The 69,461-nt window shown below is 53.0% G+C and overlaps 3 protein-coding genes across 6 annotated transcripts in view; all 3 read right to left on the reverse strand.

The window, feature by feature from the left end:
* Positions 1-6,920, reverse strand: part of SERPINA3 (serpin family A member 3) — a 9,669-nt gene extending 2,749 nt beyond the window's left edge. The window contains exons 1-3 of one of the 2 annotated variants that reach the window (XM_026515369.4): positions 6,800-6,920; positions 4,644-5,294; positions 1,311-1,584 (exon numbers count right to left, since the gene is read on the reverse strand). In XM_026515369.4, coding sequence (XP_026371154.1) covers positions 1,311-1,584; positions 4,644-5,277 — 908 coding nt within the window. In that variant the 5' untranslated portion in view covers positions 5,278-5,294; positions 6,800-6,920. The remainder of the gene's footprint in view (positions 1-1,310; positions 1,585-4,643; positions 5,295-6,799) is intronic. The other variant, XM_044390012.3, reaches the window with a different exon arrangement.
* Positions 6,921-18,103: 11,183 nt separating this feature from the next.
* Positions 18,104-28,627, reverse strand: SERPINA5 (serpin family A member 5). Its single transcript, XM_026515370.4, has 5 exons — positions 28,543-28,627; positions 21,999-22,631; positions 20,378-20,648; positions 19,871-20,018; positions 18,104-19,159 (listed from the first exon to the last, which is right to left on the reverse strand). Exons 2-5 carry the CDS (start codon positions 22,612-22,614, stop codon positions 18,971-18,973), a joined length of 1,224 nt encoding a protein of 407 aa, XP_026371155.2. The 5' UTR covers positions 22,615-22,631; positions 28,543-28,627; the 3' UTR covers positions 18,104-18,970.
* SERPINA4 (serpin family A member 4) lies at positions 18,104-43,865 on the reverse strand. Of its 3 annotated transcripts, XM_048219876.2 has the most exons (7): positions 43,765-43,818; positions 42,367-42,443; positions 41,186-41,856; positions 37,165-37,438; positions 36,195-36,354; positions 28,543-35,416; positions 18,104-22,631 (listed from the first exon to the last, which is right to left on the reverse strand). In XM_048219876.2, exons 3-6 carry the CDS (start codon positions 41,838-41,840, stop codon positions 35,216-35,218), a joined length of 1,290 nt encoding a protein of 429 aa, XP_048075833.2. In that variant the 5' UTR covers positions 41,841-41,856; positions 42,367-42,443; positions 43,765-43,818; the 3' UTR covers positions 18,104-22,631; positions 28,543-35,215. The 3 variants fall into 3 exon arrangements, with proteins under 3 accessions (XP_048075833.2, XP_026371157.3, XP_048075832.2); XM_026515372.4 differs by lacking the exon at positions 42,367-42,443 and having other exon boundaries at positions 43,765-43,865; XM_048219875.2 differs by lacking the exons at positions 42,367-42,443; positions 43,765-43,818 and adding an exon at positions 43,314-43,758.
* Between the last annotated feature and the right edge of the window lie 25,596 nt (positions 43,866-69,461).

Genomic DNA, 69,461 nt, shown 5'->3' on the forward strand with positions numbered 1-69,461 from the left:
CATCAAGCCCCGGCCAGGTGACAGCTAGAACTGCTTCCCAGCGTCCCCATCCTCAAGGACTGGGCCCAGAACGCACTCTGCCTTGCTTGTCCCCCTTGACAACAGTCTTCTGAATTCCGTATCTAGCCTGTCTCTACCCTCAGGTTTATCTGAAACTTGGCCACTTCTCACATGTCTCTCCTGGATCGCTGCCCTGGGCTCCTAGCTGCTCTTCCTGCGTCCATGCTTGACCTCTGTGGTCTATTCTCCACTCAGCCTCCTGGGTGATCTTTTTAAAACAATACTCAGATCATTCACTCTTTGGCCCAAGACCTTGAGATGACTGCCCATTTCACTTAGAGGAGGAAGAGGTAAGGTTTTCCAGGGGTCTGCATGGCCTCCCTCAACCTGAGCCATCCCGCAGGGGCCCCTGACTTCTCCTGACTCTCACTCTGCTCCGGCCTCTCTCGCCTCATTAATCCTCAAACACACCAGGCTTTGCATGGAGGCTTTGCACTGGCTGTTCCCTCTGCCAGGAATGCTTTTCCCCAACCTATCCACAGGGTTCAGCCCCTCACCTCTATCATGTCAATGCTCAAATATCACCTAACGGCGATCCTGTTTAAAACCACTACCTACCTCCTAGTCCGTCCGGTTTTCCAAATTATTTTACCCCACTGTATCATCCACCCCCACACCCTCATTTCTTCACGTCCAGCATTCTAAATAATTCACCTATTTGTTATATTTATCTATATTCTCATTTTCCAATTACAAAGCAAGCTCCACGACAGCAGGAGATTGATGTTTTACTTGCGGACATGGCCTCAGGGTCTAAATCATTGCCTGGCACCTGCTGGGGGCTCCATTAACCTACGTGACCTGGGCCAAATGGATGAACCCATGAATGAATGAATGTGAACAGCCAGCGGAAAGCTGGTGCTCGGAGTCTGTCTGGCTTTGGCCTTTAGCTGATCGCAATCCCTTCTGTCCCCTCTGCTAAGAAGAGGACAGGCACGAGAGCTGGGTTGTGGTGAGGAGTCCCCGGGGTCTAAGCATGTTAGCGTCGGAGACAGCTTCCACCCCTGTCCCGTTCAAGGTCATTGAGTCTCATAGAGCAAACACTTTCAGGCCCAAAGCCACGCAGGCAGCTGAGGGCAGGGTAATCCCAAGCTCCACCTGGGCTGGGATGGCTTCCCCAGCACGGCAGCCTCAGCCCCAGACATCAGGCAGGCCCTGGGTGCTGGGGGCGCGGGGAGTCTGGGGGTGGAGGGGAGCAAGAGTGGCTGCGGAGGAAGGAAGGAGGGCTGGCCGCGTCCCGGGGTCATCACCTCATCTGCAGTGAGTCTGTCCACCTCCTCAGGGTCTCCGGGAGCAGCATGGCCTCTACTGCCTCCATTCTGCCCTCATCGGGGAGGATGAAGAGCGCGCTGTCGTTACTGGTATACGGGAGCTCCACCACCGTGCAGGCCAGTGCCTCGTCTCGGAAGTAAGGCACCCGCACGTCCTCCAGGCTCATCATGGGCACCTTCACCCACCTCCTCTTGCTCACGTAGAACTTGGACTTGAAAGTATCTCGGGGGTCAAAGGGCGTCTTCCATTTGGCTGAAGGTCAGAGAACTCTGTGAACACAAGGGCTGCCCTGCCTCTATCCCTTCTCTGCCCGGGTTCCCTGGTGATGGAGACACTCGGCCGGCCCCCAGCCCCGCCACCGGCCCCGCCTTGGTCTGCAGGAACATGTTGGCAAGTGGGTAGACCGCTGGGGACGGTGGTGAGCCCCACAGGTCTGGTTGCAACGTGGCCATGAGACAAAGACCTGGTTAACTGTGATAAGAGAGAGACTGACAGGAGTTTGGGAATAGTGGGTGCAAGAGAGAGGTGGGGGTCAGAGAGAGACGGGAGAGGGGCCCAGGAGCACTGTGGGACGTGGCAGCAGGGGGAGGAATTCAGAATCCCTGACCCCCTGAAAGGGACAATGCTAGTAACTCATTGTTAGTCACTGACATTACCGTGTACACACGTGCCCACAGTCTCGTCAAACAGGCCGAAACAAGGGGCAAATTGGGAAACTGAGGGTGGGGCAGAGGTCGACCGAGGAGGGGGCATAGGGCTCCATCCCCAGGAGGACTGGAGCCCTTAGTGGGGCGGGGGTTGTGGGGAGCTCCTGGGGAGACTAAAGACTAGGGGCTTGCTGGGAAATGTGCAGACACCCCCCCAAATCCCCCAATCCACATTCCACTGTTGGAGGCAGGAGAGGAGGGGAAAGCCCAGCCGGCTGGTGTGTCCCTGGGGAGGAGAATTTGGGGGAGAAAATCCTAGAACAGGCAGGATGGTAGAAAATCAGGAGACACAAAGAACAACGAGCATATGGGGCCGGGATTAGTTTTACACAGAAATCTGGTTTGGGGTCCTCATTTGTATACGGCAACACAGGCCGGGGAGGATTTGCCCAGGACTCAGCCAGAACCTCTCGTGCAGGCTTTCTGTGTGTCCACCCAGCTTCCAGTCACCCCCTGACTCCATCATGCCTCTCTGGGTCTCTGTCTCTTTTTTGTGCCCGTGAGGACTGGGGCCCCACAAGGCTGACTCTATCTATTCGCGCTCTGCCTCTTAGGAACCTATGGGCTGGGGAGGTTTGTGTTTGTCGAGTTCCCACCCATGGGATCGGGCACCGGACCAGCTGGAACCTGGATTGTGCCCTCCCCCAAGGAGCTTCCCCAGATGGTGACCGTGCTGGTACCACCCCCAAGATGAGAGGGGGCACTGTTGCAGAATCCTGGGATGGCCAGTCTCCTTAAACACTGTCTTCCCATGTAGATGGGGACCCCCCCCCCTGCCAGAGGCTGAGTTCCTGGCCAGGACAGAGCCCAGGTCAGAATGGCCCGGCTGTGCCCAGGCAGAGGGCTTCCCGTGCCTGCCCACAAATGTCTCTTCAGGGAGGAAGCTGAAGTTGCCGCCCACCCCGGAGCGATTTGAAGGCACGGCTCCTTCCTCCTGGGAGCCAGGCAGAGTAGGACTCAAACTCAGACAAAGTGCCGCTGGGCCCCTCTGCAGTGACTTCCCACAGTGGCGAAGCGTCATTTGGAAAACGCTAAGGCTGAGTGGTAGCCCACGGAATGGGAGAAGATATTCGCAAACAACAGTGCAGATAGAGGGCTGGTCTCCAAGGTCTATAAAGAACTTGTCCAATTTAACCCCCCAAAAATGAATAATCAAGTCAAAAAATGGGCAGAAGACATGAACAGATACTTCTCCAAAGAAGACATACAAACGGCCAACAGACACATGAAAAAATGTCCAACATCACTTGGCATCAGGGAAATTCAAATCCAAACCCCATTGAGATACCACCTTACACCAGTTAGAATGATGAGTATTAAGGAGGGCACGTATTACATGGTGCACTGGGTGTTATACGCAAGTAATGAATCATGGAACTTTATATCAAAAACTAGGGATGTACTGTATGGTGACTAACATAACATAATAAAAAATTATTATAAAAAAAAGAATGGCAGGGGCGCCTGGGTGGCACAGCGGTTAAGCGTCTGCCTTCGGCTCAGGGCGTGATCCTGGCGTTGTGGGATCGAGCCCCACATCAGGCTCCTCCGCTATGAGCCTGCTTCTTCCTCTCCCACTCCCCCTGCTTGTGTTCCCTCTCTCACTGGCTGTCTCTATCTCTGTCGAATAAATAAATAAAATCTTTAAAAAAAAAAAAAAAGAATGGCAAAAATGAACAAGACAGGAAACAACAGGTGTTGGAGAGGATGTGGAGAAAGGGGATCCCTCTTACACTGTTAGTGGGAATGTGGGTACAGCCACGCTGGAAAACAGTGTGGAGGTTCCTCAAAAAGTTAAAAATAGAGCTACCCTACGAACCAGCAATTGCACTACTAGGTATTTACCCCAAAGATACAGATGTAGTGATCCGAAGGGGCACTTGCACCCCAGTGTTTATAGCAGCAATGTCCACAATAGCCAAACTATGGAAGGAGCCGAGATGTCCTTCAACAGATGAATGGATAAAGAAGATGTGGTCCATATATACAATGGAATATTACTCGGCTATCAGAAAGGATGAATACCTACTATTTGCAATGACATGGACGGGATGGAGGAGATAATGCGAAGTGAAATAAGTCAAGCAGAGAAAGAAATTATCATATGGTTTCACCCGTATGTGGAACATAAGGAATAGCACGGAGGACATTAGGGCAAGGAAGGGAAAACTGAAGAGGGAGGAAATCAAAGGGGGAGACGAACCATGAGAGACTATGGAGGGTTTCAGAGGAGAGGAGGGTAGGGGGATGGGGCAGCCCGGTAATGGGTGTTAAGGAGGGCATGTATTGTGATGAGCACTGGGTGTTATACACAACTAATGAATCATTGAACACTACGTCAAAAACTAATGATGTATTATATGGTGGCTAACAGAGCATAACAAAGAAATGTAAAAATAGAATAAAATACCCTAAGAGAAGACAATGCCTACAGAAGGGCAGGGCCTCTGTGCCATGCCTCCTCCCTTCCCCCCACCCCAGACCAAGGGCACCTGTTCTATGCTGGTTTCCCCAATAAAACGGTTTGCTACACCAGGCCAGAAAATGGCCCTGAAGGCTGAGAACTATAACTGTTCCCTTCCAAACCCCAAGCCAGGCACTCACCTTTCAGGAAGATGTAATTCACCAGGACCATGGCTGTGTCCAGGTCAAGGTCCTTGACCAAATCCACAATTTTCCCCCGGGTGCGATTCTTCACATAGTCGTTGATGAGCTTCTCGGCGGCCGCGGAGTCCTGGAAGTTGGTGGAGAAGGCCTCAGAGGCGTAGAGCGCCCTGGCGTCTCCCGTGAACTTCTCCAGCAGCTTCAGCTGCTCGCCCACGAACATGGCATTGCCCACGCTCAGCTGCAGCTCGTTGCTGGGTCGGCGGACGGTTTGCAGCAGGTGCTGGAAACCCCGGTGGATTTCGGCTTCGGGGGTCTCTGTGAGGTTGAACTTGAGGCCTTCGAGGATCTCCGTCAGGGTGGTGCCTTGGGCCCCCAGGGATAGGAAGGCCAAGGCGATGGAGACGCTCATCGGGGAGAAGATGACATTCTTATGGGGGGTCTTCGAAGCCAACTCCTTATAGAGGCTGAGGGTGAAGTCGGTGTTGCTGGAGGCCAACGCGAGGCTGTCCACAGGCTCGTTGTGTAGGTCCTCCTGGGCAACACTCTGGGGGGCAAGCACGCTCCCCGGGACACAGTGGACAGTGGGGCAGAGCCCAGCCACCAGGAGCCCCAGAGCCAAGAGGGGCGACATTCCCTCTGTCTTCAACTCTGTAAAACAAAGCTCCTTTAAGTGTTGGGGGACCAGATGGTGCCCCGACTGCCTCCCACTGCCCCCCCCCCCCCGTGTGACCTGTGTTCTAGTTGCTGCCTCTGTTAGCTTTGTGACTTTCCATGGGCAGGCACTGTCCCAGGCACCCCACATACACGATTACATCACACTTGAGGTGAGTACTGTAATCCCGGCCTTTCTCCCCAGTGGAGAAACTGGGCACAGAGAGGAGAAGGGGTTCGGCCACAGTCACCACAGCGAGCGAGTAGGGGAGCAGCGGGAGGAGCCTGGCTCCTGGTTAGCCTGGCTCCCGACTCCTGGTAGGGAGAAAGCAGTGTGGGCTTCAGAGCCGCGGAGACCTGGACTAGGATATCGTGTGGGCTACTTGCCATGGCTGTGTGGTGATCAGCAAGTGACTGAACCTCTCTGAGCCTTAATTGCCATCTCTGTACAACACACTGAGTAGCTCACGTGAGAGAAACCATGAAGGTGCCGGGCTCACAACGGGTGTTCCAGAGAAGCATGTCGTCCCGCACGCCACCCGCTCTCTGAAACCACCCGGCATGCCAGAGCTGCGATTCCACGGGGAGAGGGGATGGAGCTGTTGCAGGAGAGGTCAGAGAGAGAGAGACCGCAGCAAACAGGATTATTTACCTTCAGCCTCTGCCTACTCACGCCGGGAGTTCAGAAGAGAAAAGGTCAGCTTCAGACGTGGGGAGGGGAGGAGGGGAGCAGAGGTGGGGAGGGGAAGTGGGGAGGGGAGGCAGAGGAGGGAGTTGAGCTGCTTTCCATCCATAGGCCAGCGGAAACCCCTTCGGACCAGCCCCGGAGCAGCAGCAGCTCCATTGCCTCAACTGTCTGTTTACTCTCGGGCTCATGCAACCATTTCTTTGGAGGGGTTAAACCCCCCCGCCCTCCGAATTATTTCTGGAGAAAAACAACTTTGTTTGGGCAAGTTGGCAGGCTGGCTCTGCTTCTGAGCAGCCTGTCTTTTCAGTAGCCGGACAGACACTGCCTGCCTGTCTGTTTGGCTGGGAGCCCTGGAGGGGAGAGGAGCCATGGAACAGTCCCCCTTGGAGACCCCGTGCTCTGCCCAGAGGGACCCCCTACACACACCAGTTCCGTCTGCACCTCGCTGTGAGAGCTGTGCCCTGTGCCAGACAAGGGGGGGTGCCTCGTGCCCCTCAGGGGAGTTGTGGTCCGGAGGGTCCGGTGTATGGGGGTACACAGCTGGCTAAACTCAGAATCCCGAAGTGTGGGAGGCAGAAACAGCCAAAGAGGTCCTTCTGGTCCATCCACCCTTTGCAGGTGTGAAAACTCAGACCCGGAGGGAAGACGCGTCTTCTGAGGACATGGCCTTCGGGGCCAGCACAAGAACTGTCCCCAGGGCTCTGGCACGCCTTTGCCTGGCCCCCTCCCGCCTCACAGGCCCCAGGCCAAGGCCTAGAACTACCCTAGAAAGATGGGTTCCTTGGCTCCCGGGATAGGCAGTGTCACAGATTACCTGCCTTTGCTGCTGGATGTCCTCAGCCGATTCCAAAGCCGCCGCCAGCCCGGAGTGCTGGATTTTCATGCGCACGGACACCTATTTACCCGTGAGAACAACTCCTCCCCTTGCTTGGGAAATGCTGGCAGGGACACCCAAGTGTTCTGTTTTTAGACTGGAATGACCAAATAAGCATTTCTGGTAACATGAATTTGTTAGATTTAGTGGAATAATCCAGTTACAGGAACAGCCCCTAACTTGTTTCTTCTTTTTTTTTTTTTTAAGATTTTATTTATTTATGTGACAGAGATAGAGAGAGCCAGCGAGAGAGGGAACACAAGCAGGGGGAGTGGGAGAGGAAGAAGCAGGCTCCCAGCAGAGGAGCCTGACGTGGGGCTCGATCCCAGGACTCCGGAATCACACCCTGAGCCGAAGGCAGACGCTTAACGACTGAGCCACCCAGGCGTCCCCCCCCCCAACTTGTTTCTTAAAACAAAACAAAATAAAACAAAAACCAACATTTCCTTTTCATTTTTATCTTTTGTCTATGAAATATTCATTGAGGAACATGTGAAAACCCAGAAAATATACAGAAAGACACCGGAAAATAGTCCCCCAACTTTCATCCCCCAGCTAACATTTTGTTGTTATTTCTTTTACAAGTCACTTTATGTGAGTGTGTGTGTGTGTGTGTGTGTGTGTGGCAAATCTTCATACACACACAGATATATTTTTAAAAATGCAACACTCTTTATTTGCCTCTAGATTGATTTGCATTTTGAGACACCCCTCCCCCATTCCCAGACTGGGGGTGTCAGTCTGAGGACTCCGAGCGTAGGGGAGCATGGGGGGGCCTCTGGTCTCCGGCACCATTTGGCCTGGGCGGCCTCCTCTTCACCCCAGGGCCCTTCTTGATTTGCACGAAGAGCTGTGGTGACCTTGAGGTCTCCTTGGATCTCTCTGGAATCCCAGGCCTTTCTTGGGCTCCTGAGAAAACCTTCCCCTTGATCCCTCATGGTCACAACCCTCCGTCCATGATAACTTCTCACAGGCTGTAGGGTGCCGCAGAGCACAGTTTGGAAACCACGCGATTACCGGCAAGGGTGTGGCTCTGGCATGCGGTGGACCTGGCCAACCACGTGGCCTCAAGCAACTGGAAATCCCTCAAGCTTGCCCTCCTCGTCTCTACCATGCAGATAGCGACATTTTCCCGACAGGGTGATGGAAAGGGTAAGTGACGTGGTAACACGGCCGGTAAGCTCCCGTGGGACAGGACTGTTTGTACAGGGCTGTGTCCTGGGGTACTTACCAAGTACGTGCCGGCCGGGAAGCCCTGAGGTGACTCAGGAGAGTTCTGGTCCCATCCTCCCGAAAATGGTGACTTAAAGCCCTTTGAAGTCCCAAATATTTTCAGAATTGACAACATTTTTTAAAAATGACACAGAATCCCAGGGGCCCCAGGGGGGCTCAGTCAGTGAAGTGTCTGCCTTGTGGCTCAGGTCATGATCGGGGTCCCAGGATCGAGGCCCGAGTCGGGGGCTCCCTGCTCAGCGGGGAGCCTGCTTCTCCCTCTGCCTCTGCCCCTCCCCCCTGCTTGTGCGCTCGCTCTCTCTCTCTCTCTCTGTCAAATAAATAAATAAAACATTTTAAAAAATGACACAGAATCCCAAAGAGTTAGTGGCGAAAACAAGGCTACAGTTTTACTTCTCACTCACCTAAGTTCAGGTGTGTGTGTGGGGGGGGGGGGGGGAGTGATGAGGCAGCTACACTTTGTCAGGGACCCAGGCTCCTTCTGTCTTGTTTCTGGGGTCTGTTTGCTGGGTCCTCCTGCTCCGCTCCCTTCTTTTGCTCTTTCTCTTACTGCGTCCCACCCATTGCAGGGGAACTCTTCCCCACTGGAATCTTCTCTCTCTGTCTCTCCTTCTCTTTCTTGCCCCCATGGCCTCGCAGGCCTGAAAAACCCGCTGCTTCTCCCCGAGACCTGAGATGGTCATTCATTTGTTCAGGGCCCCCGGGCAGCCGTCTGGCTGGGGCCGGGTGAGCCCTGCACCGTCCGCAGGCAGGACGTCTGCTGGATCATCGGTGCCTGCCGTCCCCGGACTGACCGCCTCTTTGTGCGGCTCCGGTACCCCGTTCTGCCGAGAAAGATCTCCATCCCTTTTCCATCTTCAGCGTTGTCACCAAGCCTTGGTCCGTGCCAGCCTCCAGAAAGGTGAGTTTACGACCTGCCCAAGGACCCTTAGCTGTTCAATGGTGGAGCTGGTGGAGCTTGAGCAAAACCAACCCCGTGCCAGATCCAGGCTCTCTCTACCTTCCCAGGCTCAAAAAAAAAAAAAGAAAAGAAAAGAAAAGAAAAGAAAAGAAAAGAAAAGTATTTCCATCCTTGACCTTATGACAGAAAATGCCAATCTTGGGAGTATAATTTCTTTTTTTAAAGATTTTATTTATTTATTTTAGAGACAGAGAGTAGGGAGGGGCAAAGGGGGAGGGGGAGAGAGAAAGAATCTGAAGCAGACTCCACACTGAGCTCGGAGCCCAATGCAGGGCTTGATCCCACAACCTCGAGATCATGACCTGAGCCAAAACCAAGAGCCAGCCCCTTAACTGACTGAGCCACCCAGGCGCCCCTTGGGAGTATAATTCTTGTACAGGTGTTGGGGTCACTATTTTTATAAGGTGCTGCTTGTCTGTGGATCCGTGTGGGGAAGGCTGCCTCCTTTATGTGGGTCCCAGCTGAATGGGTGCTGTGTCCCCGTCTGTCAATACCTCCTACCTGGGACTACAGATGTGCATGTCTCTCGGACTTGCGATGGACCCAGGGAAGCAGCCCAAGGGGAGCTGGAAGGTTCCACTTGGCTTTGGCGGGGTCAGGGCCAAGGTCTCCAGGAGCCCACTGCTAAGGCTCGGGGAACCCCGCAGTGCGGAGAGAGACCGGCAGAGGCCAGAGCGGGCGCTGGCCTTTGGGGTTAGTGTGGGTGTGGCTGTGGCACCTGCCTGGAAGGGGAAGATGTGGAAGTTAGACCTCACGTGCACAGTCCCAGACCTGGGGCTGGCAGGTGCTCCTTCTGTGGAACAGTCGCCCTTACTGTCCCCAGCCACAGAGGGAGTCCATTGGGACTGGATTGACTTAAGGTTTGGAAGCTTTGACCATTGTGATCTGTTTACCGTTTTCCATAGTTATGCCTTCCTGTGGTGCCTCTGATTCCCAAACGCCAGCTTGGCACAGGTAGACTGTAGAAAGTCTTAGGGAAAGAGCTGTGTGCCCACTCGGATTTCTATTGCAGATGGAAAAGAGTGTATTTCTGGGACTCGACAGGGGCGGGGGTCGATGGCAGGAATCCAAGTAAGAGGGTGTCCCACCGCCGCAGAGCAGGGGAGGCTGGGAGGGACAAATGCCACCTTCCAGAGATCTTCCCAGAGGCTAGGGAGGTGGCAGTCATGGGAAGGGTCCCACTCAGCCAGGCTCCTCCCACATCATGGCTCTGCCACCACTGACCAGCTGGGTGACTTTAGGCTACTCCCTTCACCTGTCTGAATCTCTTCTGTCAATCATCGTTCCTTAAAGAATTCTTAGGAGGAAGAAACGAGACCCTGAAAACTAACTGCCCTAGCCCCAGAGCGGGTCCTGCCTTCTCTCTCCCAGGCCAGTGAGTGGAAAAGTCCAGAGAACCGCCCGCTGCTGTCTCCCTCCGGCTGTGTTTGCGCTGACCTGGTTTCCCGTGGCTGGGGAGAGGCTGGCCACAGATCCGACGCGCATTTGCCAACTCCCCTCCGCACCGCCCTGGCTGTGCCCCCGTGAATTCCCAGGCGCCTGCAGGAGGATTTGGCCTTGGCTGAGCAGGGAGACTTCCCGCCTCTGCTTTCCCTGCTGCTTGGTCATCTGTCCCTTTAAGGAGGGAGCGGCTTGCCATCATCTGCTTTCATTTCCCGTTCCAGGTGGTTCCAGGAGGCGTCTGAGAATTCCTGGTGAACAGGGACTTTGGGGTCAGAGCGGCCCGGTCTCTGACTTACTACTGACACCCCGATGTACCCTGAGCTCCTGAACCGCATCCTCCACGCCTGAGCTCTTAGCATCAGGGGAAGAGAACAAAAAGGAAAATCAAAATACTATGTAAGAAAGCAGGTCAGCTTCATACTAAAGCATGTGGCCCATGGTGGGTGCCTCAGTTAGTGGCTTCCCTGTTTTCAAGCAGACGGACCCGTTCTTCCTTTGCCCACAGAGGCCCAGTCATGACCACGAGGTAACACGGCTGCTCTGTTCTTTTCTTTCTGCTAAGAACTGGTCTATACCCACATACGATACTCTGGGTAGGTTCGCGTGTTCTGTTTTTACATTTGAGGGAAACTGAGGCACAGAGCGATGGGTCAGGTTTCGGATCCCGGGGAGCCCACGCTCCTGCCCTCTCCGGAAGACACGGTGCCCGTCCTGGCTGGCCTGGGCCCAGCCCGGCCATTGTGGCACATTGACCTCAGACCCGGCAGCCCAGCTGAAGACGTTGGCGTCCTGACCCCAGCATCCAGGCTTCGCCTGCACTCTGTGCCAGCCTGTGGATGGGTCCTGGCGTTTGGTCTGGAAAACATGGCTGGTGGCCCGGCAGTGAGAGGTTTCTGATGTTAGGGTCGTGGGACGGGAAGGGGGCTGCAGGCTGCGGAGCTCTTGGTAAACGTGGCTGTGGTTGAGGGGAGGCCTTGGCGCACCCCTACTTCCTCCCACCCCCCCTCCCTCCAGCAGTCTCGGCTGGCCTCAGACCGTCTCCCAGGCCACAGGCACTGTCCACTCCCCCAGCAGGAGGGTGTACTGTCACTCACCTCCCATGTCTCACCTGGGCGGATGTGGCTCTTTCCAAGTTCCAGAGATTTCTGGTAAGCAGAATGTGGACATCAGTGTCTCCTTGGCATCTCTCCCTAGTGACCTCTGAAACAGATCACACCCTAAATCGAACCCCCCTGCTGTTCCCTGCTCCCTGGAGTCTTCCTGCCTCCCAGTGAATCATGCCTCTATCTCCCCAGCACAGCCAGGACCTGGGGCCGTCCGCCTGGCCCCTTCAGTGTGGGCTGGGGTCTCCCTCTTCCACGTCCCTGACACCTGCTTCCTACTCGCCAGCTCTGCACCCCACACTCTGGCCCCAGCCAATAGTACCACTCCCTGCAGCAGTGACCCCCAAGCTATGTGCACCCCTCCCCGCCTGCCCTCTCCAGGCCATTTGCTACAGAATAACTTTAAGGATATGCGTCACTCAGGGCCCTGTTCCTCCTGGAGCCCTGTGGGCCTCTCCTGGTCCAGAAGCCCCTACATGGTCTGGACCCCGCCCCTCCCCGCAGCAGGGACACCAGACCGCAGGGCCCAGAAGTACACTCCCCAGAGCAGAGCTGTCCCTGCATAATCCACGACCCCCAGCTTGGACCAGGCGAGGGGAGGGTTTCAACTTCCTTTATAAACAAGGAAACCTCCCAGAACGTTCTGTCTCAGGCTTTGGTCTGATGCAATCATGGGTGAGTCAACACCTTTGTTATATTTTGGGTGCATATCATGCAGCAGGAGGCCTCCCGTGGTCCTTCCTGGTGGAGCCGACCCTCCTCTGGCTAGCCCAGATGTGTCCCCCGTCCTCTTCCTCAGCCATCCCCGTGACTGTCACGTTCCGCATCTCTGCAGTGAGACTGTTGGCTTCTGGTCAACAGGGATGCACTTCTTCCTCGTCCTTGCTCCCTACAGATAAAGCTGCCAGAATTAGCGAGCAAAAATGCCTCACAATGCCTGAGCCGTACTTCTACTAAAAAGGGACATATTACCTGGACTTCTTCTTTAGCTGGGTGTCCTGTATGTTATCAGCACCCCACCTGCAGGGTGTGTGGTGGGGTCCCACCCAAGGAATAGAGAAGTCTCAGGCAGTGACCCAAGGGTTTGTGGAGGCATAGAATCGTCTGGAGCCAGCTGGCTATCCCCTCATTCATTCATCCAACGAGAGTCTACTGTGGGCCAAGCCCCGAGCCAGGCACTGGGGTGTAGAGGCGACTTAGGGCGCTCACAGACTTCATGGTGTTTGAGAGACACAGACACGTGGAAAGATGCGAACTATGGTGTGGAAAGTGCTAGAGGGAGGGACGGGGAGCTGGGATCCCAGGGCCGGGCTGGGGGAGTCAGGACAGCGCCTGGGGAGGGATCTCTGAGCAGAGTGGTGAGGAAGGGCTCTCTGAGCTCTCCGAGTGGGCAGGGCTCCAAGGGGCACCCGGGTTTTATGTATTTGTTACCTGGCTGTTGCCGTACAAGAATTCGCTGGAAAAACACCTGAAAGCAAAGAGCATCCGGGCCCGGGAGCCCCTGGAGGATGAGGGTCTTCAGGCCCTGAGTGTGGGTGGGTGGCAGCTGCAGCGAGGAGGGGGCGTGGGAGAGCCTGGGGCCTGGGCCCAGGAGGACAGCCCCGCCCGGTCAAGCACCCCGAGCCCTGCAGATATTTCGTTCCTTGGGTGGGGCCAGGGGTATGAATTTTTGCGAGCTCCCCAAGTCACGTTTGAGAAATGCTGCTGTAAGGTCAAAGCCCCTTGCCTTTGCCTGATTTGCTCCCAGCCCTCGAGCAGCCTGGTGACCGGGCATCATGACCGCCATTCCCATGGTGCAAGGGACGAATGGACACGTGTGTCGGCTCATGAGCACCTTGCTCAGCACACTCAGGAGCAGGGGCTCAGGCCCACATGTTCCAGCGCACCTCTCATACTCCTTCACCCCCTTCCCCCGCCTACCAGACCCACCTTCCCACTCCCGCCCCTACCCTGGCCCTGGGGCCCTTAATATTTGTGAAGGAACAGAGACCTGATCGAATCCACAGATGGTTTGTGGCAGCCTCTCCAGGAGGCTGAGGCAGGAGGCGGGGCTCAGAGAGAAGACTCTGGAAGACCCCCCGGCCCCCTCCCCGCATCCCCAGGCATACGGTGAATGCTCAGCTCTTAGTACAACCGAGGAGGCTGTAGTTGGATTGGCCACGGGGCAGCCATGGCTCTCCAGCAGGCTGTGTGTGTGTGTGTGTGTGTGTGTGTGTGTGTGTGTGTGTACACGGCTCTCCAGCAGGCTGGGTGTGTGCACACGTGTGTGTGTGCGTGTGTGTACACGTGTGCACATACGTGTGAGCGGCAGTGTGTGTGTGTGTGGGAGTGTTTCGCTATCTGTCCTCTGTATGTCTTCATGGACAGTCGTCATCAGAAGCGGCGTACAGACACGTGCTGGACTCTCCCAAGGGGTGAAAGGCCCTGGCCACCTCGGGGCCGCCTCTCTCCCACCTCATTCTTTGCGGAAAGTGGCAGATGATCCGTTTGGGGCTGCGGCTCTGCAGGAAACTGGAGAAGGGCACCGATGTCGCCTGCTCGCCATCCCCGCTCCCTTGCAGCAGGGGCCTCTCTGACTCTATGTAAACTGAGACATACGTGCGGAGAGCGGGGCCAGGCACGCAGGTGGCATCCAGCTGTCACTCCCCGCCCCAGCACCCTGAGCAGTGACACAGGTGCTGATGACGAGGGAGACTCTGGGCTTCAGCCACGTGTGTCCTCTTCCAGTTCCGTGATCAGGACACAGTCTCCTCCGTCTGAGTCTTTGCTCAGAATCTTTGCCCAGTTCAGTGTTGCTTGTCCCTCGGATCTTGGCTTCAGTGCCTCACGCTCCCTCTGGCCCCCTGGCTGCAGGAAGTCTCTTCAACTCTCTCTCTCGGCTCCCCACGTTCTTCCTTCACCGGCCTCCAGCTTCTGCCTTTAGAGCCCAAGCCCGTTCCGATCCCCTCCTCTACTTCTCTTTTTCCTTCCTTAACATTTTTTTTTTAAAGATTTTATTTATTTATTCAACAGAGATAGAGACAGCCAGCGAGAGAGGGAACACAAGCAGGGGGAGTGGGAGAGGAAGAAGCAGGCTCCCAGCGGAGGAGCCCGACTTGGGGCTCGATCCCATAACGCCAGGATCACGCCCTGAGCCGAAGGCACACGCCCAACCGCTGTGCCACCCAGGCGCCCCCCTTAACATTTTTCTAAACAAAACAGCTTTTTATTTTGCAACAACTCGAGATCCACGGAAAAGTGCTAAAAACAGTGCGGCGAGTTCCCTTGGCAGAAACGTCTTAGGTCATTACGGCATATTTGTCGAAACCAAGAAGCGAATGTCCATACGGTGCAGACTTATTTGCATTTCAACAGGCTTTCCACTACTGTCCTGCTCTTCCAGGATCCCGTCCAGGAAACCGCATTACATTTAATTTCCACGTCTCATCCGTCTCCCCTGGAGTGTGACAGCTCCCCAGGTGTCTGGGGAGACCACAGACGGGCACCTTTGAGCAGCAGAAATGTATTTCTCACCGTTCCTGAGGCTGGAAGTCTGAGATCAGGGCCAGTGTGGTGGGATGAGAGCCTTTTCCCGGGTCACAGGCTTCTGGTCCGTGTCCTGCCACAGGAGGGAGCGAGGGAGCTGTCTGCATGGTCTTTTCCAAGGGCAGGAATCCCATTGATGGGGGCTCCACGCTCATCACCGAATCACTTCTCAAGGGCCCCTCCTCCTACACCATCACGGTGGGGGGTGGGTGGGGAGTGGGTGTTAGGGTTTCGACCACTTAGTCAAGGTGGTGGGTGCCAGTTTCCTTCCCTCCCTGGGCTCTGTTTATAGAAGCAAGGCACCCAGTCAAGCTCACGCCCCACAACACTTGGCATCAACAGTCATACGTCATCCTCACTTTTCTCTTTCATTCTTTGTTATTTTTTTCTCTCATTGTCTCTCCACACAAGAACCCAGCTTCACTAGGGCAGGGATTTGGGGGGTTTCCTTCATTTATCTCCAGCCCCCTGGACGGTTCCAGACACACAGTGGGCGTTCAGTAACCACCTGTGGACAAACGAATCACCCTCGCCAGTTTGTACTCCCATGGTTATCTGTTTGGTTAGCTGGTTGTGGCGAGAGCCCGTGTCTGCTGGGCTCGCCCTTGTACCCTTGTATGACTCCCAGGCCCGAGGCCCTGTAGGCGGCCCCCGAACAAAGGCCTCTGGGTGAAAGAGCTTAAATAAGCAAGAGTGGGCTGGGCATGGCTACTCGTTGGGGTATGAAGTGTTTCCTCTTGGATTCCAAGGTCATTTCTCTGGCCCGGGTCTCTGCAGAAGAGGCGGGGACAGGAGTCCTCGGCTCTAGCATTGTCCTCTGCATTCTGGGGACAGTGGGTTCATAACGGGAAGTCCTGAGAGTTCATGAGGTTGGAGAAGGAAATGAAAGTGGGTTCCCAAGAACAAGACGAGGGTTGGCAATAGCAGCAGGAACTCGAAGGGAGGTGACTCCTATGGGCTCAACTGCGTCCTCCCCCCATTCATCTGTTAAAGCCCTAACCCCCAGCACGTCAGGACAATGGTGTATTTGGAGACAGAGCCTTGAGAGAGGTGATTAAGTTAAAATGAGGTTGGTGGGGTGGCCTCTGGTCCAGTCGGACAGGTGGAAGCTGGGAGACAGAAAAGCAGGTTAGTACCCCAAGAGATGACCATGTGACGGCACAAATCGAGAAGGCCATCTGGGGACCCAGCGAAGGGGAGGGGCCTCAGGAGGACCCAACCCTGCTCACACCTGGGTCTCAGACTCCAACCTCCAGGACTGTGAGATCACACAACAATTCCCTGTTGTTAAGCTGCCCTGTTACTGGCTAGGATGGATAGATGGGTGAGGTCAACGGGAGTCAGGGCCGGTGGGGCGCTGGAGGCGCAGGTGAGCGTAGGTGCGAGCAAGCGCCCCCTACAGAGCTGAGAGGAGGTGTCTGCTCCTGTGCCAGTGGGAGAGTGAGGGACACAAGGGGTCGGGGGGGCGCTCAGGGGGTGACGTGGGTGGCCAAACCACCCTAAACTTGGAAGCAAGAGAACAAACACCAGCCTCACGTTCAGGGTCCCTGTCCCAGACGGCAGCGCGGGCACCTCATTCCCTTTGCTCTCCTTCACACACCCTACACTGGCCCAGAATGAAGTCTCCATGGTTCCCACACACCGCAGCTCGCTCAGCACCATTCTCCAGCCCTTCCCTCCGCTGGAGTCCCTTCCCTGTTCCCAAACCTGCTGTCTGTTGAAGGTTTACTTACTCCTTAGACTAGCGAGAAAGCTTTCCCAATCTCCCTCTCTCCCACCAGATGCTAGATCATTTCATTCACCCCAGGATCATGAGACAATTGAGTTACGTGGCCCACAGTGACACCCAGCAAGGAGCTTCAGTGTGTGACATGAGGCGCCCGGGAGCCCATCCTGACCTCACGAACACGGTAGCTGTTTTGTGACCATGTGCCCAGTGACCTTCAGACAACGCTGGACCTTGGCCTTACACACATCACACGGACAGGGCCTCCCCCTGACCTTGGACTGGCTGGGCAAACAGTGAGAGGAATATCTGCCAAGGCAGAAGAGGCATTTTGCAAGGGAAAGGCACACAGGAGCGGATCTGACCCCATGAGGGGGTCCGATCCTGAAACGCTGTCCCGAGCTCAAAGCACAGCTGCAGATGAGCTGTCTGGCTCCAGCCGCAGCCATCTGCCCGAGCACACGGCCACACGGGTGCCCTCCGGGTCCCAGAGCCTGAGCCTCTCTCTGTCCTCAGCCTCGGAGTAAGCATTCACATCCCCTCTGTGAAATGGGTACATACTGGGTTGAGGGACTCAGAAGGTGACAGACGCAAAGTGTCCCCAAGGGCTGCCCCAAAGTAGGTGCTCAGTACTTTGGGGGTGTAGCCAAAGCTTGGGGTTCTGACCTTGTTTGATCCAGGGGGCTTCCTTTTGCAACACAGTGCAGACTCTGGGATCAGAGTGGTAGGGGCAGCCTCTTGGGGGGGCAAGCTGAGGGTCAAGCACTCAGATTTAAGGGGGCAGCTAGTTAGGGAACAATTGAGTGAAAGACTCATTCGCTCTTTCATGGATTCTTTCAAGTGTCCAATCCCATTCATTTGATAGGTGAGTAACTGTCCGTAGTGGCTTTCATAAAAGAGAGGATAAGCCTACCTGCATCACAGGGGAGCGGGTGGCTGAGAGGCGCCCGACCCAGGCTTCTGGTTCTCAGTCATGTCTTCCCTGCAGCAGAGCACAGGGCTGCAAATGTGGGTCTGGGGACCACACTCCCAGGGTCAAATCCTGCCTCCGCCCCTTAGAAGCTGTGTGATTGGATAAGCAGCCCGCTCTCTGCAAGCCTTGCCTTCCCCATCTGTAAAATGGGGTAACAATGGTACCCACCTCACAGCAGAGAAAGGCAATCATCCAGGTAAAGCACCTAGCGCCAAGCCTGGCACACGGTAATTAATGTCGCCATTCCCAGCGTTATTTTCGTAAAGACAATGACGCCCAGTGTTTGCAAAATGCTTTATTGTTATCATTGACACTAACATTCACGGTTAGTCATCAATGTCTTCGATAGATAGGCTAGTATTTGCAACAGGCCTCCGTGCTCCCGCCCCCAGCCAACGCCAGGAGGTCTAACTGGAGCCACAGGATATTTCGATGCTGCGATGGGCCATTTCCATCCTGCTGTCCACTCGCTTTTCTTCAAGGACAAGTAGCACTGGAATGTGTTAAAATCTACTGTGACTGGCGGAGAATGCCCCAGCTTCCTTCTATGATGTCAGGGAGCCTTCAACCTTCACCTGATCCTTCATTGTATGCGTGGGGGAAATAGAGGTCCAGAGAGGGACAGTATTACCCCAAAGCCCCACAGCTGGTTAGCTGGGACAGAAACCCCATTCCAGACTCCCAGTTCAATGTTCTTCCCACCCCATGATGAACTCACTGATGGTTGCTATTGCTGGCAAGAGGAGGACTCGGCTTGGAAATACATTTCTTGGTAGAAATGTCTACCAGAACAATCCTCCTACAGAACTGAGTGGCACTGGGCTGGACATCAGGGGCCTGGATTCTGGGCTTCTCTCTACCACTCACATGCTGTGTGACCTTGGGCAAGGCAACCAACCTCTCTGGGCCTCACTCCCAGTCTCCACTGATGAAGGGTGAGGGCAAGACCAGATGCTCTCGAAGGTTCTTCAAGGTGTCCATGTTGTGTAGTTGTGTGAGAAGAAGCAATCATTAGAATACCCATACTATGACTATTATTACTTGTAAAAGCCTCATTAGTGCATGAAACCTGTGTAAATCACCAGGTCCCAGCGGACAGGTGACACTGTGTGCCTTCCACTTTGGCCTCTCAGGAGAAGCACCGACCTCAGGGGTGGGTCACTTTGCCAAGGAAGAGGACGTTCGTGGAGTTCTCCACAATGAGCATCATGAAGGGCCTGTTGAACATGACCCTCTGCGAGCTCATTGGGGCCGACTTGAACATGAAGATTGTCTCTGTGGCTGCAGCCGCTCTGGTCCCCGACTCGTCCACCTCCACCACAGCCTTGTGCACCATCTGCAGGAGACAGCAGGTGTCACCGAGCCACCAGGGGCTGGGAGATGCCATCCCAGGAGACAGCAGAGTTTCTGCCTGTGGCATCCCTATCCAAGTCTCTGCGCAACTGCGCCACCAAGCAGGTGGTAAATGACGCGGTCGTGTGGCTACCGTGCACCAGGATCTATGCCGGGAGGCGACCGCACTTGTGCCTTTCCTTGAATTCTCACAGCATCTCGCAGCAAGGTTGCGACTCTCCAATGTTATAGAGAGAAAAGAGGCTCAGAGAGGTCAAGAAATTGTTGGAGGTCACACAGCTAGTGAGTAAAGGAGCTAGCGCCTAGTTCTTCGTTTTGATTGCTGAATGAGAGCCCCCCCCGCCCAAGACACAGTGCTGGATATGGTTTCCCACTGTGCATAGGATAAGACACGAAGTGATAGCTTTGCTTCTTGAGGAAAAAGAGGGGAGTGAGGGAGAAAGAGAGAGAATGTGGAATGTGGAATGAAATGGAATGAAAGGAGCACCATGGAGTGGGAAGGAATAGAATAGAATAGAATAGAATAGAATAGAATAGAATAGAATAGAACGGAACAGAATAGACTAGAATAGGAAAGAATAGAATAGAATAGAATAGAATAGAATAGAATAGAATAGAATAGAATAGAACAGAGTAGGACAGAACAGAAATCTCTGAAAGCAGGGGCTCAGGGGCTCAGGGCTTCCGAGCTCACCTCAGACACCTGGATGCTGGAGTGGTTGGTGATGCCAGTCAGGTCAGCATGGGAGGTGAAGACGTCATTGATGCCCAGCATGGGGAGGACCTTCTCCAGCTGGTAGGAGCCCTCGATGGAGAACTTGGGAAGGTACAGCTCGAGCTGCCTGGACAGAGGACAGGAACATTGTGAGAATCTTCCCAGAGCATCGGTTCATGGAGCTCATATTCCCGCTCTCTCCCCTCGGCTTTGCAGTGATCCTCCAGCCCCTTGTCTAGAGCCCTCCCCACTCTGGACTTGGTCCTGAGCTGTCCCCAGAGGTCCCTGCCCATGCTGATGGCCCCATCAGGAAGGTAAGTGTCCAGCCCTGCTCCATCCAGCTGGACCAGGCCCTGGGGGCCGGGACCTCAAGCAATGGCTCCAGGCTTGGAGGCCGCTCCTGGGCTGGGTGAGACCTTCCCACCACTGCGGTGTGTCCCTGGCAGTGTGCAGGGCCTGGCTGGCCCCACGTGGCCTGCGGAATACCTCTTTGCAAACATCTTGAGCCACTTCCTCAGGGTTTTCTCATTCAGTCCGTTCTCCAGCTGTCCCATCCTGCCCTCGCTGGGGAGAATGAAGAAAGCGGTGGCGTTCCCTTGGTAGGGGACCCCCACCACCTTGCAGGAGAGGCTGCGGTCCAGGAAGTAGTAATAATGGTCTTCCCGCCTCATCATGGGCACCTGCACCACCGTCTCCGAGGTCACATGGAAGTCCTGCTTTCGGGTGCTTTTGTGGTCAAAGCTTGCCTCCCACTTCGCTAAATACCGAAAAGGAAAAGACATTAGAAATCTTAGCTGCAAATGAACAGCGTCGAGACGGTAAACCCATCCAACAGAGCTCATTGTCCTTGGCACAGTCTCCTCGGTGTCAGGGCCCGCGGAACCCCTGGAATAGAAAGGCGAGCCTCTTTATAATTTCGGGGACTTGCCTGAACTTTCTGTGGGTCTTTTCCCTCCACGTGGGCAAAGCAAGGAGGATGCCTCTCATGTCTTTGGAGGCCCTCGACCGCCAATGGTGTTTGTTTGATTCTCTGGTGTTACTCAAGGTCAAATACGCTCGGGAAGAGGGTCAACGATACGGATGGCTGACCAAGCGACACTACACCTGGGGGAGTTTTTCTGTTTTTCACTCTTTTCCCACTTTTGGATTTTGATCTAAGTTCGGGAGAGAGGTTTTTAAGTTTCCTGGACATACAAGGTTCTTCTTGCTGAGAAACCCTCAGGTACCCTTCCTGCTCTGATTCCTGCTAAACTTCCGCATCAACGAGATACAAGTAGTTCTTCCCATCTTCTTAGTAGTCATCAGATTCGGAACCCACCCCAGTGCCCACGTAGCTTATGTCACAGTGGTCCCTGCAGCCTGGTGTCCTAGAGAGATCCCTGCCCTGGGGGACAAGAAATCTTGGATTCCAAGCTGGATTGCTCGCCATCTGCGCTCCTAGGAAGGGGGGAGGTGGTTAACAAGCTAGCTATTTTCCTCTTTCCTCCCTCCTTCCCCTCCCCTCCTTTATCCACCTCTGCCTTCCCATCCTCAGCCAGGCCCCATACAGGCACCCAGGGTCTCAGCATCTAGAAGGAGAAGAAGACCTGAGAGCCAAGATGAGTAGGGGTAGCCACAAGAAACGCCGGGGGGATGAAGGGAGGGATCAGCTGTCGTGGGCCAGGGGGAGAGGACTCTCCAGAGGGACAGGTGCTTGTCAAGGGATTTCTCCGCCGAGGGAACAGCCCCTAGGAGGGCATGGGGGCAAGGAGGTAGGGGTAGGGAAGGCCCTCCAAGGTGCCTCTAAGACCTGCAACCCTGCCCCGAGTGGCAGTACAGCAGCCATGGCGATCTCGTGCTTTAGAGCCAGTGTGGAAGCTGTGACCCCAGGGCCCACGGACAGGACCCAGCTCTTCCCCGGTGGGGGACACAGCAGCCCCTTTTGATAGCCCCTTGCCCCATAGGAAGATGCCTGTCTTACCCTTGGCTGCTTGTTGGCCTCGCGCTGTCAACAGGCACCAGAAGGAACTAACTCTACTCCTACCCCTTTATGTGTGTGGGAATTGGGTGCTCTTTTGACAAAAGCAGCACAAAGGAGAAAGTTCAGGCTTGCGCACAGGGGTCTTACCTTTAAAGAAAATGTAATTCACCATAACCATGACCTCCGTGCTATCCAGGTCCTTAGCCAAGTCCACAATCTTGCCTTCGGTTTGCTTTGCCACGTAATCATTGATCTGCTTCTGGGCCTCTGCGGGGTCCCCAAAGTTGGTGGGGAAGGTGTCTGCCAGGTACAGCGTCTTCACGGCGTTCACGAAGGTGTCCTGCAGGTGCACCGTGGGGCTGATGAACAGGGCGTTGCCGAGGCGCAGCTGGATGTCCCTCCTGGGCCGGGCGAGCTCCTGCAGCAGCTCGTGGGAGGCGTTGTGGAGCTCCTCCTCTGAGCCCTCCTGGGGACTGAGGCCCAGGCCCTCTAGGATCTGCACCTTTGTGCGCGATCGCGCCCCCAGGGCCAGCATGGCCAGGGCGGTGGAGATGCTCAGAGGGGAGAAGAAGACGTTCTGGTCGGGGGCAGCCGTAGCCAAGGCCCTGTAGAGGTCGAAGGCGAAGTCCCTGCTGGCGGGCGCCACCGTGCTGAGCACGGGCGGCTCCTTGACTCTCTTCTTTGCCTCCCGGGAGCGGGGGCGGTGCAGGCTAGCACCTGGGGGGCTGAGAAGCAGCAGGCATAGAAGGAGGCACAGCTGCATTGTGGCTGCTGCTCTTCCTGAAAGGCAAGTGGGACGGCGTCCTCAGGGGTCTGCCCTGCGGGTGCTGGGGGATCGGGGCAAAGTGTGGAAGGCCCATGACCCAGAGTTGTGACCACCCGCCGTGCCGCATCTAAGGGAGATGATGAGCCCGGGGGGTTGGGAGGGGGGTTTAAGGAGAGCCGTGGGGGCTCAAGGACAGAGACTCGGGGCACGTGGGCATCTAAGGGTCAGGAGAGGGAGGAGAAGGCAGAGCCTGCAGACCCGTGGTGGGGGCTGGTCACTGGGGCAGGGGTCCTCTCATCCACATCAGGGTACATGCTACGGGGGCGTGGGGTGTGGGAGTGCACGGCTCCCCTCCTTCGGCCTGATCGGCATCTCTGAGGTTCCCAGGGTATGAGAAGTCACCTTTCCAAGTGGACTGTGACTGTCACTTCAACCCCTGGGGGCAGCATTTTTGCAAGGTCTGGTGCTTCTTCTATGAACTCAGATCAACTACCCGCCATGGGCCCCTCAGACGGCTGGTCTAGCCTTGTTCACTCAGCAAATAGATAATGGGCATCTCCCACATGGCAGGCAGGGAGCCAGGCTCCAGAGAGTCATTGGTGAACACGCGGGTGCCAACTGGGTCTTTCCTTCCTCCCCCCTGGGAAAGGGGTGTGCTAGGACCCCGGGGCCATCCTCGCATCTCGTCAGAGGCACCTCCCCCCAACCCCATGAGGAAATTCTGCCCTCTTAATGTGAGCACCCCAACTTCCCTCCTATTCTATGATGGCTGAATTGTGTCCCCCCAACTCCTATGTCGAGGTCTTAACCTCCAGCACCTCAGAATGGGACTGTATTTGGAGACAGGGTCTTGGAAAAGGTATTGAAGTCAAAATGAGGTCATACACGCAGGCCTTGATCCAATCTGGCCGGTGTCCTTGGGAGAAGAGATTGAGACCCAGACACACACAGAGGGAAGGCCCCATGAGGACCCAGGCAGGAGACTGGCATCTGCGAGTCGAGGAACCAGCCCAGCCGACACCTTGAGCGGAGACCTGTTTCCTGTTCTGTGATGCTTTGTTAGGACAGCCCGAGCCAAGACATCTCCTCTTCCTTCCGTCCCCCAGATGAGGAGGCCTCCTAGGTGGGCCCTGGGGGGTCTTCAGCCCCTCTTCCCCTTCCTCTCTCCTGTCTACCTACCTAGACCCCTCCCCTCCAACCAGAACCCTTCCTGTGCCCGGGCCTCCTGTGCTCACGATCCGCCTAGGACCAGCCCAGACTCTGCAGCCCGGCCTCCTGCGTTCAGAGCTCCGCCCCGCTACTTCCCACGAGTGCGGTGTAGGGCAAGTCAGCCACGCCCCGTGGCACTGCCCCACCTGTACAACGGAGGGGACACGCGTACCTGTGCCAGGGCGTGGCTGGGGGCTTTAAGTATCCACATAGGACAAGGGTTGTGGCTGGGCCCGGCTCATCCCTGGTGCCGTGGCAGGGTCAGCCGTGGCTGTGGCTGTGGTGGAAGGGTCAGCCGTGGCTGGGACAGCTTCCAGTCAAAGCCCCACCGAGATCCCCCAGTTCCTCCGCTGTGCCGTGGGGTACACGCTCTCACCACACCCTTGCTCTCATGTGGGCCTGGCAGCCTGTCTGCTGAGGAAAGCCCTTGACGGCGAGGACTCCCTCCAGCTGGGTCTTCCGCCACGAACACAACGTCATCAGGTCCCCAACCTCAGGGTCCTGCCAGAGTCCCGTGACCCCCCCAAACCCCAACCCCAAAGGGCCCCAAACAGCTGCATTGGACATGGCATGCTAAGTGGCCCACTGCTGGGGGCGGGGGGGGGGCTCCAGTGATCTTGGGGGTCTGGCAGACCTGGGCTGCTGTCCTGTCTTTGAGCAAAATCGAGTGACCTGAGCAGGCCACGCCCACCAACCCTGGCCTCTGCATTGCACCTGAGCTCACAAAGGAGGCTCATTCAGAATGTTCTGTCTGCAGAACTTCGAGCCACCCAGAGCCCCATACAGCAGCCTCCGCTGTCACGGGCCTGCCGTTGGCTGCGGCGCTGTCTCCTCGTAGCTGCCCCCATCAGCTTCACATGCACCCTCAGAGACAGGGGCTTCTACTAGCACCTTTCTACAGAGGGCATCTGAAACTCAGGGAGGCCGAGTCACTGGCTGTTGGGGACACAGCTTGAGCTCAGACCCAGATCTGACGCTCAAAGCCCATGCTCTAAACCGCCACGCCATTTGGCTTCCCCGGATCCCTGGCCCTCCTTCCGCGTGACAGCCCCCAGTCTTTGTGTCTCCCGCCTCACTGGCCAGCAGCAGAGCCGCTCATCCGCAGATAATTGAGCAACGGGTCCGGGCTTCCCAGGCTGACAACCCCTTTCTGCGTGCACCCTGGGAGTGCCTGTCTTTAAACGACATGGGTGGGTGTTGTAATCTCTGTGGCCTTTAAACTAGTTAATTTTATGGCACAGTGTGGTCCCTCCCGCAACGTGTTAGAGCCATCAATGTAGCAGGGGGCTGGGAGCGATCCTGGCGCTCAACCCCTCCCCCCCTTATCACAGAGTAACACCCGGCTGATAATTACTTTAAAAGAAATGCTTTCAAAGAATAGTTGCAGACAATTGAGGGAGTGTCCTGCTTGCATGGAGCCCAAGGGCGGTTGGCTCGGCAGGACATAGAGTTCTGGCCTCCTGTCCTTGCAGCCGGCCTGGGGGCCTTGGGCCAGTCCCTGCCCCTCTGCAGGCCTCGGTTTGTTCTTAAACCACTCAAAGTCTAGCATGTCTTGTGGCCAGTGACCCTTCTCCCTGCCACTGAACCCCCCTCTCGCCTCCCACCAAACAGCAGAAGTCTGATGGGCCAGAGCCACGTTCCCAGGGCCCCCTGGGTCTCCCTGGACAGCGGGGTCTCTGTGCAAGGGGCTCCAGCCTCATCCACTCTCCCCTGGGCTGCAGGTTTGGGACCTAGAACTCTCACTCCATTTGGGCCCACTCCCTATCTCTTATTAAAGCCAGTTTCATTAAGGATCTATTAAACACTCTACAAATATTACTACATTTAACTGTCAACGAAGGAAGCGTCATGGAGACTGTTTTACAGATGGATAAACTGAGGCTGAGCAAAATGGTACAGCTTGTCCCAGCCAGTGAGTGATAGAATGGGGATTAAAATCCAGATTCCTGTGACAGGTGTACACATGGCTTCTTGTCTTCTTTTCATGGCTCTGAGACATGATACCTCGTTCCTCCTTTCTCCTGTAGCTCCTGGTGAGAATTCCTGGGTCTTGCCCAAGCTGTGACTTGTATGAGCTCCTTTATACTCCTCCACAGCAACACGGAGTTGGTATCATCATCATTGTGCAGAGGAGGAAACAGAGGGTCAGAGAGATCACTTCCGAGAAAGTGAAGGCCTCAGATCGCTTCCGAGAAAGTGAAGGCCTCAGGGTGCTCGGTTCTGGTTTCCCAGTTTCGAGCCCAGACCGTGCCAGCAAATGCCTGGGCCTCTGGTGGGAAATGCACAGCTCGACAGAGTTTTGTGCCAACTTTGAGCTGGGATGAGTCTGCTCCAGGCCCTGGGAGCTTGGCCCTTGGGAGACCGGCTCTCAGCCAGGAGATTGGAGCCTGGCCTGGCTGACCCTCTCCTAGGCCCCCAATTCCAGGGTTTCTGCACATAGGCCCCCCGGGTCCATGGGAGGAGAGCGGATCATTCAGGCTCATCTGGCATCCAGGCCGAAGTGACTTGAGCCAGCTGGTGTGGGCAGGGGCTGGGCAGGCGCTGAGGAAGTCCTCCCACTGATCCCCACCATCCGTGCACTCAAAATCGGCTGCATTTATTCCAAATGTTAGGCAACGAAGTCCTACTGGGTCAACTTTGGACTCAGCTGGGGGAGGCGTGTGGCTGAGGAGGTCTGTCTAGTGAAGGCTGACTGCAAAAGGGAGATGTAAGCCTTGGGGCACAGGTAGAGAGGGAAAGACAAAATCCCAGCTTTCCCTGGATTCTGAAGACCCAGGAGAGCTTCCTGGCAGCACTGACCTAGGGAGGTTTCTTAACCTTCCTCCCCATCTCCAGATCCTCAGCGAGGCTTGTGGGTTTCTAGCTCCAGAGCGGCTCTGTCATCTGCCGGCCTCTCCCCATTTCCCCTGCCATGTCCTCATAGAGGCCCTCCCCCCTTTCACCCGACCACTCCCCTTCTCCTCCTGCCCCTGGAGCCATTCTGAAGGCATCTCCCTCAGTCACTCCCGGGGTCACAGGACCCCATGGGGGCCAGATCCAGCTCCTCCCTGGGCCTCAGGCCACGCTTGAATGCCACTTCTGGGTGTTGGTGATCCCTTGCCCATGCCCGGCCCCTCCTTCTGTGTTGTTATTCTCTGTAACGCCCCCCACCTGATAGTTTGTCTCGCCGCTCCACCGTGACGTAAGCAGGAACCCACACGCGTTTGCTGGCGCCTTCCTGCGTTCCAGCCTCTTTCCCAGCTAGAGCATGTGCTCCGGACAGAGAGGAACCCCCCCGCCCCGACCCTGCTCTCACTGTGAGATTTGCAGTCAAGGACTGGCCCTCAGACCCCTTTCTGGAATGAATGAATGAATGAATGAATGAATGAATGAAGTCCTTCTCTGTGTCTCAGAGGTTTTAGATCCCATGCTGGATGCAGAGCCAGGCTGGGCACCCAGGGCAGAGCCCTCCTGGCCCCAGGGCTAACTTGCCAACTCCTGCCCTGCTGCTTGGCTTCCATTTCCCTTTTCTGTCTTAAAAACCATTTCATTGAGGTCCGACTGACATACAAAGAGCTGTACCTCTTTCCCGTGTACACCCGCGAAACCACCACCACCACCACCGACGGACCCATCACCTCCTGGCCACCACCTCCCCCGCCGCCCGCCACCTTACTCTTCACGTGGCGGCTTCTTGATTGGTGACTGAGGACGTTGGCCAGGGGAGCACCCCCCCCTTTATTGTCATATTTCTTGCCAAGGGCCCCATCCTTAGAAAAACTGAAAACTACACTTATTTGATGTCGACATTTTGCTTATTTAACAAATTGCCTGGGGTGTCTGGGTGGCTCAGTCAGTTAAGCATCTGCCTTCCGCTCAGGTCATGATGTCAGGGTCCTGAGATCGAGTCCCACATCGGGCTCCCTGCTCAGCGCGGAGTCTGCTTCTCCCTCTCCCTCTGCCCTTCTCCCCTGTGTGTGCGCACGCTCTCTCTTTCTCTCAAATAAATAAGTAAAAACTTTAAAAACAAGACAAACAAAAACCAAATCGCCAAACAGCCACCTGGAACTCGAGCAGCCACCGTGACCCCTCTGGGTGACAGCCTCCAGGCAGGGCAGCCCTCACTCAGGGAAAAGAGCGATATTCCATCCTTTCTCTGATTTCTCAAGGTCCAAGATTGCAGGCACCAAACACAATACAGAAAAGCTTTGGTTTATGGAGCACTGCCGCGTGGACCAGATGCTTGATCTCCACGACCTCACCTTGGGGTTTCTCCACCTCCGAACTGTTCTTTGCCGCGGGGACCGTCCCTCGCCCTGTCAGGGGGTTTGCGGCGTCCCTGGCCTCACTCACCAGATGTCCGCGCAGCCCTGGCTCCAGCTGCGCCAACAAATGTCTCCAGCTCACTCCTGAATGAGAGCTACCACGTCCTGAATCTGCACAGCTGCCGTGTGAAGGTGTAATAATTTGTGTCTTACCTATAAGGACACTGAGGGGCAGCCAGATTGAGGGTCGTGCCCGAGTTCGCACAGCCAGGGGGTGGGATCAGGGGGACCCCACTGCCTCCAAGGCCCTGGCTCCTTCCCCAGCACCGTGGGAGTTTTCCTGGTCGCTCTGGGACAGCGCCAAAGCTTTGAGGCCCCCCCAGATTCCATAAGCCCAGTGTCCCGTTCTCACCATTCCCCGTACACCCTCCAGCCCATGGGCCCTCTGTCCATCCTCGGTGCCGGTACTTACTCTGTCCCGTGGCCAAGCGTGCACGCAGTGGAGGTCACGGTCCCTCAGTCCCTTGTGCTCACTGAAAAGCAGAGCTGGAAGCTCTGGAAACAGTATTTGCCACTGACCTTGGCTAGGCCCTGGCTCCGCCCCCGTGGGCCCTGCCCTGTCCTGTCCCCGCAGGCTTCCAGCCAACGGGCAGGCTGCAGGCAAAGCCACCGGAGCTCTGTCCCAGGCCACCCTCTCACTGCCCCGCCGCCAGCCCCACACAGACCCCCGTTTGCTTGCAATGGCACAGGTTCCCCAGGGAGGCCACCCACTGCTGGCATTCCAGACACGGAGAAAGGGACACCCTCTGGCCAGCCTCCTTTCCTCCAGGCTGATTCCGCTGTCTCCCGCAGCCACTTAGCTATACATCTGGGGGAGCGCGGTGTGAGCCCAAGATCTCCACGGCCCCACGTGCTTGCTGGATTCGTGTAACAGTGAGAGTCTGGTGGAAATCAGAGGGACTGAGTGTCACCACGGCTGGATGAAGGGACCATTGTATCCAGTCCCCTGGCTGTGCGAATAACTCAATTGAGGCTCAGAAAGAAGGAGGGACTTTTCAGAGTCATGCATCAAATTAGGGACAACGAGAAAAAAATTAGGACAACATGGGGACAAATGCCCAAATCACCAACCTCCAGGTCAGGGCTCTTTACTTGGGGTAAAGGGCTATATCTAGGATTTTGGTGGGCTCATCTGGACTCCCCTTTTCAACCTTGAAATGGGGGCTCTGGAACTCAGCCCACACTTTCAAGAGCATTTCCAAGATGCTGGTGCAGCGTGCTGGCTCAACCCTTGTTTCATTCCCAAGGTCCCCATACCCTGGTAATTGGTGTCCCACGTGTGACCACAACCCAGAGGTTATGTGGGCGAGCTGGGGTGTGGAGCTGGCAGAGGAGACAGGGGGCCAGGCATTGCCCAGGGAAGTGATCTTGGTGTTCGGCAAACAGGGTCCCTCTACCACCACTAAGACCAGGAGAAGACAGAGCTCACCCTCAGTCTAGAGGCACACACAGTCACTACCAGGCATCGAGTGCTTGCTTTGTGCTCACCGCCCTCCCGATGCTCAGGAAGTGGGTACTAGGATTCCCACCGAATCAGTGAGAAGGCAGAAGCAGAGAGAGGTTAGGTAATCAGCCTAAAGGCACACAGCTCATAAGGAGAAGCATTAGCAAGGAGAAAGCTAGGTCTCTTCTGTACATTGTGCCATGTGGCATAGCAAGAGTCCTTCCTTCCAGAACCTAGGGATTCCTAAACTACGTTCTATAGGGTAGAAATAGAATTGCACACCTGTGCTGGGCTGAATAACATGCCCCCAAAGATATCTACATCCTAATACCCAGGACCTGTGAATGTTCCCTTATATGACAAAAGGGACTTTGCAGATGGGACTAAGTTAAGGATCTTGACGTGGGGCGGACAAGCACAGATCACCCAGGTGGGTCCTAGACGTAATCACAGGGGTCCTTATAAGTGACGGCCGTGGGAAATTAGAATCAGAAGAAAGCAACGTGATCGTGGAAGCAGGAGAAGACCGTGCGATGTGGGGTTGCCGAGGATGTGTGATGGCCAGGCTCTCCAGGAGAAAGCCGAAGATGTTGACCCAGGGAGACCTATTTTGGACTTTGGGCCCTTAGAAGTAGAGAAGAATAAATGTGTGTTGTTTTAAGCCACTAAGTTTGTATTAATTCGAGGCAGGAACGGGAAATGAGGACGATACCACACAACAGGCTCCAGATGGAAGTATTTGGGAAAGATGGGATTCACCAAGATAGGAAGGACTTCCCCAGCTGTGTGCGCTGTTCCCGGAGACATCCCATGGACTACTTTCTAAGCCTGTATTATAAGGAATATCTTGAGAATTTGGGGAAAGTCTGTGGCAACTCCTGACTCCCCCATGCCGCTCAGAAAGGGCTCTGAAGGAAACGGGCAGAGACTGGGTAAGCTCCGAGGAGGAAGATTTTCTTTGGGGGGGGGGGTCTCAGCGCATGGTGCCCCATGTATTAGCCACTAGGGCTTCCATAACAAAATACCATAGACTGGGGGACGGAAACAGAAGAAACTGATTTTCTCAAATTTCTGGAGGCTGGAAGTCCAAGATCAAGGTGACGTCAGATTTGGTTTCTGGTGAGATCTCTCTTCCTGGCTTATAGATGAGACCCTCTCACATGGGCTCTTTGTGCATAAAGAGAAAGAGGGAGAGACGCAGCTCTGGTGTCTCTTTCTTTTCTTATAAGGACACCATTCCTGTGGGATTAAAGCCCGGCGCTTGTGAGTCACCTAACTTTAATTACCTTCCCGAAAGTCCCCATCGCCAAATACAGTCACATTAGGGCTCAGGACTTCAACGTCTGAATTTTGAGGGGACACACTTAAGTCCATAACAGCTACAGTGAGAGGGTAGGATGGGTCAGTGGCCAGAATATGGAAATTTAAAGGACTATATAGGTCACGACAGATTTTTTTTTCCATTAACACCAAGAGCAGCAGGGAACGCCAACCCCAACAGGTGAGTTTCACGCGGGGCAGGGGTGGGTTCTGCTCAGCCCACTGAGTGCTGCAATGTTGAGCAGAAATGCCTTTAATGAAATGGGGGCCATTACTGACCCACCCGCCTGGACCCCGACACTGTCAGCCCACTTTACTTGTTCAGGTGACCTGTGGCATATGAAGTTGTGACTTGCTCTAGAGGACAGGGTTGTGACAAAAGATGAAATGAGAGACTAGTTAACATCTGTGGGGCACCAAAGATGTGTGCTGTACGTATAAGAACCCACCCAATGCTCCAAATGGTCTTCTGTGTTAGGTAGTATCATGGCCATTTTACAGATAAGGAAACTGAGGCACAGAATACCCCATGTCCCATACTATTATGGGTTGAACCGTGTCCCTCCCAAATTGAAGTCCTAACCCCTGCCACCATAGAAGTTGATCTAATTTGAATATAGGGTCATTGCAGATAGAATTAGTTAAGATGAAATCACACTGGAGTGGACCCTTAATCCCCTGTGACTAGTGTCCTTACAAAAAGGGGAAATCTGGACACAGACACACACAGAGAATTCCACGAATGGCCAGCAAACCACCAGAAACTGGGAGGGAGGCCTGGAACAGATTTTCCCTCAGGGTCCTCAGAAAGAACCACCCTGCCGACACCTTGACCTTGGACTTCCAGCCTCCAGAACTCTGGGACAATACATTTCTGTTGAAAAACCACTCAGCTTCTCGGTTTGTACGGACAGCCCTAACAAGCCAATGCAGTCAGTCATTGGCGGCGGCCAGATTCGAACCCAGGCATTCTGGTTCCAAAGTCCAGGTTCTATACTTGGTGTTCTGTGGCTTCTTGATAACTCCTAGAAACACCCATCACCATGCCGTGCTCCCTGCAGGTGCTCAGAGCATGGGAGCCACTGGCCTTCGATCTGCCGTTTCTCAAAGAGGGGCCCCCTCGCCTTCCCAGCACCAGGGATGGAGCGGGCTGCTTCCTGCCCCTCACCTGCCACACCGAGTCACAGCCAGGGGCTTCCAGGTCTGTAGCTTTGGGGGATCCCATGTCCACCCTCCCCTCTCTGCTGCTACAGCTGCTGGGGGGCTCTGTGCCCACTTACAGGGTGGGGAGTGGAAATTGAGATCCAGGGAGGTGAAGTGCCTGCCCCACAGCACAGGGTTAGTGGGGAAGCTGGGGCTGCATCCCTCCTTGTTCCCATCCAGATTTCAAGTGCCTCCCCCTGCACTGGGGAGACGCCCTGGTTTCCTGGCCAGTGGCCAATCCCCTCCTAATAACTATTTGTTGAATGACAGAACAAGTAACCGAGAGAGCCCAGGGGGCATCTCCACACACCCACTTATGAGAGCCACGCAAACTCATCATTCCCCTGGCATCTGGGGGCCCCAGAGTGTACCACTGACGCTCCTGGCACTCCCATTGCCTCCCTCTGCCCTCCCGCTGCAAAGTGCAGGAAGGTTCCATTTTACCTGCAAAAAGAGACACTGAAATCACAAACCCAATCGGCCCCTTGGAGAGCTGAATGCTGGTCCCTGAGAAGCGGGTTCCCAAGTGCCACACAAGTAAGGGACCCCATAGGAGAGCAGCAAAGGAGAAGAGAAGGAGGCCCAGGCACCACTCTGGGGGATAAGCTGTCCTGCATGGCGTCTTTTTTTTTTTTAATTATTATTGATTTCTGGGTTTAATGTTCCAAAAGGGCATTAAGAAATCTGAGGAGTTGGCATAAATATTTACCCAATCAATTCCAGCGATGTGTCAGGGGGGTGGTGCAGGACAAACAGCTCAGGGACCTTGCTCAGGGCACAGCCTCTTCCATTCATTCATTCATTCATTCATTCATTCATTCACCAAATATCAGTTGAGCCTCAGCCACATGCCAGACCATATGATCAACTCAGGGGCCAGGTTCTGGGGCGAGTGAAGGGAATACAGGGTGAACAGAGCCCTGCCTTCCAGATGTTCTAACTGGGGCCAGGGGACCCCCAGGCAGATTACCGTCAGCCAACCACGTTTGATGGGAGGATGGCAGCCTGCCTTGGGGAGGGCATGAGGCCTTTACAGGAGATCCTGGCAGGTTCTCAGAGACGGGGAAGGGGGCTCTCTGTGGAATGGGGGCCTGCAGGGAGCAAAGCCCTGGAGCGGAGGCTATGGACAAGCTAGGGAAACAGCACGTTTCCATGGCCGAAGTCACTGGACACATGAGTATAGGGGGAGGGACTGAGGCAGGAAAGGCAGGCGGGCACCAGGTGGGGAGGGCCTTGACTGCAGGTAGAGGACGGTGAGCTTTACCTTGTAGGCAATAGGGAGCCACTGAGGGCTTCTGAGCTGGGGAGGGACAGGCTTCATCAGAATATGGAGGCATCACTCTCAAGGCTGAGCTGCGGGTGACCGCTCCCCTTTCCTCCCCTTCATCACACCAGGCTCCACGTTCCCACACCCCCCAGGGCAGTGCCAGGGCCACAGTAACCCCTGTTCTTTCACCTGACAGACTTGTATCCACCCACCCACCTGCCTCTGTAGGGGCAGAGTTGGCCGTGTCAGCCTGGGCCAGACTTTATCTCCTGCCTGGCTATTAAAAAGCAGAATTCAACTTCCAACAGGTGCAGGGGGAAATGGACAAATACTTTCAGTAACATAGTTGCTTGTCAGCCAATCAAGCCAGGGGATGGAAAGGAGGGTGCATTCCTTTGAGCATAGGGGAGGGCGCGGGGTCCTGTAACATTTTCAGCCCCCTCTCGGTACAGCTCGGGGCTGATATGACAAGCTCTGTGCTTTCCTCCTCTGGGACTTTCCTTTACCAGTGCTGTCCCCAGGCTGTCCTGTCCAGCTCCAGGCTATGTTTCAGAGGCCAGGGGAGAAAACCTCAAAATCTCCCCTTCGCATCCCCTCTGGCTTCCTTCCGCAACAGCTTTTCCCACCCTAAGCAAGCGGTCTGTCTCTTGCGCTGGGTATTGGTTTCCTGGTTTTCCACAATGATCCCATTCTCGTACCTGTGGCATGGTGTGGGCCAGGGACCACGTCGCACAAAGCCTGGATCGTGGTGACGCTGGGTCAATCATCTCAATGCTGGAGGTGGCCCACAGCCTGTCTCTCCAGTCACCAGTGGAAGTCTGGGTTCGTGACCTTGAGACCCACTGCCTCAGACGCACAGGCCGACAAGAACAGCCCCAGGGCCCGGCCTGGGGAAATGCGTTTGCCACATATTACTGAAGCTCGGGACAAACGCGGCCAGGTGCTGTCGGCCTACCTCTTCCTGTGGGCGGGATAGAGGTTTTTTCTCTAAGATTCTGGGTGGACCCTGCGCAGAGAGTTACCCCCACGTACTACGGACATCTGAGCAGGAGCGCCTGGGTCAGCCCGTATTAGCCAGGTGAGAAAGTGGGCCCGAGAAGGGAAGGGATGGGCCGGAGGCCCCGGAGCACATCCTCAGAGAAGCAGGACGTAAGCACCGGCCCCCAGGCTCCTGCTTCTTCTGCAGGTGCATCTGTGACCATAGCCTTTGGTCCTGGGGAACTGGCCACATCTTCATGGCCCAAGGAGGGGACAGTGCCTGTGCCACCCTTGGGAGGGAGCTGTCCCCCTTGCTGGGCCTTCCCACTAGGTCACGATGGCGGCCACCTTGCCTGGTGCTCTCCCAGCCAAGGCCTTTGGAGCCCCTGCTCTGAAGCAAGGCATGCATCTGCTGGGGACAGCCGGCGGCCCGCATGGCTTCCGTCTTCCATATACACACCTTGCCAACCCACTGGAACTTGGAGCATCTCACCCCCATGTCTGGGACCAGCTACGCCAGGGCAGTGCAGGGCAAACCCCAAAGGAATGGAGAATACGGATGCATTTATTGAGTACCTACTGTGTGCAAGGCACCAAACCAGGCTCCTCATAGCCATTATTGTGTTTAATCCTTCAACCATCTGGCAGGGTTTCTCCCACTTTCCGGGGTGGCGCTCAAAGCGATGAAAGGATCTGCCCCGAGGAGCCGGGTGTCCAGTCCACACGCATGTTGTCCCACCCACGTCCCTCTCCCTCACCAACAGCTTCTGCCCAGACTCTCAAGATCTTCTCCATCCCCCACTCCAAACATGGAGCTGCTAACCCCAAGGCCACACCCTCCTGCTTGTAACAGAAGGGCCAGCCCTGGGAGGGCTACGAGTTCATGGGGTTGACGACCTTGCCCAGGAAGAGGATGCTCTGGGTGTTGGTGGAAAAGATCACCACGAGGAAGGGCCGGTTGAACCGCAGGACTCTGCGATTGTGCTGTGCAGACATAAAGGTGATAAAGCCGCCAGTGGCCGCTGCCGCCTGGGCACCAACCTCATCCACTTCCAGAATGGCTTTGTGAAAACTCTGGGGGAGGAAATCACCAGTGTTACCGCTGCGAGAACATGAATCAGGACTTGGGCAAGACGGGAAGAACCAGAGATCACTGGAGCTCAACACTGCGGGTCCCTACTTGCTGAGACACTTGTTGGGGATCTCATCCCAAGAATGTCTACACTGGGGGGATCTGTGAGCTGGATGACCTCTTATTTATAGGAATAATTCTTTCTCTCAGCAACTGAACACTTACTGTGTGCCTAGGGCTCTTTTGAAATCTTCAGAGCTACCCTCTAAGGTTGATGTCTCATGGCTGTTTTACAGATGAGGAAAATAAATCCAGACACTCCCTCGCCCTGGAATGCCATAAGGGGAGGACCTGGAATTCAACTCTGCAACTCAAGGCCCTTCCCTAGAGCATACTTTTGTCTTCTTAATTGAAGTCATAGGTCTCTTTCTCTCGTCAAAGAGATCTCTGATACACACACACACCCAGCCCAGCCTGGTCTGTATCCTCCGTCTATTTCTATCCATTTGTCACTCTCTATTGTCATCTGTGAAGCCCACTTGGCTGTGAGAGCTTCCCGAGGACACGGACTGGGTGGACACCATATCCCCAGGGCCAAGTACCGTGCCACAGGTGGTGAGTTGGTTCAAGGACACCCACAGGCATGTCTGTGCATGGTTGAATGAAACCTGGGCTCTGAGATTTCATGTGGTGGCAGAGAGAACACCCATCACCCTGCAGCTCCCAAGGGCGAAAGTTCCCCGCCGAGTCTCCACGCATGGATGACCACGGATGACTTACCTTGGACACCTGCAGTTTTCGCTCTTTGGTGATGCCAGACAAGTCAACCTGCTTCGAGAACAGATGCATGAAGCCCATCTTGGGCAAAATCTGATCTAATTGATAGGAGCCAGAAATGGAGAATTTGGGGAAATGCAGCTCGAGCTTCTTATAAAAGTACCTGAGGGAGGCATGGGGTTAGACAAGTGAGGGACCCCAGCACACTGTGCTTCTCTTGACTGCACTCTCTGGCTGGCCCCACTCACTCCATCTGACTTTGCTCCAGTGCTCCCAGGGACTCAAAGCCAGGCTCCTTTGCCCCCAGCGCTGCTGTCTGCAGGACCTCCTCCCTTGGAAGTTCATTTTCATGAGAGGTTGCTTTCTGTGGGCGTGTCAGGTACCCAGGGAGATACAAGTCTCCCTGTGGGGTGGCTTTGCCTTCGCCTCTGTTGGGGTCCTGTGGTTTTCACTTATTTGGGACCAGATGATTTCTTTGGCTAGAATTCCTCTTCCGCATGAGCTCTGTAAATTTTGCATCCACATGTGGCTGAGGCCCTTATCTATGGTTGGTAATTTTTCCCATTCACAGCCCCAGGGTGATAGGACACTTCCTTGCTCCTTCCTTGGATGGGTGGATGGAGTTTTATTTATTTTTTTTTAAGTCCCTCTATACTAGACACCTTGAACGGAGGTCTACCTACTCACTGCCTGGTTGGGCAGACCATCAGAGAGCCAATGCCACGTCACCCAAGTCTTGTGCAGTGTAAGGGCTACATCTAGGACCAGGACTCTTAACTCCTAGTCTGGTTCTCTTTTCACTGATTGGGGCAAAATCATATTTACGATGTAACAGGAGAGTTCATCATCTAACGAACCTATGGAAAGGCTTCAAGCAAATAAGAATTCTTTCCTAATTTGGCAATCACCCCCATGTGGGCATTGGCTTTCATTAGAAGGGTCCATTTGAAAGGCAGTGCTGTCGATTGATTACCTCTTCTGAAGCAAGTTTTTCCACCTTGTTAGCATCTCTGGAGTCAAGACCTCCTCCACCTGCTTCATTTTCCCTCGGTCAGGAAGGATGAAAAAGGCCGTCATGTTTCCTTGGTAATCCATCCGCAGCACCGAGCAGGGCAAGTGTCTGTCGTGAAGATACCAGTGGTGCTGGGTGTCCTGTAGCATCATTGGCACCTTGACTACCGTATTCTCATCAACGTGGAAGTCTTGGGGCGTGGTCATCGAGGGAATGAATGGTTTCTCCCACAAAGCTGAAGGGAAGAAGGAAAGAAGGCACAAGGCACCCGTGGACCAACAAGTCAACCATCCAGCCAGGGAATGCCTCTCCCACAGTCATGGAGATGCCCACCTTACTAGTCCATCATGGTGTACCATTTAGATCCTTCAAAACCTGACCTGCCTAAGAAATGGATCTCTCAAGGCTCATTTAGATTCTAAAATGTGAGATACAAAAGTGTATTAGCAATGTTGTTTCATGTCTTCACCATTTTTAAAAAACATTTTATTTATTTATTTGTTTGAGAGAGAGAGAGAGAGCGAGAGACAGTACAAGAGTGGGGAGGAACAGAGGGGGAGAGAGATGGAGAAAGAATCTCAAGCAGACTCCATACTGAATGTGGAGCTAGACACGGGGCTCAATCCCATGACCCTGAGATCATGACCTGAGCTGAAACCCAGAGTCAGACACTTAACCAACTGAGCCACCCAGGCACCCCTGTCTTCACCATTTAATCTACATTCCTGCACTTACATTTTTTTGCCAACCTGATGCTTATGTAGTGATAGATTGTTATGACTTTGTAGTGCAATTTCTTGGTTAAAAACAAGGTTGAGCAATCTTTTGTATGTTTATTGACCAATTAAATGTCCTTTGTTTTGTTTTTGTTACGTCAGAACCAGTTCATGTTTTCCCCCGTGTTTGTGTAGGGTTGTTTCTTAGTGATCTGCAGGAGTTCTTTCTGAACACTAGTTGTCTGTCAGTTGTGAGGTGCAAATCCCCTGTCTCTCTCTCTCTGTCTTTGTCTTTTCACTCTATTAATGATGTGTTTTAATGATTGAAATTCTTAACTTTAATGCAGTAAACATATTAGTCTTTTACTTTGTGGTTAGGTCTTCTGTGTCTTATTTAGGACAACTTTCCCTTCAAGGTCATGAAGATACTCTCTTATATGATATTCTAGAAGCTTTCGTCTTCCCTTTTGCAAAAAGGACTATACCCCACCTAGAATAAATAGTTATTATTGGATGAAAGGAGGGGTCCAAGCCCATTTTGTTCTGCTTGTGGGTATCTAGTTGTCCCAGCACCATTTTTACAAATCCACTTTTTCCTCAATGCTCCAACATGGTGAGAAGGGATGCCAGCTTTGACAAATATCAAATGTCCATGTATCTATCCATGAGGCCATTTCTGGGCTCTGTTTTGGCCTCACTATTCTGTCCCATTGGTCTATTTGTACTACACAACCTAAATTAATATAGATTTTTGATAAGTCTCATCCTCTGGCAGGCAAGTTTTCCCATCTTAACTATTCTTGACCTTTGTACCCCCACCTACATTTTAGAATCAGCTTGTTAACTGCCACCAAAGAGAAAAAAAAACCTGTTAGGATTTTGATTGGAATTTCATTAAATATTTAGATTAATTCATGAGAGAATTGACATTTTTACATATTAAACCTTCCTTTTCATGAACATGGTATATCTGTGTGTGTTTTTTTAAATTTAAGTCTGCTTTACTATATCTCAAGATAATCTTATCTACAGAGATCCTGTGCATCTTTTGTTTTCTTCTAGGTACTTTTCAGTTTTGAACGTAAGCCACAATTGTTCCACTCTCTCACCGTGTGACCTACAGTGAGGCCTGGAGCTAAACTTACATCCCAAATTGTTGGGCAGATGCGTCAGAGGGCAGAATGTCTCTATCTCCTTCCTATTTCTGGAAAACCTCTCATTCTTAGGCCAACAGCACTAACCCAGCTGAAGCTAGGTATTTTTCAGAAAGAGTGCCCCCAAACCCTTCCTTACAGTCAGAGCTTTCGGTAGGTTGATGGTATATACTACACATTTAAATTATATTTTAAAAGGAATGGCTCTATATAATATTGTGCAGCCATTAAAGTGAGATCTAAATAAAGTTTTCAATAGCATAAAGCTGTGCTCTCTCACACACACACACACACACACACACACACACACACACACACACACATAAAACCTGGTAAATCTGAATAAAGTTTGTAGATTGCACCATGTCAATTTCCTGGTTTTGCTTTTGTATGACAGTTCTATAAGATGTTATCTAACCTGGATGAAAGGTACACAGAATCTCTCTACACTATTTTTACAACTTCCTATAAGTTTATGGTTATTGCAGAATTAAAAAGGTTTTTGAAAAGGTTTTCAGTGGTGCATGAATAATTCCATGTGTAAAATGCAAGCAATGACCAGTTTGGCGGGATTGTTAGTCTGGGACTGTGTCCCAGAATCTCTTCCTTGCAGATTCTGGGTTCAAGGTGGTTACAAGTGTTAGGCTGGGAGGTAGATGTGAAGCAACCACTACACGCTGAAGGTCTTCCTGGGAAGATGGGATGATGGTAAGACCTAGTGGAGCCCTGTGTGCTCCAGGTCACCCATGCTGTCCTCCAAGTTCATTGTCCAACATTAGCCCTCCAGACCAACGTGTCCCTAAGCCACCACCAGGTGTCCAGCATGGGCTTCTCCACAAGCCCCACCCACATGGACCCACTGTGCTGGCTGCATGTGCCTGGCATATAGATCCCTGATAAGCTCCAAGCTTTCACCTGCACCAAGGACTTCACTCTGTCCCTCCAACCCTGCTTCCTTCAGGCCTTCACTTGCCCACAATTGTGCAAGGTCCGATTCCTGTAGCAATTGCCTTTCCCTTAATATTCATGGTGGCTTTGCTTCTCTGATGGAACACTGATGATACACACTGTGCGAATTTGTCCCCACACTGTGATTTCAACTCTTTTATATATGTGTGTGAATGGAAGATGAATGAACTAGGTGAAAATGTTATCACTGGTTGTCTGAGGGTGGTAGGGTTATGGATAATTTCTATTTATTTATTTATTTATTTATTTATTTATTTATTTTTAAAGATTTTATTTATTTGAAAGAGACAGAGATAGTGACAGAGATAGCGAGAGAGAGCACAAGCAGGGAGGAGAGGGAGAAGCAGGCTCCCCACTGAGTAGGGAGCCGGACCCAGGACTTGATCCCAGGACCTTGAGATCATGACCTGAGCTGAAGGCTGTTGCTTCACCAACTGAGCCACCCAGGCACCTCCTTTATGTGTTTTCAAGGGTCCTTGAAATGAGCATTGTTATCACTAGATTAATTACGATTACTCTAATTATTTGTTGAGTGTATGTAATGGTCAAGGGTCAACAAACTTCTTTTGCAAAGGTCCAGAAAGTAAATATTTTAGACTCTATAGCAACTGTTTATCTCTGTGGCTGTGTGAAGGCAGCCAGAGACAATACATACATGAGTCCACATGGCTGTGTGCCAATAAAACTTTATTGACAAAACCAAGTGGCTCATCAGATGTGGCCGGGGCAGTAGTTTGCCTGTCCCTTTAGGCCCTCTTCTAAGGAGTACAGAAAAATGTGATGTAATTTGATCCTCAAAACACAATTTTGAAGGAGGGACTCTTATTATCCTTCCTTCAAGCTAACAACCTGCCCTGTTGACGGTGTTGGTAAGTGACAGAGCTTCAATATCAATCCAGGAGTTCAACTAGTACATTCCATACATCACTGTTATGAGGAAAATAAATAAGCAAATATGTCTAAAGGTATGAGGAAACCTGAACACTACACAATCTTAAATGTCATGCTCTCACATGAATCTTCTAAGGGTTGCTTGACCCTATCGGACCCCATCCATCCACTTTCTCTTTTTTAAATATTTAATCCACCCATAAATCCGAGGGAGAGGGAAGATGAAGGCTCCACCAACAAACCAACTCTTACCTTTGAAGTAGATGTAATTCACCAACACCATTGTGATGTCCGTGCTCAGGGGGCTGACCAAATCCACAATCTTCCCTTGAGTTTCCTCCCTGACGTGGTCATTGATGAGCTGGGTGGTGCCCACAGAGTTGCGGAAGTTGGTGGGGAAGAGTTTGGATTCATAGAAGGCCACACTGTCATTAAGAAATCCCGGAAGGATCAGCAGGTCCTGGCTTAGGAACAGGGCGCTGCCCATGCGCATCTCCAGCCCGTCACCCGGGAGGCGGACAGCGTGCAGGAGGTGTTGGAAGCCCCGGTGGATGTCCCATGCAGACAGCTCCGTGAGGTTGAAGCCCAGACCCTCGAGGATCTGGGTCTGGCTGTGCGAGCGGGCCCCCAGGGACAGCATGGCGTAGGAGGCAGAGATGCTCAGCGGGGAGAAGAAGATGTTGCTCCCAGGACTTTGGGAAGCCAGCAGGTGGTAGAAGTGGAGAGCGAAGGCTGTATTGCCCGGCACGATCTTGAGGCTGGGGGAGCCCTCACCTGTGCTTGGAGCCTCCCGATGGGGGCTGCCGGTGTGACCCTGCCTATAGTGCTCAGGGTGCAGCTGACCGTGGCCGTGAGAAAGGACCAGCAGTCCGGCCAGAAGGAGGAGCGGGCAGTCAGCAAGACGCATCTTCTGTGTTCTCAGACTAGAGGAGGAAAGAGAGTGCCCAGGCAACTCCCCGGCAGAACAGCCAACCCCCCTGAGAAGTCGGGCAAGGGCAGGGCCCCGGGGAGGTAAGTGACACCGTGAACTCTTGCACATGGGCCTGTGGCAGGCTGACGGACACCCAGCGCCTCCCCAGTGTGTGGGGCGATGATATTCCGTGGCAGTGGTTTAGATGAACAGAGCGCAGCCCTCGTGCCCACACCTCCCTGCATTTCCCATCCCTCTCACCTCCGCCAGGCCCTGGCCTCCTTTCTCATCCCCGAGACTCCAAAAATGACTTACTCAGGTCATCTAACGGTAAGTGTCTGAGCTAGAACACAAAATCTCCAGACTCAGACTTACCGTTCACGTGTAATCCCTCAGCCCAGATACCCACCGCGGCAAGGGGGCAACTCACCAAACGTTATTTTAGCATTTGGCCCACCAACATCCACGGTGTGCTTTACAGTTTACAAAATCACTTCAATGCCATTTTGTTTGACCCTCTTACCTAGGTAGAGGTCAAGTAGAACTGGCAGTCTCACCATCACTCCATACAGATAAGATCACTGATGTTCAAAAACGGTTCTGCCCAAAGTCCCAGGAAAAGGATTGGTATCTTTTCCCAGTAAACTTAACCTACCCAAAATAGGGTGCTCGATTTTCTCCACCAAATCTGCTCTTTTTTTCTTTTTTTTTTTTTTTTTAAGATTTTATTTATTTATTTGACAGAGAGGGAGACAGCCAGCGAGAGAGGGAACACAAGCAGGGGGAATGAGAGAGGAAGAAGCAGGCTCATAGCAGAGGAGCCTGATGTGGGACTCGATCCCAGAACGCCGGGATCACGCCCTGAGCCGAAGGCAGACGCTTAACCGCTGTGCCACCCAGGCGCCCCCAAATCTGCTCTTCTGCACCAAATGGACCTACCATTACTCTCTGGTTCTCAGCCCCAAACCCGGTTGTCATCCCAAACCTGTGCCTGGCCTTCCATCCCCCCACCTCATTCAATCTTTCTGCATGCCTGGCCGGCTCTTCCCTCAACCTCCCAGCCTCTCCACTGCTATGACCCTCACGCAGGCCTCCAACGTTGTTCACCCAGACCAGGGATCAGAAAACTTGGCCTGCAAAGGGCCAGAGAGTAAACGTCTTTGGCTCTGGGGGCCATATGGCCATGTTGCAGCTGCCCAGCTTGGCTGTGTTGGCAGTCTCGTGGGTGGCTGGGTTCCGGTGAAACCTTATTGACGGACAATGAAATACGAATTTCATATACTTTACATGGGTCACAAAATATTGTCCTTTTGATTTTTTCAACCATTTATAATTTTTTAATTTACATTTATATTTATATTATATCTTGCATGCTTGGCTTAGGGGCAAGACAAAAATAGGCAGTGGGCCAGATCTGACTCACGGGCTGTCGTTTGTTGAGCCCTGAATTAGACCACTGTTGCTTCTTACCTTGTCTTCCTGTTCTATTTTCCGCCCAGGCGTTGGAGTGACCACATCAGTCACCAACTTAACACCCGGCCCCAATGCGTGGCTCCCTATCAAGCTAGAATATCTTCTCCCGCCCTGACCCTCACATGCGTTCTTCTCTCTGGCTTTGCAGTGAGTTACCCAGAATGCCCCTCTGTCAGGCACTCTCCAAAAGCACCTGGGTCCTAAGTCACATGCGGCCTTGCGGGAGGCTGCTTCTGGGCCTGGGCACCAGTTCCCCCCCTGGTGCGATGAGAAGGTTGGCGTGATCATGTGTAGGGATCTTTCCAGCCTTAGGCTATGTCACCTCTGGGTCTTTCCAAGCTTTAGCCCTGACAGTCGTCTGTTCCACAACTCCCAGTCCTGGGCAAACTAGGATGATTGATCACCCTCCCTTTGGAGTTTCCATTGTGGCCCTCAGAGAGTTACTCACGGTCAGTCGTCATATGGCCCCCCGGGCAGCTGTCTGAGTGCTAGAGGAAGCCCAGGAACATGGCCTGGGTTTATCAAGCCCAGGAAGGTTGGCAGAAGCTCTCGGCATGACCAGCACCACCTCCCACCTCCCCAATTAGGTAATTATTAACGAATGGACCTATGGGTGCAGCGCGGAGTCTCAACACAGAAAAACTTCACTGAAAGCTGGCTCAACCCCTCCCGGGATGACCCCCTTCCTTCCATGGGGACGCCAACAGAGTTCGCCCCTTGCTGTTTGCATCACGCACTCAGGTTTGCCTGGCAAATGCTTCCCCCTGAGGCCAAGGGGGCCCGTTCGTGGATGTCGTCTCCACATTGCCCCTCATTGGCCCTGTGAACTCAGGCACATCTATTCTTCTGGGTTTGTCATGCCCCCCCATCCCATCCTCCACCACCTCTTACAAAATAAAGAGGTGGGCCAGACCAGGGGCGGCAAACCCCAGTGCCTTCCCAAACCTGGTAAGGCTGCTTCCAGGGTGACATAATGAGGAATTGTGAACATGTGAGACTGGAGAGAGTTAGTTCTCTGCAGCCATCAGGACCTATCAGGGGGGCCTGGATCCTGCCCTGGGCCCCCAGTTTACAATCCTGGACTATGTGATTGCCTAGGAACCTTCCAGCTTTAAAGGTACATGATTCTGTGATGGAACCCTCTGAGATGCCACATGTTGGCCTTCAAGGAGAATGCATCTCAGGGGCAAGGGTGGCATGGGGTGGGAGCCAACCCCTCCATGGTCCAGGAATCCAATTGCACTCTTCCTTTTTAATTATGGATCTTTAGCTGCTTTATGTGCAGTAATCAGTGAGCCTGGGCACCCTTGGACCATTCTGGGGCAGCTGAACACATGGGTGACATATGGCTGTTCTTTAAGCCCAATAGGGAAAGAAGCAATGTGGCCCTCGGTGTCCTGAATGAGATGCCCTTGACATTCAGGTTTCCTCTAGTGGGCTTTTCTGAACGTGTCTCCAGGTGTGTGGGGCTTTGACTTGAGTGGAATAGATAGCACTGAGCAGCAAGATTGGGCTGGGAGCCCGAAGCTGAGCAGAGCAGGTCAGGGAGGTGCAAACACAGGCTTGGGCCCAGCTGGTCTGGGGTCCACCTCCCAGCCTGTTGCTGGGCTCCGAGAAGTTCAAGGGCGTGTCCAAGTTCACATGACATCAATGCATCAGTGCATCAATACCAGGGCAAGAGAGGAACTTGCCGTGCCAGGTAAGAGTGAAAACTATCCCCACTTGCGTCCTCCGCTCTCACCGCACACATGCGCACACACACCCCAGGAGGACTGTCCTTATCCCATTTTTACAGATAAGAAAACGAAAGGCCAGAGAAGTTGCCAGCTCAGATTCCAGAGTTAGACTGAAGCCCGGGTTCTTTCTCTGCCACTCGTCTGGAATAGCAGCTCTGGTTTTGTTCTTGGCGGCAACCCACTTGCTGGGACACGTGTGGCACACAGTAGGTGCTCCATCAATATTCACTGAGTGGATGAATGAAGGCAAGGTGGTTACCGGTTCACAAGTGTGAAAATCAGTTATTCCCTTTCCAGAGTCAGCAATTTGGGTCTGGCCTCCTTAGCCTGGCTCCCGCAGTGAGTTAGAGCCCAATGTGGCAGATTCCAGGGGGCAGGGTGTGCTTGCGACAGCTGGAAGAACAGGTGTCCTAACCCCGCTGTGAGCACATAGCACTGCCCTTTGGCTTCTGGACTCTACCCCTGCAATGCTCTGGACGGAGCTGGGCTCTGAAGTCAGACAGACAGTGCGGCCGCTGAGCTGGTGAACTTGGGGCAGGTCACTCCACCTCTCTGAAACTCAGTTTCCTCTTCTGTCAAATCAGGTGCAATCACTAACGGGAAAGGCAGATGTGAAGGGACCGGGTGTCCCCGAATGTGCTGGGCTCCACCTCCACCTCCTTGGCGTTTCCTTGTTTCCTCCCGGCTTCCTGCAGTGGGGAAGAGCAGGGACTGCGGGGGCTCAGTCCCAGCCCTGCCACCAGCTACATTACTCCCTCTGCTTCTCCTCTGTAAGCCGAGGGCACAATAATTGTTCCAGATCTCAGGCTTGTCATGAGAAGTCAGCAAATTCATTTCCACAACGTGCTTAGAGTAAGTGTCAGCCACAAGGGGTGCAATGTAAGTGTGAATTACTCTCTCGTGTTACTTTAGACCGTTTATACACTATTCGTTTATCTCTAAATGTGTAAATATGGCTAAATCAGTGTTTTTAAACTTTTTGTGCATTGTGGTCCTGCTAGTATCTCAAGAAGGCCTTGGACTCTCCCTAAAGCATGCACATACTCTCAAAGTTTTCAATTTAGGGAGTTTCTTGAATCGCACAAAGTCCGTGGGGTCCCTGTGTGCCAGGAACCATTTGCTCCCACAGGAAGCATCCTGCATAATGGAAAGATAGAAATGACCTTGAGATCCTTAAAGGAGTCACTGCCTGAGAGCCTGGAGGATGGGGACAGATGGCCGGCAGCTCTGGCGGCAGGCTGGGCTTGGCCGCAAACTCGGAGCTCACTCCCACCCAGCCTCTGGCTGCTTCTTGTCCTCAAGCCTCTGGGCAGATTTAAGCAGCGTGAAAACCTTGCACAGTATACCCCAGAGTGCCAGGAGCTTCTCATTCATTGTCTGTGAGGTCCAAGAAGGCAACAGATCATGTCACATGTGCATCTCTGTATCAGAACAGGACTGGCCTAGAGAAGAAGCCTCATGAAAGTCAGTGAATGAATGAGTGAATGAATGAATGAATGAATGAATGGTTACCAGAGGCTCTGCTCAAAGCTTGGGTGGGGGTGTGCTCTTGAAAACAGCAATGATCTCAGCAAGGACCTGTTTAAATGATAGAAGAAAAGCTCTCTGATCTGGAAGTCCAAGGTGGAAGTGGAGAAGCATGGGGCTTGACCATTTGCCGCTGCCCCCAAAACGCTAGGGGAACTGCCGCTGCTCCACGTGGGGCTGCTCCAGGGGCAGGGTCGAGGCCCCCGAGGGGGAGCTGCTTTCCCAGCATCTGAGCAGTGACCTGAGCTGTCCCACAGTCGAGAGCCCCACTCCTCTGTCACTTTGCAGGTTGAGACCCAGCGCTTTGCGGATGTCCTGGTTTCCCACGGTGTGCAGTTGAAGCTGTCCTTCCTTCTCACCGCTCCCAACCCCTTTCTCATCCCCTGGACTCCAGGGGGAGCCACGATCTTGCCCTCAGAACAGGGTGTCATTGTTTTTCAGTTGACGGTCAGTGTAATAATGGTTGCTGTGAAAAATCGGGGAGCGTACAAAGTCTAAAGAAGAAAAGGAAATCATTTGGAAACCTGTCATAGCTAGGGGTAGTTTATTTACTTCCAGTCTGTTTTTAAAAATGGGCGCATGCGCGTACAGAACATCAACAATGAGGCCCTTCCAGTCTCGGTTTTGATGAAAGCACGAAGACAATAAATGCTACAGTCCAGAGACCCCCCCACCATGCAGAAATTTCACAAAAGGGGGTCAAGAACTGGTCTCCTGATGCTTAAATGCTTTACTGGCATGAAGGAAGATTTAGAAGGGGGGAGAAGGTGCAGATGGGAGAGGGATTAAAAAGGAGAGGAGGGGAGCCCGCCCCACCCTGTCGATAGCAATGGGGTCACGGTCTCAGGGCCATCATGGTCCCATTCTGGTGAGGGCCCTCTTCCTGGTTCGCAGACGGCACCTTCTCGCTGTGCCCGCACACGGAGAAGGACAAGAAAGCTCTCCAGAGCCTCACTTTTAAGGGCACTAATCCCATTCCAGGGGCTCCACCCTCCCAACCTAATCACCTCCCAAAGGCCTCACCTCCTGACATCATCATTTTTGGACGCCAGGATTTCAACCTGTGAATTTTGAGGGGGGGAGGGGGGCACAAACATTCAGACCACAGAAAGGGCGTTCTGTGGGGGCGGTCGGAAAACACAACGTGCACCACTATAGTGAGGGGGGCCCAGGGCACTGGGGCTGCGGCTTGTCCAAAACATCCACCAGGTGCCGGCGGGCATTCCGACTTCCTGCAGACTCACTGCATCTACTTCCTGTTTCTCTCCGACTCATCATGACTTCCTGCCTGGCTTTGAGCCAGGCGGATACGCATGTGCCCTGGGTTACGTGGTACCGGTAACAAACCACCCCAAATTTAGTGGCATAAAAGAACAGCAGGCATTCAAACCAGCACGTCTTATGTCCCCACTAGACTCTGGGCTCTTTGGAAACAGGCACAGGATTTTATTCGTTTCTCCCTCTGCGTCTGTCCCCTTCCCTCTAACGTTCGATGCTCAGCCCAGAACAAACCCTGTGTGAGGGTCCTGTGTTTGGTGATTTAACCACGTTATGTTTTCCTAGGGATCCTACGAGGTATGCTTTCTCCCACTAACCGAGAGAGTGAGTGGAGGTCAAGAGAGTAAATATCTTGCTTGTGGTCACACAGCCAGTGCATGGGTCAGCTGGGGTTTGACCTTGGGGAGAGCTGGTTCCAGAGCGCAAGATCGTAGCTTCCCCTTTTGACTCTTGCTATTAGAAATGGGGTGATTAAGCTCAGCATAGCCGTCAGCCAGTGCCCATCACGCCTCCACTTACCCTCTAGGGGCACTGGGGTTTCTTTACCTGGGTGATGCTGGGGACTGACAGCCACTGAGGGAGACACCATGTGTGATCCTGACCTTGCTAATTCCTGCAGCCACACTCAATGACACAGGATGGAGACATCTCCCTGGTAAGACCGCAAGGGCTGCTGGGAAACTGAAGGATTCACTGCATTTTTGCCCGATACCGACATTCCTCAAAATGTGGGCTAGGGTCCTCCATAATCGGGTACCTGTTAAAAGGGAAGGACCACAGCCTTTCCCTGAATTTTCTTCGATAAGAATCCTGGGGCTGGCGTAGAGTGGGTCCAGGAATTGCATTTTAATGAGCTCCCCAAATGAGTCTTGAAAAATCACCCACTGCCTGGAAGCAAGGGCTCTGCGGGGCAGAGTCCCTGTAGTTTGACGTTTCACCACGAGAGGGCGCGCCTCCACTTCCTAATCGCACAGGCGTCTCCACGTAACTCGCGGTTTGGGGCGAAAAAAGGGGTTTTGTGTTTAGGAAAGCACAACTGTTCCTCTGCTACTCTGAAAGAGTATGAAAGCTAGCTCATTTAACCAAACACCTCCCCTTACAGAGAGGGACAGAACTTGTCCAAAGCAAGTAAATGGCAGAACTGGGCTCAGAAAACAACACACAGCTCTGCGCACACCACCACAGATGTCGTTCCCCTGCGAGCTCAGACTTGACTACAGATTGGAGGAGAAATAGAAACACCCACGGATCCTTGCATTCATTCATTCACTTGCTCAACAATTCCAGCCATCTACTGAGCTCCATCATTATGAGCAACATCATTATGTCCTCGTTTGCGGGGGCGGGGGAGGGTAGGCAAACACTCGCTGTAGCCACACGCTCGGACGCAGTTCCGAAGGGGAAGGTCAGGAGTTAGCATTGACCGTATGGGGATTTGCTGTCACCAGGGGCAGGGAGTGGAGGTTAGGAGGGGTTTCCTGAGGTATAGACATGAGCTAAGCAGATGACTCCAAGTTAGAGCAAGGGGTTGCAGTGGGGTACAGGGTTCCAGAAAGGGGAACAGCATGTGCAGTGTCTTGCAGAAGAATGAGGCATGGAAAGATCGATGATGGATGCAAAGATGCCAGTGTGTCTGGGGGTCAGGACATGAAAGGCAGGCCGGTGGGAAAGGACAGGGACAGGTGGGAATACGGGGATATACAAGTGCATAAGTCGAAACCTTGACCCTAGGGGGCAGGAGATAAGGTCTGGCCAGGAGCAACAATAACATGAGATAGCCCCAGGCAAGGTCATAAGCCATAGAGCAAGGAATTGGAAGGGTGACACGGGGGCAGCCTTCATGGAGGAGGTGACATCTAGGCTGATCCCAGTTTGGTTTGATTTAAGGGCGTTTGGCTCCTTTCTCTGATTTGCAGAGCAGCTATCCTCTTAGCCGTGAGGGTTTTCTATCTGATGCTAAGCAGCTTATTCCAGAAGGTAAAAATCATTCTGATTGGAGAGGAAAGGGAGGGGATGAGGATTTCTGCTCTTCAAGGGCCAGCTTGGTCCTCCAAACTCTGTCTCTCTCCCCAGCATGGCTCCAGCCTACCCCAGGATCTTCTGCAAGCATGGCCAGTTCTGTACAGCCCAGAGCAAAGTTTAGGCTTTGAGCCCCCTGCCGACGAACCTGGGCATGCCTCAGCTCAGAGCCCCCCGGATCTCAGCGCGTTAGGGCTATTGAGGGTTATTGGGTAATGGGAAGGAATAGGTTTTATTTTTTTATTTTTTTTAATTTAATGTTTAAAAAAGATTTTATTTATTTATTTGACAGAGAGAGAGGCAGTGAGAGAGGGAACACAAGCAGGGGGAGTGCGAGAGGGAGAAGCAGGTTTCCCGCCAAGCAGGGAGCCTGATGCGGGGCTCAATCCCAGAAAGCTGGGATCATGACCCGAGCCCAAGGCAGACGCTTAACTACTGAGCCACCCAGGCGCCCCCAGGAATGGGTTTTATAAATGATCGTGCCCTTACAGCAGGCCCTTGTAATAGAGTCTGACTCCATTTTCTGATGTTTGGCTGCTGATGGCTTTTAAGCCTCATCCCTCCATCTTGCCCTTTTTGCTCCCTTCTGGGCAAGCTGATGAAAAACCCCATTGGCGGAAGTTCAAACCATGCCTGGAAATCCCCACCCAGGCCCACCCAACAACCACCGTCAAAACCGCAAGTCAGCCTTCAATCATTTCTCAAGCTGTTCTTGGACCATCTTGGGGGCCTCCCTCTGCTCCCCAGAAAGCCTCATTATGTGAGTAGTAAACCTTTTCATGCCCTGAGTGGATGTGTGGTGTCGTCATGCAGTGTCCATACTAAATTTGAGGTGGGGATGAGTTATGGGCTGAACTGTGTGGCACCCCTCCCCTCCCCCGCTGTCACATACTGAAGTCCTACCCCCAGCCCCAGTGCCTCAGAATGGAACTATATTTAGAGACAGGGTCTTACAAGAGGTAATTAAGTTAACATGAGGTCATTAGGGGAGCCCTAATTCGATGTGAGGGGTGTCCTTATAAAAAGAGGAGATTGGAACACAGACACACACAGAGGGAGAAAGGCCATGTGAGGACAGCCACCTACAAGCCAAGGAGAGAGGCCCTGAGTAAATGTATTCCTTAGGGCCCTCGGAAAGAACCAACACTGTCGACACCTCGAGCTTGGACTTCCAGCCTCCAGAGCAATGAGACAATAAATGTCTGTGGTTTAAGCCCCCAGTCTGTGGTGCTTTGCTCCGGGAGCCCGAGCTGACTAGGACACAGTCTATCCTGCCTCTGGTTCTCAACAACCCTTTTCCGCCAACACACTGGGCAGTCCTCTGTGCCTCTGCCCGTCCGGCTGGGACCGATGGTGTCACTGACCAGAGGGCAATAAGTCCCTCTCCTGAAAGTGGAGTAACAGGGACTGAGAGTCTCGAGTTCTGTTTTGATTGTGGCAGAACCTAGAAAGGCGGTCCCCAAACCGCCATGGCTGAGTCCTGGGGCTGTCACTCCCACGGTCTGGTTGTTCCACATTATCTTGGATTCCATGAGGTTCTCTGACAGTCTTGCCGTCCTTCCAGTAAATCCTCTTTTGTTTATGTGTCCTAAGTCTCTTGGCGGCCAAAAGGGGTGTAACTAGCCCAGTTATTAAACTGTTTTACAAATAGGAGAGGATTTTCTCCTAAGTTGGGCTGACATTCTCTGTCAATTTTGTCCTTCATGTGAGTTTCCTCAAAAGCCCGTCCTTTATAGCTTAGCCATCGTTTGGCTTATGTTCCATGGGAATTATCATAATCATCAAGGTAGTGGGACGGGGTGAGGCCCTACCCCTTGTGCCTGGAGCATAACAATCCAGGTCCTTCGATCAGGGCTGGGAAGAGATCGGTCCCTGTGGTGAATTCAATATGGCTTCCAAGTCTTGCTGCTCCTCCCATCCAGAGGTCAGGCTACCATCCCTCCCTCTGAGTCAGGGCTTCCCTTGTGACTTGTCTTAATAGTATGGAGGCTGAAGTGGTGCTGCATAACTTCCTGAGGTTGAGCCTTGAGGCTGGCAGCTTTTGCTTCCACATACTGAACATTCCCTCTCAGAAACCACCTGCCATAGGAGACTCCCGGGGACCTCTGTGCCGTCAGGAAGCCCACGGTCACCAGTGGAGAGAGAGGTCTTATGACGGAGGCACCAGATAGGCAGATGAAGCCTTCAAGGACCTTCCAGCCCGGCCCAGACATGCGTCCGAGTGCCTCTGAGTGACTGACCCTAGCCAGCATCACACAGAGCAGGAGACCCCCCAGCTGACCCCTGCCTGAGTTCCCAACGCACAGAATCCCAAGCAGATCAAGCGATTGTTTTCAGCCACTGAGGTTAGGGGTTTTTTGTCACATGTGCAGTGAATGTTCCAAACTGTCCCAGACTCAAGGCTTTTTAAATGTCTGTTCTTTGTTCTTCTTCTTTTTGGAAACTCCAAAGCACAGCCCAACACCACACCTGGACAGATGACCTTCTCATGATGGGGAAGCCAAGGTCTGGGGAGAAAGCATGAGTGAACGCATTTGCTTGTCAGCCCTTCGGGGGGCATCTGCTGCGTGTGGGCACCGCGCAAGGCTCTGGGAACTGAACGCTGAGTGGGACAAGGTCCTCACCCTCATGGAACTTACATTCCAGCCAGTAAACACAGAAACAAATAATAGAATTTCAGACCGAGGTCAGTGCCAGAGGAAATACGGTGAGGGAAGAGGGGATAAAGCCTGTTGGGGGGTGTGAGTCAGGGAGTCCGCTCTGAGGAGGTGGCAGGTGTGCCGAGACCTGCCCGAAGGGCCAGGACAAGCTGTGGAGACAAGTGTGGCTGAGGGAAGAGCGCCAGTTGCCCAAGACGCATGGGGCGTCAGCCGCTGAGGCAGGTGGCGGGGCATCTGAGCTCCACCAGGGAAACCGAATCCACAGCTCCCGTTGCCACAGAAACCTCTTGAAAGCACAGTGATGTCTCTCTTCCTCACTCACCATAGAAACCCCAGAGAGGGAGACGGGGCAAGGGGGCAGAGCCAGAGAGGTTGCCGACCTCCAACAGGTGTGCGGGCAGAAGGCAAACAGTGTCAAAGACGGTTAGCTGACAATTAACTATGGATCGGTTAAACGACTGGTTTCGGGACAGGGTTGGCTGGGTTGAATGTGCCTGGTGGTATTTGATCAAATAAGTTTAAAAAATAAAATAAAAAAGAGGCCACAGTGTTACTCAAATGACAACTTTCTGGGCTCTGTTTAGTGACACGCTGAGCCCGGGCAGCTTCGGGAGCCGCTGATAATCTGCTGATCACAGGAATTGAAGTCGAGAAGTGTGAAAGGGTCTAGCTCCCCTCAGCTGGAGACAGCAAGAGGGACAATGTCGCTGGGAATGGGAGTCAGGAAGCCTGAGTTCTGCTCCACGTTCACCAATGATTCCCGGGTGGCCTTCCGCAAGTCACTTTCTTGCTCCGTGCCTCAGTTTCTCCATCTGTAAATCAAGATGGTTGGACCGGTAAGAGGTTGCACACTGGACCGGCTCAGGGACCAGGTTCTTAACACGACGATGAGGCAGGCCGCAGGTGCGTGGCGGAAAGTCTGACATCAGCTCCACAAAGACGGAGATTTCCAACTGCGCTCACTCCAGGGACGTGGTCAGTACACAGCGGCCGCCACACAGTGGATGCTCAGTAAATATTCGTGGAAGGTACACGTGAACCCAAGTATCCAATCTAATGACAACAGGCCTTCTGATTATTCCAAGGAAGCTGAAAATCTGGATTTCTTTTCAAACGTGGGCCGCTAATTGAAGCGAGTTCTTAAACTCTGTACGTGTGAAACAGCACAGTTTGCACGGGGTCAGCCCATTTGCTGCCTGTTTGCAGTGACCTTGGTTCTAAATCTTCAAGGCCTTTTCCAGCTCTGCATTTTCGGAAGAAAAAAAAAATGTTTATGACTCACTCGGTCCCATAAAATACTTGAGGCTGGTTTAGGGGACCTGTCCGATTTAAATTTAAAGGCACAACATTTAAAAATCAGACTCAAGACCAAGAAAAATGTACACTAAGTCAGAATTCTTGACAAAGCAATGATTTAAAAAAAAAAAAAAAAGCTGAGGACTTCCCTACCTGATTTCATGACCGTATAGAGAAAGACACAGTAAAGGAACAGAAATAGGATGTCACGGCTAGAAGAACAAATGAAGTGCTTGCTTACAAGTTAGATATCACACGGCTATTTGCCTCTAAGTTGCCTAGAGACCACAGTCCCAAGGGTCGTGCCTCCTACACAGCCCTCGACGCTTGTCTGGACAGGGATACAGCCCTGCCACTGAAGGAGACTTCTGCCGTCGGCATGTCTATGGCTCTGGCTGGCTGCACACCTGCCCATTCCTGCTTCCCGGGACGCAGAGGAGAAGGACCGTCGGGATGGGCAGAGCAGGGCGCTTAGAAGGACCTCCCCTGGGGCAGAATGCTTGGCTAGGGTCAGGATGCTCAAAGGGCGGCTTCTATCAGTGTTAAGCGGGAGGGGAAGAAGGAGCTATGTGTCCAGGCCAGTCTCTGGTTGGGGGAGAGTCAGGTCACATGATGATTCCTGAAGCTCCAGCCCTGTGCTGAGTGGACAAGCAAGTAGCTCACTGGGGGCCGGTGGTGTTTGGGGATGCAAGGCCCCTCCCTCTGCTCTTTTCTTATGAGGACACCTGTCGTAAGATTTAAGACCCACTGAATAACCCAGGATGATCTCATCTCAAGATCCTTAATTAATTACATCTACAAAGACTCCCCCCTCCAAAAAAAAGGTCATATTCACAGATTCCAGGGATTAGGACTTGGACATATCTTTTGGGGGAGTCACCATTCACCCCACTACAGATACCTTGGTCAACTGCTTCATGGAGAAGCTCCCTCATTTTACACACCAACAGCATATACCAGAATGCCCGTTTCTGTCACCTCTTACCAACGGCCTTGGGGAAACCCTTTGCTTCTTGAAGCCTCAATTTCCCCTCAATCAACCAGGAATAATAATCCCTGGTTCTCAGAAGGTCAAGGGAGATTGGGGGCTTCGTGGCTCTGCAGGGGCCCACCATGGTTGTCTGCAGGTTACTGTTCGGATGCAACTTTGAGTGCTGCCCCCAGAACACATAGGGCGGGCTGTGAGTGCAGCCAAAGAAGGCAGCCCAGTAGGAAGTGGGGTGTCTGAGGAACTCCTGGCGGGCAGTCAATGCCTGGGAAGCAGATGGGGTCAGAGGAGGTCTTGGCCTCCAGAAACAGGTGCAGAGGGCCTGGGCTCAGCTTAGGGGAGGGAACAGGTGAGAGGCAAGGGCAGCCCTTTCTGGGTGGAGATTCCCTGAAGCAGGACACCCAGAGTGGAGAGGAAGCCAGAACAACCCGCTGGGTCTGGTCGTCTGGAGATTCTTCACACGGCAGCCTTGCTGTAGGGCCCAATTCTTTGACTCTTAGCGCCTCTGTCTGCATATAAAATGCAAGCACTCCTTCCAGTGCATGCCGGCCAGCCTCCAGGGCAACGCGGCACCAGCGGGGTTCAGGAAAGCTGCAGCACCTGGAAGGGGGTCAGCCCGGCGGTGCCATCAGGATGCTGAGCATACCCTGAGGTCACAAGCCTACCCCCCTCCAGGTCTCCCCAAAACCCAGGCTACGTGACCAGGCTACGTGACTAGGCTCACAGAAACCCCTGGTGTGGAGAAATGTTACAGAGGCGATATTAACCAGAGAGAAGGGAAGATAACAAATCCATCTTGTTTGTGCTAAATATAGAGGAGATATTGACATGATAGTTACAGATCCACCTTGTTTGTGCTACATATAGAGGAGATATTGACATGATAGTTACAGATCCACCTTGTTTGTCTTCAGCGTTACAGATGAGATTTACCGACTTCCCTGGTCAGTGTTCTGTAAAACATAAAAGCCCCCAGTGGTGACCCATGGGGGACCCCTCTCACTCCAGAGAGCTTTCTTTTCTTTCCTTTCTGTTCTCGCCTCACTTAATAAACTTTCACCTTTTGTGTCCATGGGATTCATTCTTCCACTCAGTGAGACAAGAACCCTGCAAATTTGCAGCATTTAGAGCTCTGTTTAGAGTGTGGTCTCTGTCGGTCACATCTGGTCTATGTGCACTTGTCTCCAGAATCTTCCTCTAAGTAGACATGGGTGATTTATGTTACGGTTTATATTGTATTGTATTTGATTAGATTTCTCTCTGACATGTGAGCACATGCACGCCCGCACACACACACAGGGAGGAAGGAGAGAGGATGCAGAAGCCATAACTTCTCTAGACCTAACATCATGGGGTTTCTCCAAGAAGAACTTTCCAGACCCCTTTACGCTATTTCTCTCTTGGCAGCCCCTGACCTCGCCGTTTGTCACCAGGCACCCCTGAGCCGCTGAGATTGGGAGCCTCACATCCTTTGCCAGTGGAGGGGGCAGGCACAGGGAAGCAGGATTTCTGCAGGAGTTGGCTTTGCCTCTGGGGGAGTTAATCCTGTCGGTGTATCAGGAAGCATTAGACGCGCCGTCCTTCCCGATCACACCGACTGCAGGCGCTCTCCACGTAGAGGCCACCGAAACAAGGTGACACTTGGCGGGCTTGTCTTGGTTGAGCCCTAGCAAGGCGAAGCTTTGGGCATAAAAGGAGAAATTCCAGATCCCTGGAGGGGATACCTCCCCCTCCATTCCCAAGTGATCTGTGGCTCCAAGCAGCCACACTGTGCAAACTTCGTGGTGGATAGACCTGCCATCAGGTCTGGCCTTGGCACGTGCTGTTTGCATGCCCAGAAGCAAGCGGTTTCTTGTGGGCCTCAGTTTCCACATCTGGAAAAATGAAGACTGCCCTTCCTACTGCAGAGGGTTGTTCTGGGGATTCGCTGGAAGGGGAACCTTAAAAAGCTCTGCGAACTTCAAGTTCTAGCCCAACGTATGGTACGTGGATGCTACCTGACACACACTTTAGTTGAAAAACCGTGTTCCCACTGTGTCCTCCTTTTTTCCAGAAGCTCTGCCCTTCACTGGGACCTCCTTTCACTGACTTCATCATCAGGTCCCTGAGGGCACGTACTTGGCTACATACTTCTGGGATACACTGCTTCCCTCCCCTTACCTGCACCTTGCTGGGGGTGACCCCGCTGTGTGCCCTTGAGTTCCCTCCCAGGGCATCAGCAGACTGGACCCGGGAGGCACGACCCACCCACAGCTCGCCCGCCCTCCCATGAGGGTTGGTGGTCTACGGAGAGCCCCAGGAAAATGCCTGTCCCGGCCAGTGACCCGGGGACCAGTTGGATCCCCTCTCTTCAGGGGGGCACAACACACATTAGCAGAGGGCGATGAGGCTGGGGAGCCACGAGGCTGAGGAGGAACTGGGGAGGTAGAGGCAGGAGCAGAGGCAGCAGAAGTGGGAGCGGCTGAGTCACCTCGGAAGAGCGTGGCAGCTGGCCAGTTCCTCAGTGCTGTTCCAGTTGTGTGGGGAAGCTGATGGTGCAGCTCCCTCCCTGAGTTCCCTGGGCCCCCTCACAATAATCCTCCTTATCGGAGGTGTCCGAGTGCGTCTTTATTCTTAGCCAGTCACATACCGTCAGAGCTGTACAAAGCCAGCCCCGGAGCCCCTGCCTTCCAGTGACACAGTAAGGGCAAAATGATGAGAAGGGGCTTCACTCCAGGCGACTGCCACATAGAGGCCACAACACCAGCTGATACTGAGCACTTCCGTGGCAAACACAAAATCGTTCTGTTGAATCAGCCCAGCTACCCTCGGAGCTTAGTACTGCTGGCATCACACCCATTTCCCAGATGAGGAAACAGAGGTTTCCAGAAGTCAACTGACTTTCCCCAGGTCACCCAGTGAGAAAATGGCAGAGGCAGCATTCAAGCTTGGTCTAATTCCAGATCCATGGCTTTGCATCCCTCAACAACACCGGCCCCCAGGGAGCTACTCGCTTGTTCACTCGGCACAGGGCTGGGGCTTCAGGAATCATCATGTAAATGCTGGCTGCTGGACGGCTTACTTCACCACGAGGGAAACTGACCCTTCTGGCCGGATTATAAGCAAGCCTGCTCTTGCTCCATTCCCTTCTGATCCTGTTCCTACATATTCTTCCAGACGCATTTTCTATAAGTTCTGAGCCATTACCCAGGTTCCACGGGTGTGTGTTAGAGGGTCATATGGGCACCAAGACTCAGGGTCTGTCCCATGAGGCAAGGAGCTCTTGGTTTAGAGTGGGATTTCTCAGCTCAACACTACTGACATCTGGGGCTAGATCATTCTCTGTCAGTGGGCCAGGAGGGGTGCTGGCCCATGCCCTGTAGGATATCTTAGCATTCCGGGTCTCCACTCCCTGGGGGCCAGTAGTGCCCCCTCAGTTGTAACCACCCAGAATCTCTCCAGACATTGCCAAATGTCCTTGGGGAGGCAAAATTGTCCCCAGTTGGGACAGGCTGGTGTAGAGAAGCCTACGCTTTTCCCAGCCAGGACGCTGTTAGCTTTGGTTTCTGCCCGAACTTGGGAATCTTCTGCAAAGCACACATGTGAGCCTTACTTTCTCTCTCTGCTTTTCCAGCCATTTCTCCAGGCTGAGCTGAGCCTCCGGGCATCCAGCCTTCAGACATGTTTGCACCCTTCATGGAGGGGCAGACCCCAGGCTTGGAGAAGACAAGGCTTGGGGCTGGCAGCAGATGGCACAGAAATGCATCTGGGGCCTCTGAAGACCCGGGTTTTTTCGGTGTGTCCTGATTAAACACTGAGAACCAGATAATGTTGGGGGTGAGGGGGGCTTTAATGCCCTGGCTCTCAATCTGGGGTGAGTGTGCCCCACAGGGGCCATTTGGCAATGTCTTTGAGACATTTGGGGTTGTCACAATTGGGGGATTGGGTACGAGTGAGAGCTGGCGGGTAGAGACCAGGCATGCTGCTGAACACCTTGCCAATGCACAGGTGAGCACCAGCACGAGGAATGTCGGCTGTGCCCTGGTGGGAAACCCTGCTTTCTGATGTTATGACGGGTGAACAGACTGTAGCATGGTGTCCTACCGTGGTTAGGAGACGGCATGAAAACTCTCTGTGATGAAGATTTGTAAGTCCAGCAGGAGTGTTCTGGAAAAGCTGGCCGGACCGGGTTGAACTGGCCGCTCCATGCCTGAAGAGAGGCTACAGGTGCATTCTGGTGCTGCCTTTCGGACCAGCTGTTAGTGGCTGCTCGGAGCTCTGGATTGAGAAGCATGGGACTCAGTAGGCAAGAGTCCTGGGATCGACTAGTAATGTCTGCCACGGGTGCAGAATTAGATGATCAGAAAATCGGGCTTTTTGTTGATCCTAGGAGAGATACCGGAATACAGATTGGGAAGGAAAAGATCCCATTAGAGAGGATTTTTCTTATACATCATAAGTCCTCTGAATCTATTCATGGAAAACAGATAAACATCAAGATGCGTGTGCAGGGTCACAGACAGCAGTGGAAATGGTATACATGAAGGCTTCTGGATTCATTTTCCTCCCTCTGGCTGTGTTTTTGCAAATCAGTTTGGTACGTTACGTTGTGCAAGATGGAGAACACAAGGCCCACCAGAATTACTCTTCTAGGGAATTCTGTCCTTGAGGAGGCCCTGAGCAACCTCTCTGGGCTCTTGCTCAGGTTGGCCTGTTTGGTTGCTTGGTCTCTGTGGGTGCCACCTCCCTTACACCCCCCCCCCCAACCTGTGGCATATTTGAAGCCAGCCCTCCAATATATTCCGACTTCAGTCTTCACCTCTGTTGGGCTTGGCCAAGTGCCATCACCCATGCTAGCGTTGGGTTGCTGGTCTGCAAAATGGGAGTGATAATACTCCCCTTGCAGCTCTGTTGGACGTATTTCTTGAGATAAGGGGTGGGGAGGTGTTTTCTACATTTTGAAGAGCCGAACGGCTGCCTGGACTCATCCAAGAACTGGGCAGCAAATTACGTGCTGTTGTCACGTCCTCCCTGTGACAAGCACGAAGGCGAAGGTTTTGTTGCTTGTTTTGTCTTTGTTCCCTCATCCCCCAAGGCCTTGAGGCTGATAAGCCTCTAGAACTTTCAGCCTCACCCCCCTGCTGCCTTCACTTTATCATCTCCGTTATGTTTTTACCGGATAAAGACGGCCTTGGCTGGATTAACTTTTCCGGGCAATGCTATTGCAACAGTTGACCTGGGTTTTCCGTCCTTAGTCTGATCTGCACCCTCACCTCCCCCACTCCAGGAGCATCTGTGGGTCTGACTCCCTGAGCTGGTGGGGCCTCCCACAACAGCTCCCATGGCCCACCAGGAGTCCTTTTCATTGCGCCTTGATCCAGAGACGGGGCCCTGAACCCGCACCACATTCCTGAGGGCGTGCGAAGCCCCACGTGGAGATGGACGGACCGATTCCAATGCTTTGGGGAAACTGAGGCACAGAGACATTTATGAGATTCACAAGTGAGACAGGGTTAGAGCCCATTCCCTGTGTTCTCTCTCTGCTCCGGGGTTCTGGGGCCACATCGCTGTCCTTTGCTGGGATGGGGCTGAGGTCAGGGAGTTGGGGAAGCAGGGGCGGGAGGTGAAGGGGGAGCAATGGAGGCTCGTCCAAGGCCCAGAGAATGGATGACTGCCCTGCAGGAGCAGCGCTGACGAGACTGTCGGGGGCACAGTGCAGGTCCCTCTGGGGAGCAGGCGTCTGAACAGAGGCCTCTCAGGCCAGCCAGTATCTGGGTCCAGCCTGGGCTTCTGGAAGTGGTGAGGTCTGCAGAGAATACAGGGCAAGCCCAGCTGTTTCCAAACAACTGGTGACGGTTTCAATCTCTCACAGCCTGAGCCTCAGGGTCCTCCTTTATACAAGTGGGGGCACCTCCCCCGGGGGGCTATAAGGAGTAGATTCAATCATGTCCACACCCTGCTGGCACATCATAGCCGCTGAGCGCATGTCACTCTCCTGTGTCACACCCACGCATTGCATTAAAAGAATAGAGTCTAGGATAAGGGAGATGAAGTCCCCCATCTTCCACCTTGCCTGGAGCCCAGGTTCCCAGAGAGGGTGACCCCCTCCTGCAGGCACAGACAGGGGACCATGGCTGGACAATAGGACAGGGATGACGAGGGCTCTCAAGATGGTGTCCTGAAGCCTGGGTAAAGGGAAGGGGGCATTTTCACTGGACAGGAGAGGGTGTAGACACGCGCTGGGGCGCGTCATGAAATATCTGAAGGCCAGTCAGCCCTGCATACACCCGATACTTACTGAGTGTGTCTCCGTGCCAGCAGTATGCAGCGCTCTGGGGACACAAGACCAGGCACAGTCCTCTCTCCCAAGGAGCTTGCAGACTCTGCAGACTCCCCAGAGTTTAGGGAGGAGTAGGCTTTGCCACTCCAATGTCCAATGGCCTCTTGTTTCACTTAAGATGCTTCCCAGAGTCCTTACAATGACCCGGAACGCATAGAATGACCAGGCTTCTACCTACTTGCTGCTTCGCCTCCTACTGCCCTTCCCTTCACTTATGTCCGTCCAGCCTCACTACTCTTCTTTCTGTTCCTGCAAAATGCTAAGCTTGGTCATACCTCAGGACCTTTGCATATCCGTCTTATTCCTCCTGCCAGAAGCACACTTCCAAAGTGGATTTTCCTTGTCAGGCAGCTCTTTGCTCAAATGCAGTGTCCTCAGGGAGGTCCTCAGTGACACCCCATGGAAAGAGTTTTGTCCACCCTCTGCCCATGGTTACTGCAAATCGCATTGCACCATTTGGTCCCCCCAAAGCAATGATTTCTACCTGAAATCATTGCACCCATTTTTCTGTTTGCTGTCCGTCTTGCCCCACTGGAATGGAACTTTCATGAGAGTGGACACCTACCTATACAGTGCGGTGGTGTTTAAAGCAAAGCATGCAAGCTAATCCATTGGGCGGCAGGAAGAAAATACTAGAACTTTGTTTAGCTTTTATTGCTTAATTTTTTTTTAAAGAAGAAATTAGGGGCGCCTGGGTGGCTCAGTTAAGCGTCTGCCTTCAGTCAGGTCATGATCCCAGGGTCCTGGGATTGAGTCCCATGTCAGGCTCCCTGCTCTGGGGGGAGTCTGCTTCTCCTTCTGCCTCTGCCCCTCCTCCCTGCTTGTGGGTGCTCTCTCTCTTTCTCTCAAATAAATAAACAAAATCTAAAAAAAAGAAAAGAAAAGAAAAAGAAACTAAGCTCTACAAGTATGTAATAAATGAGTTAATTCACTTGGTCATGTCACCCAGGCATAAGCCACGTGCAAAGCCCAAGGTACGTTGATGGGAGGGGTGCCTCACAGTATGGTGGGGGGGGCAGTGTTGTCCTCAGTCCTTGGTTCAACTTCCGACTATAGTTGACATCGCAGTTTCTGGGTGTCTGGCTAAGTGCATTTACATAATACACAGAATATATTACCCAGGGGTTAACGAAATGAACACTCGCAAATGGGTAACCCACGCGAAGGGATTCCTGCAAGGAGCTGCGGATTATGGATACTCAAATTAATGTGCAAAGAGCTGTATACACAGAACACGGCAGAACCAGCCCTGGAGGGTGTCACATACAGTTGTGCAGGTTCTGAGCTGCCCAGAGGCACCCAGGCAGGGTGGGGGGAGTGGGGGCTGAAATCCCATCTATACCCCACTGGCCAGTTCTTCCTGCCACATGTGGGACTGTAGCCACCTGGATGGAACACCTTCTCCCCGTTTGCACAAAGACTGCTGTGGGCTCCCTGTAGCTTGCCCGTAGTCCTAGTACTGGCTCCTACCAGCCCCTCTGCAAGGGGCTCTGGCGGTCAGGCCACATCTCAGAAGGAATCAGCCAAAGTGCTCCAGGGGCCTCGCAGACTGTTTGGAGTACAGATTTACATCCATGACCAGTAACTAGCTACTCCAGGCCTTTCTTGGAGACCCTGCTCACTATCTCTCCTCTTATAGGAGTAGCCATTCCCCCCCACCCACCGAAAAAAGCTACATTTCCCACTCTCCCACGCTACTAAGGATGAGCATTGGGCCGAAATCTGGCTAAAGAGGAATAATGAGACATCCGCTAAGGATTTTTGGAGAACTTTCTTTTTCTAACATAGGCAATAACCCTCCTCTTTATGGCTTCCTCCTTCTTCCTTTCTAGAATGCAGATGTGATGACTGGTGGCATGGCAGCTACATTGCGATCGTGAGAGAAAGGGCAAGACAGTGGTAAAGACTCATCCTGACATCTCCTGCGCTGCTGAAACAATGCTGGGAACTGTCGTCTTTCTGTTATATGAGCAACAGACACCTTCTAATTTGTTTAAACTGTTGTTTGGTCAGGTTTTATGTTACTTGCTGCTGAACACAGTTCTGGCAGATTGACTTCTCCTCAGCAAACACTGTTAGCTTTAACAGTGCGGAATGATCCCAGTGACCTTAAGAACTAAGACCGATCTCTGTAACTTTCTTCAGCAGCATCTAAGATCAAGCATCACCTTTGGTAATCTGGAACATTACCAAATGGTACTAATTTCGATAACACATTTTAGAGATCTCCTAAGTACTTTTCCTCAAGGTGTCACACACACACACAGAAACAAGCACGTGTTACAAGCATACAGCTCATTAATTATTCACACAACGAACACATCCAAATGGTCAGGACCCAGATCAGGAAAAAAATATATGACCAACTTTCCAGGAGAAGCCTCTTTTTATCTTTCTTTCTCAATGGTGAAAACAAAAGGACATATATTGGTGGTTATCGTAAAAATGATTGCAATAGTACAAGGAAAATAATAGGGCAATGAACTAAGGTGAACTCATGTCAGCAAATACTGTTTAGAGAACTAGATAAAATGTCACTGAGCAACCCAAACAGGGATTGAATAGACCCAACTCCCTCCCGTGGTGGTTTGTTCTGTGGTTGGATGACGGTATTGGAGCTACGATGTCTCAAAATAGAAAGCTTGGTAGATTCTCACATTCTGTAGAAACAATGAAGCATCCTTAAGCAATGATCATTGTTTGGTGAAACTCTAAAGGAAAAACGTACTGAAGAATATATATTTTTCAATACTTCATTATTTCTTAAGTCAAAACAATATTTTTTTATGGAAAAAGAGTACAAGCACAGACTCAGTGTTTGTTTAGACTAGAATACGCAAAGGATTCTGGGCTATGTTTATAAAAGTAGCACCATATATGAAACTATTCCCTTGGATCACGGGTAAACAAGCTATGTTACGCATGCGTTTAATTTTACAAAAACAATCTTTGTAACTCTTTATATTAAGACAGAAAGTCATGCCAAGGGTCCTGATCTAAAAGATATTATCAATATTACGAGTTCTATAAAAAGAGCATCGCACATTGAATCTTTACAAGATGAGGAATTATGTTGAAAGCCTTGATGCCACCCAGAAATGTTCTGCCTACCTTTTTTTTTTTTTTAAGATTTTATTTATTTATTTGACAGAGAGAGAGACAGCCAGAGAGAGAGGGAACACAAGCAGGGGGAGTGGGAGAGGAAGAAGCAGGCTCATAGCGGAGGAGCCTGATGTGGGGCTCGATCCCATAACGCCGGGATCACGCCCTGAGCCGAAGGCAGACGCTCAACCGCTGTGCCACCCAGGCGCCCCTGTTTTGCCTCCCTTGTGCAAATACTTGAAAGTTTGGTTCCTAAAGATGAGTCGCATGTTTTGTTCCTTTTACTAGTTTAGTAAAGTTAGTTTAGGTGTTTTCAGATTGGCTGACTTCACTTTATCCTACAATAAGAAGTGGATTTCATTTCCAAGTGGATTTATTTCCAAAAAATCAACTGTCTCTTTGATATAAAAGGTTTTTTTGAAGATTTTATTTATTTATTTATTTATTTATTTATTTATTTATCTATCTAAGAGAGAGAAAGAGAACAAGAGGGAGGAGGAGCAGAGGGAGAGAGACCAGCAGACTCCATGCTGAGCACAGAGCTCAACGTGGGGCTCCATCCCACGACCCTGAGATCCTGACCTGAGCCACATGACCTTAGTAAGATATGTTGATCCTTGTTTTTTATTTTAGACTCCCTGCCCCTGAAACAACCTTTTTAAAAATGATTTTTTGGTGGGTGTACAGGTCTATAAATGTTAACACAGGGATGTATTCCTGGAACCACCACTACAATTAAGGTACAGAACCCTTTCATCAGGGGCGCCTGGGTGGCACAGCGGTTAAGCATCTGCCTTCAGCTCAGGGCGTGATCCTGGCGTTATGGGATCGAGCCCCACGTCAGGCTCCTCCGCTATGAGCCTGCTTCTTCCTCTCCCACTCCCCCTGCTTGTGTTCCCTCTCTCGCTGGCTGTCTCTGTCTCTGTCGAATAAATAAATAAAATCTTTAAAAAAAAAAGAAGTTTGAATTATGGGTGAGACAGTAACAGTTTTCAAAAGACAAACGAGAAGCCGTCTCACCCTTTGGAAACTTTTTTGAGAACAGTGTATGGAAACCGTTCTGTTGGTTGGTGATTCTGTTTGAAAGCCATGTAAATATGTCACCCATAAAAACTCTCATATTGAAAACTTGGCAACAGAATGTTTAAATCTATTTAAAATGTTTTTCTGAATGAAGAGTTTCAGGGATTGGAACCTGAGGCAGACCGTTATGTCTGCTGCCCTCCCTGGGAGAAGATGCCAGTGGTCAAGCACGTACGGAAGTGACGCATGTCCCCTATGAGCATAGGTTTCAGGAGCCGCACACAGCCCACCGCGCTTTCTCTCGCCGCCGCTGTGACCAGCCGTGTCTGGGAAGGAATCTGGGTCCCAGAGTGAAGACGGTGTGCAGCAGGCGTGGGGCCTGGCCAGTGAGGCAGGGAATGGGCGGTGATCTGTTTTGACCGAGCCCTGGGGAGAAATGGCAGAAAATCAAGAGATGAGACTAGAAAAGCAGGTTGGGAAGGCACAGAAAGGGACCGGGCATGAGACAGGAGTGGAGGCCCTGAGGAATCCGGGAAGGACTGTGATCCCGAGAGGCCAGCCCAGAGCTCGACTCAGAGAATGGTTAGCCCATCACCCCCATCGACCCAGTGGAGAAACGAGGCACCCCGGATGGGACGGTGAGGGGGGGGGGCTTGCATCCGTGAGGCTCAGAAGTGGAACTCTGTGACATCCTGGAGCAGTCTATCCGCGGCAGTAAACACAGTAGCTTTGACCCTCTTTACCAAGTACTGGGCTCTGTAAGCACTTCGCACGCATGACAAGGGTCATGACGCCAGGCACCACTTACGAGCACCTTCCCCAGCATCGGTGCCACTAAAATCCGCGTTCCGCAGAGGCTCGCGGCTCAGGGAAGCACCTGCTGGGCGGACTGCAAACGTAGCCCCGGTTCCTCCCCCGCTGCGTGCATGCCCCGGGCACATAGATTTGCAGTGTCCTCACACCCCCGTTCCAGGATTGGCCAACAGATCGAGGCGGAAGAGTTGGTGTACTAGTTCTCAGCCCTGGACTTTCGTGTTTCCACTCGAGTTCCTGAGCGAGGACTGCAAGAGGCCAGCTCCGGGTGGCTCACAGTCACAGAAAAGTCCCTGCACCCATGCCCTCCCCCCATCGTGCCCTCTCCCCCTTCTCCTCCTTCCTCTCCCCCACCTCATCTCCCCACCTCCTTTTCCTTCTTCCAATGCTTTCTTTTTCTCTTACCACCAACCGGTTTATCCCCCTCTCCGTCCACAGGGCAGAGCAAGGCCACCAAGAGCGCCAGGCTTCCCTCTCTTTTAGTCCAGAGAGCGGTTGGACTGAGCAGGACTGAACTTGGATTCCACATCCCAGGGAAAGGAGGCTGAGGGGCCCAGCTTGCAGGGCCCTGGGACCAGCCAAGCACACACTGAGTTTGAGGACATGCTGTATCACGTTGCAGCTGCCAGGGTAATGACAGAGACCCAGAGATGGGGAATGAGAAGTTTCTGGAAAAGGGGGTTCTCGGCAAATAGAAACCATAGGTGTCAATTACAGCTATTTAATTATATTAAAGTTAATGAGTGCGTAGCATTTAATCGAATAACAACTTTTCATATCTATGCACAAGGTGTCCGCTTATATATATTATTCTATGTCTTAGTATAACACCTAGATTTTCTCACAAAAGAAAAGAAAAATATGACCTACAAACACCTCCCTGTTTGTGTTTGTCTCACAATCCAAACCCCCAATTTTCTCTTTTCTATGTGCTAATATGTGTAATTAACTGTTATGCCAGTAACAAGAAGGGTTTTTTTTTTTTCCGGTGTCATTCAGAGGAAGACATTTCGTGATAATGATCCGTGGTGTTTCCCCACCCTCCGTGAATATTCTGGAAGCCACTGAATGGTGCACATTGAATGCCGGAGTTGTATAGAATGTGAATGATTTCTCAATAAAGCTATTAAAAGAAAAAGTCCATGCGGCCACCCATCCAGTAACTATCTGTTGGGTATCTGCCACCCACCAGCATCGTTCCAGGCCCGGAGGAAGGGCACGGAGGTGCCTGTCCTTGCAGACCGTGAGGGGACGGGGAGACAGATGGCAAAGGAGGAAATAGGGTAGCCAGTGCCAGGGAGGCGAGGAAAGCAGGAACAGAGGGTGGAAGTAGGGCGTTAGGTTTGTTACTAGGTCACCAGGGGACATAGCGCTGATACTTGGGGGGAGGCTCAAGGAAGGAGGACACAGACCTGGGGTCCCGGGGCTCCACTTGGCCAAGGCCCAGGCTCATCGTCAAGGGTCTCGCTGTCCAGCTAGTGTTTCTCCACCATGCTCCGTGGCACCCCAGGCTTCCTCAGGGGCCGGCCAGTGAAGGTGCCACGGCAGGGGCTGGCACCTCCAATTTTCACCCCCATCCCTTTTAGTCAGAGAGCCCTCCACTCTGTGTTTGTGATGGCAGAAGAGCACGTAACATTATGTTTTAAAAAATAAGTGTGCTACAAAATCCAAGAAGGTTGAAAACCACTGACCCGGGTGTCGGAATGGGGACAGCGAGGGGAGTGGCCCCAGGGGAACAACAGTACGCCAAGGTGTGAGGAAGACTAAGGTAGAGGCGTGACAGGTGTCCTGGGTTGAAAAAGATACACCGAAGCCTAACCCCTAGAGTCTCAGGATGTGATCTTATTTGGAAATAGGATCTTTACGGAGGTAATCGAGTTGAAATGACATGATTAGAGTGGGACCTAATGTAACTGGTGTCCTTCCAAAACAGGGAAAACAGGAACACGGAGACGGACATGCACAGAGGGGAGAGGACATGAGCAGACATGGGGGGGAGGGAGCATCACAGGATGACAGAAGCAGCAGCTGGCATGTCGCAACTGCAAGCCAGGGTCCCCAAGGACTGCCTGGGATCCCAGAAGTTGGAAAGAGGCACGAAAGTGACCTCTCCAGAGTCTCACAGGGAGCCCAGCCCCGCTGACACCTTGATCTCAGACTTCCGGCCTCCAGAACTGCGAGAGAACCCGTTTCTGCTGTGTAATGGCCCCATCTATGGTTTTCTGTTACAGTGGCCCGAGCCACAGACACACCAGGTGCTGTGTGATCCAGGAGTCCGGGGGGCTTCAGTCACAAGGCCAGGCAGAGGGCCCGGCATAGGCAGGCACACCGGATCCAGATCTCAAGAGCAAGGAGGATGCTTCCCGATGGAGAAGGGCGATCTGTCAGGTGAGTATCAGTGCTGCTGACAGCAGGTGCCGAGGGCCTGCCGGAATGTGGCGCAGCATCCCCTTGGCTCCGGGCTGGGGTCAGCCCAGGAGGTTGGCGGCATCGGGACCTGGTGATGTGGGAGAGGGAGAGGGCGGGGTGACTGCCAGCATCTGGGCTGGGTGGCTGGTGGACAGGGGTGGGGTTCCCTGGGATCGCGCACACAGGCAGAGGATGGTCGTAAGGACCGGGGACGGGGGAGGCCCCCTGGATCATCCCGCAGCCTGGAAATGTTTGGTGAGATATCCAGAGGCTGTTGGGCAAAAAGAACCAGCGTCCCATGGCTGGCTCCCTCCCCAACTTCAGCACTCCGCTCCAACCTCTCCTCCCCAGAGAAGCTTCCCCACAGCACCCCTCTCTGTCGGGGCGGTAACCCCCAAGTTACTCTCTGACTTCCCCCTTGTCCATTCTCATGGCTTTGCATCATCTTGTTCACGCACGTGCTCATTTCCAGTCTGGGTCCCCACGTTGTTTGCTGCCAGATTTCAATTGCCCCGAACAGTGTCTGCAGATAGTCAGGGCTCGCTCCAGACCTGTGGAATGAGGAAGTCCAGGAGAAGGCCTGGTGTTGCCAGCTGGCCTCCCTGAAGCAGACGCTGAGAGGAAGTTAGGGGTACAAGATGCTTGGTAGGGACCAGCACCTGTGGACGGAAGTGGGAGGAAGCAGGATGGACAGATGGGAACGTAGAACGGCAATGTTGGCCAACAAGGGTTCGGCCAATTCCGGAGCTCGAGAGGGAGCACTGTTCGGGGTTGTCCCCTCTTGGGTTGAAACGGCTGGGCCTTTTATTTATTTATTTATTTTTAAGATTTTATTTATTTATTTGACAGAGAGAGACAGCCAGCGAGAGAGGGAACACAAGCAGGGGGAGTGGGAGAGGAAGAAGCAGGCTCTTAGTGGAGGAGCCTGATGTGGGCCTCGAACCCAGAACGCTGGGATCACGCCCTGAGCCGAAG

This window comes from Ursus arctos, unplaced genomic scaffold (genome assembly GCF_023065955.2).
Source record: "Ursus arctos isolate Adak ecotype North America unplaced genomic scaffold, UrsArc2.0 scaffold_25, whole genome shotgun sequence".
Lineage (NCBI taxonomy): Eukaryota > Metazoa > Chordata > Mammalia > Carnivora > Ursidae > Ursus > Ursus arctos.

What these genes read in the sequence shown, in the direction of transcription:
- SERPINA5 (XM_026515370.4), bottom strand. Translation starts at nt 22,614, where the DNA reads ATGCAGCTGTGCCTCCTTCTATGCCTGCTGCTTCTCAGCCCCCCAGGT. An exon ending in CTCAAGATGTTTGCAAAGAG is followed by an intron (nt 20,019 to 20,377) that starts GTATTCCGCAGG and finishes TCCTCTGTCCAG; the next exon opens with GCAGCTCGAGCTGTACCTTC. An exon ending in CCAGCATCCAGGTGTCTGAG is followed by an intron (nt 19,160 to 19,870) that starts GTGAGCTCGGAA and finishes TGTCTCCTGCAG; the next exon opens with ATGGTGCACAAGGCTGTGGT.
- SERPINA4 (XM_026515372.4), bottom strand. Translation starts at nt 41,840, where the DNA reads ATGCGTCTTGCTGACTGCCCGCTCCTCCTTCTGGCCGGACTGCTGGTC. An exon ending in GAATTACATCTACTTCAAAG is followed by an intron (nt 37,439 to 41,185) that starts GTAAGAGTTGGT and finishes TCTTCCCTTCAG; the next exon opens with CTTTGTGGGAGAAACCATTC. An exon ending in AAAAACTTGCTTCAGAAGAG is followed by an intron (nt 36,355 to 37,164) that starts GTAATCAATCGA and finishes TGCCTCCCTCAG; the next exon opens with GTACTTTTATAAGAAGCTCG.